The 54201-nt window shown below is 34.7% G+C and overlaps 2 protein-coding genes and 1 long non-coding RNA gene across 4 annotated transcripts; all 3 read right to left on the bottom strand.

The window, feature by feature from the left end:
- Positions 1 to 1474: 1474 nt before the first annotated feature.
- LOC145325918 (uncharacterized) lies at positions 1475 to 4766 on the bottom strand. The gene is made up of 4 exons (XR_013881666.1): positions 4707 to 4766; positions 4211 to 4249; positions 3283 to 3358; positions 1475 to 1566 (listed from the first exon to the last, which is right to left on the bottom strand). It is a non-coding gene; the product is annotated as an uncharacterized LOC145325918 (long non-coding RNA).
- Positions 4767 to 5108: 342 nt separating this feature from the next.
- LOC145325917 (uncharacterized protein C1orf50 homolog) lies at positions 5109 to 16356 on the bottom strand. The gene is made up of 8 exons (XM_080168919.1): positions 16240 to 16356; positions 15724 to 15812; positions 14969 to 15051; positions 12927 to 13016; positions 11170 to 11247; positions 10486 to 10554; positions 7950 to 8051; positions 5109 to 5583 (listed from the first exon to the last, which is right to left on the bottom strand). The coding sequence occupies exons 1-8, from the start codon at positions 16317 to 16319 to the stop codon at positions 5533 to 5535; spliced, it is 642 nt and encodes a 213-aa protein (XP_080025045.1). The 5' UTR covers positions 16320 to 16356; the 3' UTR covers positions 5109 to 5532.
- On the bottom strand, positions 16319 to 32585 carry LOC145325916 (3-hydroxyisobutyrate dehydrogenase, mitochondrial). 2 transcript variants are annotated; one of them, XM_080168918.1, is made up of 12 exons: positions 32289 to 32585; positions 31647 to 31762; positions 30467 to 30518; positions 29710 to 29793; positions 23929 to 24002; positions 22569 to 22615; positions 21807 to 21874; positions 21391 to 21456; positions 20428 to 20488; positions 19498 to 19635; positions 18359 to 18464; positions 16319 to 17272 (listed from the first exon to the last, which is right to left on the bottom strand). In XM_080168918.1, exons 2-12 carry the CDS (start codon positions 31682 to 31684, stop codon positions 17203 to 17205), a joined length of 804 nt encoding a protein of 267 aa, XP_080025044.1. In that variant the 5' UTR covers positions 31685 to 31762; positions 32289 to 32585; the 3' UTR covers positions 16319 to 17202. The 2 variants fall into 2 exon arrangements, with proteins under 2 accessions (XP_080025044.1, XP_080025043.1); XM_080168917.1 differs by having other exon boundaries at positions 29710 to 29790; positions 30468 to 30518.
- Between the last annotated feature and the right edge of the window lie 21616 nt (positions 32586 to 54201).

Here is a 54201-nt window from a genome sequence, read left to right as displayed (position 1 = left end):
ACCTAAATTTATGACAAAAATAAGCTTATAATTTTGTTTCTAGGCCACGTAGTTTAATTTCAAAGTTTTCAACATGAGCATTGCAATTCTTTCAAAATTTTTATGTACATAAAATGTCATTTTAAAATGCCTAGAACTTTTTTGTTATAGAAGCTGAAGGCTTCAAATTTGGGGTATTTGGTCTACTTGTGGCAGTCTTTCAGCAGTTAAAGCGTGGTATTTCTTGCAGGCTTCCTTTAATAACTTATTTAATTTTCAAAGACAAACAAGAATTGTAACATGCATCATAAGTGAAACACAAAAAAACTAATCTATTGTATAAAAAAAGTATTTATTTTTGTCTGTAGCGAAGGATCTCGCTAACCTCTAAACCGATATGGTTCTCCTTTACAGTGATGCTTCTCATAGGTCCAGGGGAGGTTTTTCATTTTTTTGTGGGGAGGGTATATCCACCCTCCCAATAAAAAATTACCCCTCAGAAAAAAGAAACTTTTTTACTTTTTCTTTTTAAAACTGAATTTGAAAATGGGGTGGGATTCGACTTGCTTCCCTCCCACCTCAAACGTCCCTAGAGGCCTAGGCGTAGCCGCTTGTGGACAAATAAAGTTGTAGAGCATATGTTTTGTGATCATACTATAAACATTCCCTCACCATTATAGTGGCCTTATTCAAATTTTCATCCCTAGTATACATGAGAACACTATAGTCAGCAACAGCAATTCAATATGAGACAATATTACAAACTAGCGGCTACGCCCCTAGAAGCCTCTAGTGGCACTTTAAATTTTTTTTTTGTTGCGTTCAAGTTTCTACGATATGTTGCGTAAGAGTCTCTTTATACGATACATCACAATGTTACGTAGGAGTCTCTATACTTAAAATAAAAATTTCGATTTATTATTATTTCTCTTGGGAGGGTGTTGTTACCCTACCCAAAAATAGTTATAAACCTTCCCGGGACCTACGAGAAGCTACTCTGTTAAGGAGAACCCGTTCGGTTCAGCAGTTAGCGAGATCCTTCGGTACAAACAAACACACAGACACACAAACATCCTGTTACTTTTTTATAAGGATATATATTATCCTATTTAGGCCGGAAGCATAAGATTTCAATAACAACTGAACCGATTGAGTTTAACATTTTTTGGTAAGCTTTATATATATATATAGATCCCTGCAGGGGCGTCCAAGCTTTTTCATTTGGGGGGGGGAGGGAGGTAATCCTTATATTATAGAGGTAATTTTTTTATTTGGGAGGCGGGGGTAAAAATTGAAAATCCAGAATTTTTTTTTTTTTGGCGGGGGGGGGGGGTAATCACCCCTTTACCCCCCCCCCCCTTGGACGTCTTTTGATCCCTGGTTGGTTTAAGGCTATTTTTCCTCCCCTTTCTTATGTACCCCTTTGAATACAGAGCCCTTAGATGCCAGGGGCACATTCGCTGGTCAATAAATAAAATTAGTGGCTATATATACATTTTGGTTAATTAATACATTTATTTATTCTGTAGTTTATCAAAAGGTTTGATCTCCAAAAATCTTGCTACTGACAGATATGCAAGACAACCTAACCAAAAAAGAGAAGATATAAAGGTTATTTCTTAATACAAGGAGTAGATGTTCTAAGAGTAGCGGAGAACCTAAATATCAAGAATAATTTAAGAGACAGATTTGAACTGGATAATTTAGGTGAGATTATTATCATTACCTCGCAAGGGCGGGATTCTTATTCAATTTTAAGTGATCATCTAGAGATTCCAGAGCGTGTAATGGGATGCGATACTCTAACACCCATGGATATTAGGTTAAGTAACATCCATCATACAACCAACCCTTTGATTGCACGACCTTTGTCTGAGAAGTCCTAATTCTGTGTATGATAATGAGTTGCACCTGTTTATGGGCCAAGGCATTCCCCCTACTCTCACTATTAATGTCACGCATAGCAACAGTAGGAATTATTTTTAACGTCTTTAGTTATGACGCAGTGTCGGCACGAGATTTGAACCTATCACCTCGGCCCCGGCGACAAGCGGATGCGCTACGTGTTGAGCCACGATTGCGGGTTAAAATAATCGGCACAAAACTTTTCAGACACCTATCTTTGATGGCAGCCAAGAAATCACTAATATAATGGCCCTTCTATATTCAATTACTAGCGGTTACGCCCCTAGAGGCCTCTAGTGGCACTTTAAATGTTTTTTTTAAATAATACGAAACCTATCTATGTTGCTTTTAAGTCTCTACGATACCTTGCAATGATGCCTTCAAGTCTCTATAATTAAAAAAAACTTTCGTTTTGTTTGTGATTTCTCCCAAAATAGTTATAAACCTTCCCGGGATCTATGAGAAGCTACCCTGTAAAGGAGAATCATATCGGTTCAGCGGTTAGCGAGATCCTTCGGTACAAACATACCAACACTCAGACGAAGACACCACAGACAGACACCCTGTTACTTTAGTATAAGGATTAGGCTTAATGTTATCAAACAAGGATGACAACATCCATAAAAGCGAAGCGCTGAAACGGTAGGACAAACAGACATTAACACTTATATAGTGTCAAAACTGAATAATCAGAATATAAATGTATAAGAGTCGAAGCAAAATTGTAAGTAAATTTGTTGAAAAACTGCTCGATACAGGATAATGTTTATGGACATACTTACATTTTTAGGACTTAATTATAAACTTGCTTCGCTAATGATATTGTACTTTATTGTCCCAGGAATCAGTATACTAAAAATCAGATCAATCGGATAATTAGATCACATAAAAATTTGGGGTATAGTCCTTTCCACGACATCCCTCCATAAGGAGCGATTCTTCGTATTTTTCACAGTAGCTTTTCTCCTATTTCTAGCCCCTGCGGGGGGCTCTAACCCTGCGGGGCCAATTACCTAACCCTGTGGGGCAATCACCTAACACAATATAACCTAACCTAACCTAAAATAACCTATAAAAAGCCATTTTAAAATTCCGAAGAATCTCTCCTTATGGAGAGATGTCGTGGAAAGGACTATGCCCAAAATTTGTTGTTAAAAAAGTAAAAAAAATCAACATGTTTAAAATGGACGTACGGACATTTTGGTTTTGATTATAGAGTTGCTACGCTTTTTAAATCGTACCTAACTACTAGAGGAATCACCATGCAAAGTTTGAAATCGATAGGACAATTCTAACATACCTAAATTACGAAAAAAGCTATCCGTTACGGACGTACGGAAGGACCGACCCTAACTATAGAAAAGCTTCGCTTTTAAAAATGAATATATCTTCTTTCCTGCTATGAAAATGTAACCATTTTTAGCTGGAGTAGACTTCTGATATGATCTTTGGTTGTATATGTAATAACTTAAACCTAAATAATAATATAGTTTGCAATAATAATTCAAAATGGTTGTTTAATAGTTTTTTAACCTATCCTGGATAAGAATCTTTACTGTAAAAGAGATTCATATCGGTTTAGCAGTTGACGAGGATTATAAACAAGAGAATTTTTTGAGATGCTTTGACGCCAAATAGAGACATGCAGTTGCATAAAAAAGGCGTATCCGACCCCCTGGCAAAAAAAAATATGGGGGGGGGGGTAGTACCCCCCGATACTCCTCTACACAGGGTCTATACCCATCTTAACAGCCAAAAGGAAAGAGTCATCCACTACATAAGTAAGTCATGGGGGGGAGTCAAAGGAGGCTTCTTTTACTTTTGAGTATGTTGATTTTGTAGAAGAAGCTCATCATCCCCATTAATTTGAGGGGTATCAAAATTTCAGGGGGGAGGGGGTGAATCGCACCCTACACCCCTCTAAAGCTTACCCTTCCCATTAATTTGAAGGTTATCAAAATTTCAAGGGGGGCGGGGGCAGCGCACCCCCCTGGCAAAATGCCAAATTCTATTTATGAAATAAATAAACTATAAAAAGTAAAATGATGTGTCTTTGTCTGTACCAAAGGATCTCGCTAACCGCTGAACCCATAGGGTTCTCCTTAACAGAGTAGCTTTTCATAGGTCCCGGGAAGGTTTATAACTACCTATTTTGGGGGAGGGTAACACCACCCTCCCAAGAGAAATCATAAAAATCGATTTTTTTAAGCAGAGAGCTTTCAACGCTTTATTGAGAGGTATCGTAGAGACTTGAACCAAACAAACATTTAAAGTACCATTAGAAGCCTCTAGGGGCGTAGCCGCTATTTAAAATATATATCTGAACCTGCTAGAAATCCACCGCCTGTCAATCTACATCCCAGACCTAAACAAAATCATATTTCCAAACGACCATAAAATATAAAAATCCGCAATTATGATTCTTTACTTTTATCATACGTAGTCTAGTTGCTTCGTCAAGGGTCTGTTGAAAGGAGAGGCCAGAAAAACAGCATAAAACCACGAGAAGACATTTTCAACGATTTCTTGAAAAATACAACTGATTCGGACCAGCATTTTCATAGATCTTAAGCTTCAGACAAAAATAAACCTTACTGCTTTTAGAATTACTAGCGGCTACGCCCCTAGAGGCCTCTAGGGGCACTTGACGAGGAGAGAGTCGAATTTAATATTTTTTTTTTGAGGGGGGGGAGTGCCCTCCCCCCCTTATTTTTAATTTTAGTCAAAAAATTCAATAATTATAAGGATTGAGTATTAGGGCTTTTACGTCTGAAGCAAAACATTTGATTTTATGTTTGGATATTTTGTGTATGAGCTCTTACATGAAGTTTTTGATGTACTGGATTCGTTTTCATCAGACATATTAACATATCTGAAACACTTTTTTTTTTAAATTCAAGCAGGGATTCAAAGTGATAAGATAATGGCCGATAAATTGTACATCCTTAATGATGATACACAAAATTAGTCCTTCCGTAGATTACAGTTAGTGGTTGAAACGTTTGAACACTCAAATTAATGAATCAATAATCAAAATTCACTTAAGGTCCCAAAGTGTTCAGCCAACGTATAAGAAAGTGTCATTATAAAACTTTGGGGACTAGTGTAATAAACCGCCAATTGTCCCCTGTCTTAAAATTGAAGTAATAGCATTACATTTTTGATTTTTCATTATAAAAATATCTGAAATTGGCATTATTTATATAAAGAGACAAAACAAACAATTTTCCTAGCAAACTTCAAAATTTATTAGATATTTTAATTTCATAGGTAAATAATGTATATTATAAAATATAATAACATGTTCATCATTGATGAGAATTTGATTAGTTTAAGCTTAATAAAAACAAGTTCTGATCCGTGATGAAAACACAAGTTTTGCATGTTTTTTAAAAGCATACAGGAAATATATATTTGATCTGCATTTAAAACAGGCAGTTCTTTATAAGGGAGGCATAACATAAATTTTCAAGGAAAACAATTTAATTTTACGAACATAAAAAACTAGACCAATATAATTTGGCCAAATTTTCATAAATTTTAGTCAACTGATAATAATAAAGTAAAAAAGATCATTATTGTTATTTACAGATCATAAAAAATACAGAAAAAGTTGAGCTAACTAAATCAACAAGAATGTTTATATTCTTATTCGTCCATCTTTGTTTTACTGCTGGCATCTTCTAAACATCTGGAGGCCTGAAAATATATTTGGTCGTTGAAAACTTGTAGATCTATCTATAGCTTTATGTAGCTTTCCTATCCAAGTAGCTTCCTAGTTGTCTGCCTGTCTATCTATCTATCTATCTACCAGCAGTTATAGGGGAGAGTAGGAAGTCAAACTCTTACTTCTAATCTTAATTAATCTAATTAGTGCCAGCATCCAGAATCTTATTGATATCTATCCACCTATCTTTGTATGTATCTATCTATCCATCTATATACCTGATATTGGGAAGGTAGGAAGTTGAACTTGACATTAGTGCCAGCATCCAGAATCTTATTGATATCTATCTACTTATATTTGTATGTATCTATCTATCCATCTATATACCTGATCTTGGGAGGGTAGGAAGTTGAACTTGACATTAGTGCCAGCATCCAGAATCTTATTGATATCTATCTACTTATATTTGTATGTATCTATCTATCCCAGGGACAAGGGAAGGCTATTCTGGCAAACAATGCTATAGAGCTGATTTCTTAGATTTCCAGTTTAAACTTGATGATGAGATAAAGCAACTTTTGGCAGAATTTGATATAAACTCAAGCATTATTTTAATACTTTTTGCTCTGTTTACTAAAAGCCATGCTAAAAGGATTGTCAGAGTTTGTGTGCACATTCAGTTTAAAGATGTATGAGCAGAATTAAAGCCTTTTTTACATCTTTTAGGTATTTTATCTAAATCAAAAACTACTCGTAAATTATATGTTAAATAGTGAATAAATTTATTAAAAATCCTAAAGAGTGGATAGCTGTAATACTTTGAAAAATATTTAAGATTGTTTAAATATTTAACTCATATACAAATTTAAATTCAAAAAAGGTTTTTACGACACCTAGCAATAAAATTCTGAACTACATAGCTATGTATTTTCACAATCATACATTTTATGATATTTGTTGTAGTTTAATTTTGACTTTCTTGGCAACTTCTTGTATCTAATGGCTAAACACGTTGGAGAAAAGTGGCGAATTAGGGAAGTAAAATAAAAAAGCTTCCCTGAAATCATGATTTAATAAGTACTGCAATAAACCTAAAAACTTCTAATCTTCTCCAAATATTACAACTTACAAACTTTTTAATCATTAAAAATATGGGTAATTTCCCCAAAATTGCCTTGTAGAGCACAAAGTCCCACCATTTCCCTACCATTAATGTAAAACAAATTGAAAACGATCAAAGGGGTGGCTTGTTAGAATTGTCCTATTGTTTTAAAACTTTGCATGTGATTCCTGTAGTAGTTAGGTACAATTTAGAAAGCATAGCAACTCTATAATCGTTACCAGAATGTCCGTATGTTCATTTTAAACATTATGTTGATTTTTTTTACTTTTTAATAAAAATTTTTTATGTGATCTAATTGTCCTATTGATTTGGTATGCTGATTCCTGGGACAACAAAGAACAATATTATAAGCAAAGCAACTCTATAATCAAGTCCTAGAAATGTGAGTATGTCCATAAACATTATTCTGTATTAAGCAGTTTTTCAACAAATTTACTAACAATTTGGCTTCGACTCTTATGCAATTAAATTCTGATTATTCAGTGTTAATGTCCATTTGTCCTATCGTTTCAGAGCTTTGCTCTCATAGACGTTGTCATCCTTGTTTGATAAGAAATGAACAATGAATTTAATTTTGAGCTTTAGGCATAAGTTTGATTATTTTTAAATTATTTTCAATATTTCTGTAAAGATCCAAATTGTTAGGGTTGAATTTGTCCTATTTCATTTTTTAAAGATTCATAAAGTGAGATATTATTTAGTTATTGAATCATTTTGAAACTTTTGCGTTAACCTACTTCAGGGGGTTAAACAAAGTGCTTGAAAATGTTTAGGATTAAAAATTTTTTTAAAAATATTTTGTTTTTGATTTTAAACAGTTACAAATATTTTGGATAAGAAAAAAAATTAAAGATTTTAATTTTAAGAAGTTTTTAAAAATATTTTTTTAATCTCCCTAATTCTAAATTCTTTAGTAGGAAATCTTTGTTTTGATTCCACCAGCAGACGGCAATTCTAAAATTCTAAGCTAACAAGGTTTGGTGATAGCTTATGATTTATACTGTCTGAAATGAACAATAGTACATAATAGAAGTAGTTGCACCTTCCTTTTTGCTATATCAGCTGACAATTACCATGATAGGTTTGGTGATTTTCCAAGAATTGTTTAAGAATTATTGAAGAGTTGTTGACGAGACGGACTGCCCCTGATCTATCCATCTATTTACCTGATATTGGGAGGGTAGGAAGTTGAATTTGACATTAGTGCCAGCCTCCAGAATCTTATTGATATCTATCTACTTATATTTGTATGTATCTATCTATCCATCTATATACCTGATATTGGGAGGGTAGGAAGTTAAACTTGACATTAGTGCCAGCATCCAGAATCTTATTGATGAGCTGAATCTCGTTTCCTCGCCTGTCCATATCCTTCTCCTACAAATATATAGCGTGATAAATATCTAAATATTTGCTATCCCTGTAGAAAACCTCAACTAGAAAATATTTAGTGTTCTATTGATTGATTGATTGGCCACAGTTTCTTCTTAGGGTATGACTGATAAGTAGACTGTCATAAAGTAGACTGATATACTGTTGAATAGCAGCCACTAGGGCAAACTCAAGCTCCACGTTCAAGCACTTTATGACTTGACCCGATCTCTCATGAGAGCTCCTCATTATTACCTCACCTTCGCCGAGTATGGCAGATGTCCCAAATTAAGTCACCGTAAATGACGTTCTCTGTAGAGGAACTTGGGATAAGGGTAGTATTGATATCATGTACGTGACTATTGAGATACAAAACTTACTCAACACCCCTTGCACACCTCTAATTTTTCTTTCTATCTATAATATACTAGGGTTGGGCCGGATATCCGGTGTGGCCGGATATCCGGCCATTTTCAATATCCGGCCGGATACCGGATATTGAAACTATCCGGCCGGATATCCGGCAATATAATCTTTTATATTTTACAACAAAAATCTCTGTTTTTTTTAATCTTAAATGGCTGTAATTTTCTTATTATTGAAGATAGAAGAACAATTTTTCTGAATATGTTTATCTTTATGTAAATTTTATATTAGAAATCTTAAAACATAAATTTTGGCGGTGGCAGCAGTACTTGGCAGCTGCCAGCTGCAAACCGACGGTTTGCAGGTAAACGGCAACGGATTTTATGAAATTGTAATATGTCATGAAGATATATAAAAAAGCCTAAGTTTAAAATTTGAAATCTTCAAGTAAAAATTTGCGGTCACAGGAACCGTTTAAAGATTTCTGGAGACCTGGAGGTTCAGGACTTGCAGGATTATACCTGGAACCTGAAATCAACTTGAACACCTATATTACATATGAGGATGTACGACTATAGGATATTTTAGTATTAGATAACATGAAATGCTTTGTTTAAGTAAAAAATGTTTTTACTTTTTACCTGAATGACCTTACCAGATTTGCTGGCATCCTGTGCCCGCCAGGAGGGAGGTATTAAAAAAATTTCAACTCTCAGTTATGTGTCATACCCATATTTCGAAAGTCACTTAGTTATAGCCCTCTACCTTTTATACACAGAAAATGTGATAGAAAAAACAGAGGGGGGGGGGGGCAGACATTCAACGCCACATCCCCGCCCATCCTCTAACCGTTAGGGGTTGATATTACAGATTGAGGGAAGTAATAGTTCATTAGATTTATTTGCTAAGAAGAAAGTTCATTTAATACTTACTTAATATTTATGTTTAATCTTAATTTTATCCTATTATACAAAGTAGTAAGCTTTTTTTGTCTGTAGCGAAGGATCTTGCTAACCGCTGAACTGATATGTTCTCCTTTAGAGGGAAGCTTCTTATAGGTCCCAGGGTGGTTTTAGACTTTTTAATTTTTATAAAAAAAAGGCGTTGTAAGGTTTTAAATTATTTTTCTGCACTTTCATGTCCCTTCTAATATCCCTAGATACTAGGGACGCAGCCGCTAGTATAATATAAAACACTAGTTTAAGAAGAAATTTTTTTTGCGGGTATAGTCCTCTTTGTGGCAACGACCCTTAAGGAGCGTTTATTCGTATTTTCACAGTAGCTTTCCTCCTATTTCTAGCCCCTTGCGGGGGACTCTAACCTTGCAGGGCTAATTGCCTAACCCTGCGGGGCAATCACCTAGCCAAATATAACCTAACCTAACCTAAAATAACCTATTAAAAGCAATTTTAAAAATACAACGAATCGCCCCTAAAGGTGCGTTGCCACAAAAGGGACTATATCCTTTTTTGATACTTTAATATGTATTAATTTGGCCGGTTATCCGGCCGGATATCCGGTAATTTGGCCGGATATCCGGCCGGTTACCGGATATCCGGCATTTGAAATCAGCCGGATATCCGGTATCCGGTATCCGGCCAAAAAAATATCCGGCCCAACCCTATAATATACCTACATCTCATTTATCTTTCTATCTGTTAAACTACATATCATTTATCTTCCTATCTATTTGCCTACATCTCATTTATCTATCTATCTTTTAGCCTACATCTCATTTATTTTTCTATCTATTTGCCTACATCTCATTTATTTTTACTTATCTATTTGCCTACATTTCATTTATCTTTCTATCTATTAGGTAACCTACATCTCATTTATCTTTCTATCTATTTGACAAAGTCTTTTTTTATCGTACTATCTATTTGCCTACATCTCATTTATCTTTCTCTCTATTTGCCTACATCTTATTTATTTTTTATTTTTACCTACATCGCATTTATCTTTCTATCTATTAACCTACATCTTCTTTATCTTTCTATCTATTTGCCTACATCTTATTTATCTTTCTACCTCCTAACCTACATCTTATCTATCTTTCTATCTATTAACCTACCTCAGTCCATGACATATCAAACTCGAGCCTGTAGGCACCAACAAATTCTGGGCCACCTGCTCCCCATTCCTGAAGAAAATTTAATTTTACTATTTTAGAAAGCATAAAATTAAACTTAGGTATTCCATACAACCCCCCAAAAAATTGTCAAAGAAAGAAAGATCTATGTCAGGGGGTAAATGATAGGACACTGGCCGATTTATTTTAAATTATTAGAAAAAAAGTTTGGAGGATGTTATTTGTAAAATCCATCTTGGCCAAACCTCTCCAATCAAGAACTAATTCAAATTTAATATAAAGGGAAGGTAGGATGTGCTAAAATTCCGTAAAGGTGTGAGTTTAAAGGCAGTAGTAGAACGATAATATTCACTAAATATGTGAACTAGCCATACCTTGATCGAGACTCCTAAAGGCTGCTATGAGTGAAGAAATAGTTATTTCTCGTGTCGTATTATAAACGGCTTTCCGCGGATATAGAATGTACAATTATAAGATTAAAACTAGTTTTTTTAGCCCCGTGGTGCCGAAGGCACCGGCTAAAGAAAACTGGTTTTAATCTTATGATTGTACATTTCTATATTCGTAGAAAACTGGATATAATACGATGCTAGACATAGTTTTTTCGTATGGATGAGAACCGGTTCCTATCCACCGGATTCGAATGAATACGAGAAAAGTTGTTACCTCTGGTGAAATCATACTGATCATCTCTTCATCTGGATTCTTCCTTTGCTTGTACACATAGTACGTCTTGCCGGGGACCTAAACATCAACAACAAAATATTAGTTCTCATGATAACTTAAGGCAGTGTTGCGGAACCGGATCCCCAAGGATCCGCATTTTTTTGAGTCCAAGGATCCGGATCCTGGGGTATAAATTTATGGAAAAATCTACCTACCTAAATTTATATAAAATAGTCATTTACAAATTTTGAAATATCTGGTAACCTTGTTTAGATCAGCTGATTCACTCCCACATTCTTCTATCTCACATTGTATTCGAGATTAAAGAATAAATATTTTTTGAAAAATTGGTGATTTATTTTTATTGTCAAGGATCCGGATCCGCACTGACAAAATTTGGAGGATCCGGATCCGCAACACTGACTTAAGGTTAAGAAAAAGTAGCTGTTATCTAGTATATGTAGATCTTAAAACCTAATAAAATAAGTCAAGATTAAATTAAAGTAAGGGAACAAACACACATTTTCACAAGTTTTCTTCGTAGCATAAAATAAAGGGTTCTCAACGGATAAGACAATGGCCGATAAATTGATGTAATCCCCAATGATGATACAACCAATACCCACCCCCCCCCCCCACCCCCGTAGATTACAATTAGCGGTTTAAACGTTTGAGCAAACAACTTGATGAACCAACCAGATAAAAATCAATAAAAGTCCCCAAAGTTGTTAAGCCAACTAATAAGAAAACGTATCTAATCAATAATCTTTGGGGACTAGAGTAATAAACAGCCCAATGTCCACTCCCTCTCTGATAAAATAGCCATGATTAGTAAAAATTATAAGTACTAGGCTAAAATATCTTTTCAGAGTTTTGAGAAATTTCATTAATCCATCTATCGGATCAAGTCAAGCTGAGTATGCCAATAGCCTGTTTTGGCACACGCTACTTGACTTGGGGGAATATTGGCATACTCTACTTAACTAGGGGGAATATTGGCACACTCTGCTTTACTTGCCGTAATATTGGCATACTCTGCTTTACTTGTCAAGATATGTTTTTTTTCTAAAATTTTGAAATAATTTATGTATATATACGAGCGGCTCCACCCCCCCCCCCCCCCCCCTCGATGTCTCTAGGGGCATTTGAGGGAAGGAGAGAGCTGAAAATCTCCTTTACATTTAAGTTTTAAAAAGAAAAACTATTGTAACAAAATCATGGCATTTTAAAGGACCAACAAGAAGCTTCATTGAAAGAAGAACCATAACAGTCCATCGATTAATGATATCTTTTATTTTGAAATTTTAATGGTTTTAGGCTAATTTTCATAACTTTTCTACTACTTGGAATAGAGAGCTCCTAGATGCTAGGGACGCAACTGCTAGTTTATATATTTTACGTACATAAAGTAGTAAATTTGTAGGTTGAATTATTATAATATAAATCGGAAAATACCTATGTTAAATTCATGTTTTTTTGTTATGCTGCTTTGTTTGATAAACTATTGGCATACTATGCTTTACTTGATGAAATATTGGCATACTATGTTTTACTTAGGGGAATATTGGCATACTCTACTTGACTAGGGGGAATATTGGCACGCTCTGTTTTACTTGTTGCCATTGGCACACTCAGCTTTACTTGATCCCATCTATCTATCTATCGTATGCACTTGACCTTTGTATGCCATTGTCTATATTTCATAGGTACTAGGTTTATTTATAAGTATTTTACGCTTATTAAATACATATATCTACCTTCTTAAAGTTGCAGGAGGTCTTATGAAGCAAAGCATTCAGTCTTGCCTCCTCTAGAACTTTACGTGCTTGTTCTTGCAGAAATCTAACCTAAAATAAGAGGGAAAGAATATTTCTATGGACTTCATCTAAAGGTTGGAGGGGATGAGACACTTTTTAAACTTTTGGTAAAACTAAAACACAAAGAAACTTAACCAAAAAAGAGTTACATTACTGGGATTTGGCATGGCAACAGCTTTAGTGAAGTATTAAATTTGATACTTCATTAAAGCAGCTCTAATGTCAAATCCATGTTCTGAAACTCTTTTTTTGGAGAAGTTGCTTTGTTTTAGATCTAAGTTTTAAAAATTGGCACATCCAACCCCCCTCCCCCTTATAATTTGGTGTGATAGTATTTTTCAAAATATTCATATAAAAGAACAAAGATTTTCAGCAGTTTTTAGTAGCAAAGCTACTCTATAATTCGAAATGTCCGTCCGTCCGTCTGTCTGAGACAAAGTGGGGGAAACGTGAATTTCTCGGCTCCTATAAAAGATAGACAGCTGAAATTTTTAGTGAAGATTCCCATGACACATGCGCATTTAATCTATACATTGTTTTGTCCATCTGTTTGTTAATTGGGGTGCTAGATCGATTCCTAGATTTTTTTATTTTCGTAATTTTCTCGACTCCTTTTCAAGACAGACGACTGAAACTTTGAGGAATTAAGTAAATTTGCATCCTACATATTTATACCAAGTTTCATTAAGATTTTTTATATTGATTGAGGTGCTAAATCGATTCCTAGTTTTTCAAGTTTTCATGATTATCTCAACATGTTCAAGATAAACGGCTGGAATTTTTAGGGATTAATCAAGTCAACATTCTACACATTTCTATAGTTTTTTTAATATATGATTATTGGTTGGGGTGCTAGATCGATTCCTTATTTTTCAAGTTTTCATGATTTTTGCGACTTCTGTTCAAAATAAACAGCTAGAATTTTTAAACATTAATTAAGTCAACATATACATATTTTCACCAAGTTTAAGAAAGACTTGCTATTAATTGGGGTGCTAGATCAATTCCTTTTATTTTTACGTTTTGTTTCTTAGCTTAATGCTTCAAAATTTATTATAGATTTTTAAAACGTTTCGTGATTAATTTCATTTATGTCCTTTTAACATACCCAAAAGACTATTTTTTCCTATCAATAAATTTTGAGCTTCGCTACTTATGGATGTTGTCATCCTTGTTTTAATATTAAGCTGAATATCTTTACTAAGCCATTCAGATAATGGATGTAGTAGATTCTACATTGTAGAATCTACGTGGATGAATGGATGTTGAAAATATGTGGATGATACAACAGGAGACAAATTGTCGTCAATTTAGGTTGTTGTTGTTGATGTTGTAGCCATGATTCTCTGAAGTTAGGACTCAGATGCACACGGAGACTGGAAGTGAGAATATTTTGGCCAATCTTAGATTGGTAAGCTTCGCGCACAGCTGATTGTATTCTATGTTACATTACAAGCTGACCCGCAATTCTCGTGGAAGCTACTCAATTATTACATCACCCTGGCCTAGAGTTTTGGCAGATGTTCCATATTAGGCCACCCTAATTAATGGCACTCTCATACGAGGAGCATGGACGAGGGAAAGCATGGTTAGAGCTGCTTGATTGGTAGAATCCTAACTTCCTACAAATCTCCCCCCTTACAACCCTAGGGCATCTTAGGAAAGGTTGCGTGATCATAATCTGATAAATTGCGACAGCATTTGTCAACCAAGTGCAAAGTCTATGTGGGGACTTGAACTCGGTTTCTCCCAACCAGAGCGTAGTGCGCTAACCACTACACTAGGTTGCAATTTACCCCCGCATTTGTTGGTCAGGCCGTTTATCCAGATTCCAGTAGAAGGAAAGAGGATGTGGTAAAGGAGGGGGAAGGGGGAAAGCGTTATTTTAGCCCGCTACAGAGTTCACTTTATTATAGAACAAGAAAATCTGGTGCAAGATCCGAGTAATTATACATCCATTATTAAGATGTATCTATCTGTACCTGTTCAGCTATAACTGTTAATTTACTACTAGCCGTGGCTCTAGTGAACTGATCAGCTTTCTGAACTTGCTCTGCTAATTCAACTGAAATAATAATAAAATTATGTAAACTAATTCACAAATATTAACTTTGATTGTGTACAAACCCGCCTTAAAAATCGAAAAAAACACCATTTTTATTAAAAATTGACACTTTTTGTGAAAGAAACATAATTAAAATTCACAAATACCATAATTTTTCCGCCGAGCATGAAATTATATTAGTATCCAAAGTTTTATAACCACGTTGTCTCATTCGTTGGCTCAAAAATCTTGGGAACTTTTGAATTTTAATTGTTTAGTTCATAGCTAGTAGTGTATTCCAAACGTTACAACAAATAATTTTGTTTGTCACCATTGGGTATATATATTATTTATCTTCCATTGAATTATCCCTTATGATACCCAAAATGAATTCAATAAACAAAGACAATGGATATAGAATATACGTGGATATTATTCAGGTTGCTAACATGGACATCAGTTATTGATCAGTTCGTTCGTTCATTCAGGAGGGTATGGGGTAAAGTTGGCGGATGAGGAGATCGTAATATTAGCCATCTACAAGTTTTCACTTCATTAGATTACATAATAATCTGGTGTATGATCTAGGTAATAATAAATAAATACATTACTAGGACAACTGTAAACCAAAAATTTTTATGAAAATAAAACAGATAGGTAACCATGCAGACAAAATAGGCAGAGCATATTTACCTAAATCCATTTGTGTTTTCTTGCCAGATCTATCTGGATCAACCAGCTGATAGCCTAGAGGTTCAGTGTCTCTTTCAACCAGATTTACTCTAATAACAAATAATTAAGAAACAATCTAAAGAATTTTATGTCATACCATGTATATTGGATCAAGAAAATTTTTCTATTCCAAAGCATAATGAAATACCCTAGAAGAGCATTTATAAAGAACTCATTTGTGTTAATAATTTTAGATTTTATTTGTAACTAACTTTTGGAGTAAATAATCCTTTTAATAAAGTTAGTAACATGATTTGTGACTGTGTGTGTACCGAAAGATCCCGTTAACTGTTACACCGATATGGTTCTCCTTCACAGGATAGCTACTCAAAGGTCCTGGGAAGGTTTAAAAATATTTTGGGGGAGGGTATCACTATCCTCCTAAGAAAAATGGTTGTCTAATTTAACCCACCCTTCTCAAGTGCCCCTAGAGGCCTCTAGGAACAAAAAATCTTGTGAAATAATAAAGCTACTTACGTGCTCTGAAAGTTTGGCTGTTGAGGGTTAAACATGACCAGGTCAGTCTTGGTAAATCCTCTCTCGTCCTTTTCAGTCATTTTGTTATGTTTTTTTTATATTTCTGAAAATAAAACTGAAAGTTAGACAAGTATAGAAGAAAAAGAGGCATAAATTGATAATCTAACCTTATTAATTATGTCATTGATATAGAAGTCATAATTAAGGTTGCCTGCAGCAAACACCTATTTTTATTAATGAAAGAATGCCACTAAAGGTCTTTGTTTCCAAAATTTGAGAGTTTGCAATTCAATAACAAATTGGCCTATTGTTGAAAACTTCTAAAATTTTCCAACATAAATTTTTGTTGTTGATAAAAGGTCAACTGGTGGTTTTCTGTCAATAGTAAAAAAAACCAGTTATCTACTGCAGGCAAACATTTAATTATATTTAAAATTACTATACTGAAGTTTAAAATACATTTTTATTTCATGATGTATGTATGTAGAAGATGTTATAAATTAATAAATAAATGCTCAATTCCTTCTATTTTGTCTAATTTAAAAAAATGATTAGTTTTTTTGGCAATGCTTTTTACAAAAATAAATATTCTAACAATAACATAACACATTTTTAGGGTATTTTTGGCACCATCAAGTTACATTTATATAAGGCACATTTTGTGACGTAAAGCTCTTTTGTGATTTAACGAGGAAGACAACATTTATAGGTAGCAAAGCAGGCTATTTCAATAAATAATGGTATTTTAATTAAAGCCAAATAACTACAAGGACATAATTTTTTCAAAGTAAATGAAACATATTTTAGAATAGCTGTGCCACTTAAAATTAAATTTTCATAAAACTAATAAATAACTATAACAATATAGGACTAAATTTGAGTATTTTTAAAGAAATGGTATTTTTTCATAAATAAATAAAATGAGAATCTTTACATAAAACTTGTTAAAACCTGCAACTTATTTCACTTTTTCTGGATGAATTTAAAAGCAGAGCTGAAGTCTTTTTCTGCAAAACCGTTGTTGCACATCGTTCTAAATATATTATTCTATTAAAGGCAAGTACTTCAATATTTCTATTGTTTAAAGAAAGCTAAGGATATTGTGCTATAAAGGGGGGGGGGGGGGTTTAATGCAACCATCTCGTAATCAGTGAGCAAATGGCACTTAGAATTCGAATTTCCATCTGAAATTTTGCATGAGTAATCCTTGGTAGGTCTATTTTCCCTAAATCGAACAAAAAGTTGGAAAAGTAACGGCTAGCGGCTGGCGGCTCAGCTGTTTTGTCATTTTTTTGATATCTATATTGCAAATTAGTCACGAAACCTCTCTCAACATAATACTCTTTTCTACTCCAAAACGCTATCAAACGGTTCTACACGGTAGCTGTTGGTGCTAGAAGTTTTAAAAATGGTTATTGCTATCATTTAACATGAATTAAACCAAAAATATGTTTTAAAAAGTTGATTCCTACGTAATTGATGATGGAGTTACCCTGAAAATAGGCTAAAAACGGCTGAACGGCTGAGCCGCTAGCCGTTACTTTTCCAACTTTTTGTTCGATTTAGGGAAAATAGACCTACCAAGGATTACTCATGCAAAAGTTCAGATCGAAATTCGAATTCTAAGTGTCATTTGCTTACTGATTACGAGATGGTTGCATTAAACCCCCCCCCCCCTTATACTAGTACCCAAAGTTTTACAAATATGGCTTGAACTTTATAACATCTGTATTTGTTGGATCAAACTAGCCAAGCCATGTTTCAATAATTCTACTGAATGCAGTGAGGGAGAGGGTATTAGGCTGTTAATTAAAGTAGTACCTACTCAAATTTTTACAACCACATTACTTGTCTTATTCGTAGGCTATAAAACTTTGAGTGCCTACTTTAACTGAGTTTTGATTTGTTAGTTTAAAATTAGTAGGTAGTGTCCAAACATTTCAACCATTAATTTTTTATCTACAGAAGGGGAAATCTTGTACACTCTTATTGTAGATGTATATCAATTTATCGTCCATTGTCTTATCCCCTTATATCACTGACTAAATGAGTGTTTTGTTTATCATTAAGAGTGGGTGGGGGGGGGGGGGGGGAGACCTGGCCAACAAATCTTCTAAACCTGTATATCTGATGAGCTAGAGATCCAAGTGGGGTAGCTGCGCCAGCGCGCGTTGCCGCGTCCTGTGCAAGTCCAAGATCCTTGGTCATAAGAGCTGTTCCAAATCCTCCCTACAAAAATATATCAAATACAAACTCATATAATCTTTTACAGTTTAAAGGAAGAATTAATTTCATAAGAATTATATACTTAGGTAGCACTCAACACTCAACATACAGCCCACCCATTGATTGGACAACCTTTGTCTATGAATACTTTCTGTGCAATGGTAATGAGATTCGCCTGTTAAGGGCCAAGCTAATTACCCACTTTTATTATTAATGCAGAGCGTCTAAAGTAGCAGCAGTGGGTACCATTGAAGCTGCCCTTATTATTTCAGTAGACACGGTTAAGATAAAAATTAAAAATCGCCAGTAAGGCATTGTGCAGTCCAATCTAACGGCTGTCCATTTTTAGGTCGAGCCAGAACAGAAGGTTGCTTTTAGTCTACTGCGGCAGATATTATAAATAATCGGTCTGTTCTTTCTTTTTTCCAATCATTCAAAAACAAAACTTTTTTCAGACCGTCTATCTATAATGTCTGCCGGCTCTTAAGAGAAATCTAGGCTGGCACTATCCAATATACAGGTAGAGCTGCCATTTCTCTTTTACTGTACCTTAACCCTTAAAGTATATAAAATACGGGATGGGAAAACTAAGGCTGGTAGCTAGGATAAAGTTAGGTTTCAACTGATTTATTAAACATATTAATATTTAATTATTTCAGCAAACCAACATCAACCTGCCCCCTACTTCCACGACCTTGATACTTGCAGAAACAAATGCCCGGACAACCACAGTGGTAACCCGGGATACTGGAAGACCAGAGGCTGGAAAGAACAGGAAGCAGATTTGAAGAACACACTGTATAAACAGCAGGTACAAAATTTATTCCAGCAAAGTGCCTAGAAGTCTTTGTGTCTGTCTGTTAACAATATCTATCTTAGCCAACAATTTGACTTTGACAGGTATGCTGTTTTTTTCTAAAGACAAAGTATCTATAAGATTGCTTGAGACAGTATGTCAAAAAAATTGAAGACCTGAAAGTAGTTAAATAACATTCCTACATACAGAAACACTTTTATAAAATAGAACAAAACCTGCCTTGTAATCGTTGCTGGAAGGAACATTTGGAAGGACGCCAGGGCAAGGATTGTAGGTATCAACAGACCAACATCTGCCGGTGGCTGAACCCAAGATGTCCGCTAACAACTTGGGGTCAAGACCAAGTTGAATTCCTAAAAATAAATGAGATGCAGTACAATTAAGAATTTTAGTAAAACAGGATATGATAACAAGTGTTAAAATACATTACATAGTTGCATGAAGTACATTTTAGAAAAATTATTCAAGCATAAGTTACAGGTATACCATCAAACATACCTATATAGTTTTGCATTACAAAAAATAATATAACATTAGACATCACTAAATTAGCCGCCATGATGTTTTTTGTGAAAAAAAAACCAGCTATATGAATTGCTAATATTACAAAAATATGATCTTAAAACTACGTGGTAGAAAATTGAAATTATCTTAAATATATGCCCAATAGTTGTAGTTTCAACAATTGAGCGGGGAAAAAATTTGCGAATCACTAAATTCAAGTTTAAATGCATTTCGTAAAACAACCCCTTTACTCTCTTTCTCTCTATTCTCTGTAGAGCAGATCTATAGTAAAGATGTATATACAGACATCTACCTCCTTTCCTTTTCAATGACCTTTTTCGTCTGCTTCTAAATTATTTCTGTGTTAATATAAGCGACACCATTAGTTGATTTTCAATGACCCAATAGAAAGTTTGCACAGGGTAGATGCGATGGGGAGATACAGACGTTATTTAACCCTTTCTCCCTCTAGTGTTTTACTCTTATGTAGAGCAAATAAACGAATTTCAAAAAAGAAAATATATTTAATCTTAAATGTGACATATTATGAACTGTGAAAGTCAATAGATTTCTGTCTAATTTCAAGAAATCTACGACATCATTTTCTAAAATCATTGAAAATGCCTTTTACGATTTGTTACCTAAATTCATAGCTTCACTGGTACCAATCATAGAAACAGCCAATAACATGTTGTTACAAATCTAAAACATGTTTTTTTTATAGAATCTTTCAAATGCCCTTATTTTAAAATTCATCATCATACGAATGAATACCTATTTCCTTTTCATCAAAGTATATCGAAAGTAGGGTTGGGCTGGATACTTTTTGGCTGGATATCAGGAATTAAAAATCTGCCTGGTAACCGGTATCCGGCCAAGAAAGTATCCGACATCCGGCAAATTAACGGATATCCGGAATAAAAAAACAGCCGGATATCTGGTATCCAGAAAGTTTCAATATCCGGTATCCGGCCGAATATTGAAAATGGCCGGATATCCGGCCCAACCCTAATAGAAAGATAAGAAGAGGAAGTAACGTAGGTAACTATAAATATTTAATCAGGGATCTTAAGGGATAAGACAATGGGCGATACATTGATGTAAATCCATAATGAGAAAAATATTAGGTAATCCTTTGGTGGATTAAAATTATAGGTTGGAAAGTTTGGAAGCAATTAATCATGTATCAAAAAAGTGCCCAAAATTTTTGAGTCTACAAATGAGAGAGCTTGTTTATAAAACTTTGGGTACTGATTAATTTACAGCTTTATGTCATCAACCTTTATCAATTTTGATCGATTTGGCGATTTTTATCGCTAATTTTTCTTCTTTAAATCCTATTATATAAAGTAGTAAGCTTTTTTTGTCTGTAGCAAAGGATCTCGCTGACTGCTGAACCGATATGGTTCTCCTTTACTGTGAAGCTTTTTATAAGTCCTGAGATGGTTTTAGGCTATTTTATTTTGATAAATAAGTCCATGTATGGTTTTAGGCTATGTTACTGTCCTTTCATATCCCTAGAATAGAATAGAAGACCCTATATGCTAGGGGCGCAGCCGCTAGTCTTTAAATAAAGTGACAAGTAAAGCTACTCTATAACTTACCTTAACTGCGCCTCCTGTTCCGACACCGCCACAATGGATAATCTTGGCTCCCATATGTTGCAGGGTCTAGTGCACCATAAAATGTCAAGGTTTTTACAAGAGATGGGAAGGAAATATGTTTTGAAAATTTAATCGTGGACAAATAACTCCCCCTCCCCCCCTTCAATTCTAATAAAAAAGAAAAATGGTGATTTTTTTCTAGATTTCAATTGATTCTCATAAGGGTTTGGTCTTAACCTACCCAAAAATGGTCATTAACCTTCCCAGGACCTATGAGAAAATTCATTTAAATGGAGAATTCTATCGGTTCAGCAATAGGCGAGATCTTCTAGTACCGACAGACATCATATTACTCTTATTTAAGAATAATGTAAGGAGAAATATTTTATAATTACTTGACATATCATTCCTTAAACCTGATGAGCGATGGTGAAATTTTGTTCAGTTTCAGCTCCGACCATGAAGGTTAAAGTTCCAGCGGATGCTGCAAAAAAAATTATACAATACAGCCTGTATTCTCACATTTGACCTTAATAGTAGCGACAAAGTTTCTCTAAATTGATTTTACAGTAACAAAATAAAATTGTGTAATACTGGACTATGGTTTAATTAAAATTTTCACTTTGGCCAAGCTAAGGTGCAGAAAAGATAACTACACAGGATCAATTTCAATTTTAAAATTTTAGAGGTAATGGCCTAGTATAAATTGACCTACATTCCCTATGACGATACACAAAATTAACCTTTAGTAGATTACAATTTATGGTTGAAACATTTGTACACTAAGGTTTTGGTCTATTTTGATAAAAGCTAGTTATACCAATCCTTGCATTCAAAAGGTTTATTACCCCCCCCCCCCCGCCTAAACTCAATGTTAAAGAAAATAAAGGAAGGTTTAACCCCCACCAACCCCCTTATATAAAAAATAAAAAGTGATAAGGATGCCGTTTTTAAAAAATGAGGATCATGGAAAGAAAACGAAGTTTCGGGTTTTATCGCATTTTCACAGTTGCATTTATCCTATTTCTAACCCTGCGGGGCAATCATTACCACTTACCTAACCTAACAATAAAATAACCTTTCAAAAGCTACTGTGAAAATACGACGAAGCCCGCAACTTCGTTTTCTTTCAGTGACCCAAAAATGATAATTATTGCATGTATTGTATGCTAGATAACCTGCATTTACTCCTCCGGACACTGGCGAATCCACAAACTCAACACCTGTCGCATACTTCATTGGACATTTGTTGTTCTTATTCAATAGGTAGTTTTAGTAATCCATGCCTAATTTAAGTAGGTACACTTTTTTTCTTATCCTAATATTTTTCAATATAAACATTTACAGGGTTGGCAAGAAAAGTCGAGGGCAGTTAAAACCACATGGTTTTTTTTCCGGTTTTAACCACCAACAATAATTCATAGCAAAAGTCCACCTTGAAAAAAATGCTGCTTTCGCCTCCAGAAAGGTCCTAAATTACTGTTCTTATTTTTTCTTAAAAGGCCTGTACACACAGTATAAAAACATTAAAATTCACAATTAAAAAGACTTATTTTTAGAAAGCAAAAATATAGAAAAAAATAAAAATTTTTGCCAACCCTGAATCTTCTCAAACCTTTTCAGTGTAAATATTTCCCAATATTTCCTAACCTTTTAATAAGGGATTCATTTCCTATTTCTTATATTTGTTAAACATATGTGATGAGTCATAGAACAGCATTAGTAAAGGAATTGAGAAAGTTTGTGTGTGTGTGTGAATTGAGAGTCCACAATAAATAAGATCCAAATTGAGCTTCCATTAAAAGGAGGATGTGCTTAAGGACCATTTGGGCAGGGGGGGGGGGGGTTTACTCGAGAACCCTTAGAGCTAGAGGGAGCTAATTTTGGATTTAAGCTTCTATGGGGCCAAAGTTACTTTTAAAATTATCGTCGACCCCCCACCCCCCCAAAAAATTTTTTTTTTTGGGGGGGGGTAAAAATTTTTTTATTGCATTTCTCGCCGAATTAGGCAAATTCTCGTTTATGAAGGTATAAAATATTTTTGGTGGCGGCGGAAAAGGCGGCGGGAGCGGCGGTCCCGCCGCCGTTTTATTTAAAGATACCAATAGTTGGGGTAATTAGTGACCCAGCCCAAAAGATTTCATCCAATTATCTCTAAAACTAAGAGAGTAGCATACTGTATTTAAGATATACCTTCATAAACGAGAATTTGAAAAAAATGACTAAGTCCCCCGCAGGGTTGCTTGTAAGGCGAAAAAATTTTTGAAAAAAATAACATGGTCTCAAATGATTCCAAATTGCCTAATTCGGCGAGAAATGCAATAAAAAAAATTTTACCCCCCCCCAAAAAAAAAATTTTTTTGGGGGGGGTGGGGGGTCGACGATAATTTTAAAAGTAACTTTGGCCCCATAGAAGTTTAAATCCAAAATTAGCTCCCTCTAGCTCTAAGGGTTCTCGAGTAAACCCCCCCCCCCTGCCCAAATGGTCCTTAAGCACATCCTCCTTTATATTGAAAATGGAGAAATGTCCAATTCCCTTGAGATTTAGCTGTTATGGCTAGTTGTTTGCTCAGGGCAGGGTCAACTGTGGAACAGTCTATCAGAAAGCCTCCCTGAAAACAAGGATGAAAACATCCATAAAAGCGAAGCACTTAAACGGTAGGACAAACGGACATTAACACTTATATAGTGTCAGAACTGAATAATCAGAATATTAATGTAAAAGAGTCGAAGCAAAATTATTAGTAAATTTGTTGAAAAATTGCTTGATACAGGATAATGTTTATGGACATACTAACATTTTTAGGGCTTAATTATAGAGATGCTACGCTTATAATATTGTACTTTGTTGTCTCAGGAATCAGTATACCAAAATCAAATCGATCGGATATTTTGATCATATAAAAATTTGTTGTTAAAAAGTGAAAAAATCTGCGTGTTTAAAATGGACGTACGGACATTCTGGTAATGATTATAGAGTTGCTACGCTTTCTAAATCGTACCTAACGACTACAGAAATCACCATGTTATCCGTCACGGACGGACGTACGGACCCTAATTATAGAAAAGCTTCGCTTTAAGGACAAGAAAATTAACAACATAGGTAAAGTCTAAAACTATATCTTCCCAAACTTTTCCACCAATTAAAAATGGCAGTTTAATGCATAATTTGTATTCTCCTTCCCCTAACTTGCGGGTCTGAGTTGGATAAAAATGATCCAACTTATATGATATACGACGTTGAAAACTCTTAATTGTCATTCTAAAAGATAGTATCTTAACCCTATACATGCACAATGCAGCAAATGTACGTTTTTTTGGACATTTTAACTAAGTTTACTAAAACCTTTATAAATCGACCAATTCTTAATGTATATTGCAACTTAATATCAATTTAGAATCGACATTGAAGTGAGAACAGAATTCAGTCTTTCTTTTTTGGTTATTAATATCCCTTAAGTACTTTTTTTAACGTCAAAACTTAACCTCAAAATATTAGAAATTGTTCTCCAATATTTTATTCTTTAAACAGATAGGTATTGATTATGACTTCATTCAAAACTATAGGTTACTAGTTCGCAGTGCAACTTCTCTTAAAGTTTGTTTTGCATGTACAAAAGTTGGTAATTTACTACGAGATTGTCTTTGTTTGTTGACGGATTTTGAAATTTTAACATGAAAATGACGTATTAGCAATTAGGCTGTTAGGTTATTGTTAATGCTGTGCTACCTAACGACATAATTGTTAGGTAGATAATATCCAATATATATTCTAATATAACAATGTGTCAAGGTTCTTTTAAGATCATACCAAGTTTCAATATGCGTACGCATCTTAATATTAGATTAGATATCTTATATAAATATTAAAGGGGGGGGGTTTTTTAATGCAACCATCTCGTAATCAATGTATAAATGGCACTTAGAATTCGAATTTTGATCTGAAATTTTGCATGAGTAATCCTTGGTAGGTCTATTTTCCCTAAATCGAACAAAAAGTTAGAAAAGTAACGGCTGGCAGCTGGCGGCTCAGCCGTTTAGCCGTTTTTTGCCTATTTTCAGGGCAAATTCATCATTAATTACGTAGGAATCAACTTTTAAAAACATATTTTTGGTTTAATGCATGTTAAATGATAACAATAACCATTTTTTAAATTTCTAGTACCAGCTGCTAAACGGCTAGAACCGGCTGAAAACGGCTGGGAGCCGCCAAGAGTATGAAGAGTAGATAGGGCATGTGACATGTCTAGGGGTAGGTTTTAATGGTTGCTGAGCTCAAAAATGCTACCAAAAATATTGGCGGCCCATCCATATGGCAGCTGGGTTACAGCTGCAGCTCAGCTGGGAGCGGCCAAGAGTAGAATCAGTAGATAGGGCTTGTGACGTGTCTAGGGGTAGGTTTTTATGGGTGCTGAGCTCAATTCTACTACAAAAAATAGAAGCAGCCTATCCATATGTCAGCTGAGTAACGTCCGCAGCTCAGCTGGGAGTGGCCAATAGTAGAATGAGTAGGTTTAGCTTGTGACATGTCTAGGGGTAGGTTTTTATGGTTACTGAGCTCAAAAATACTGCCAAAAATAGTGGCCGCCCATCCATATGGCAGCTGGGTAACGGCCGCAGCTCACCTTTAAGCGGCCAAGAGTAGAATGAGTAGATAGGGCTTGTGACGTGTCTAGGGGTAGGTTTTTATGGATGCTGAGCTCAATACTACTACCAAAAATAGAAGCAGCCCATCCATATGGCAGCTGGGTAACGGCATCAGCTCACCTTAGAGCGGCCAAGAGTATGAAGAGTAGATAGGGCTTGTGACATGTTTAGGGGTAGGCTTGTGACATGTCTATTGCCTAGGGGTAGGTTTTTATGGGCGCTGAGCTCAAAAATGCTACCAAAATTAGTGGTGGCCCATCCATATGGCAGCTGGGTAAGAGCTGCAGCTCACCTTAGAGCGGCCAAGAGTATGAAGAGTAGATAGGGCTTGTGACATGTTTAGGGGTAGGCTTGTGACATGTCTATTGCCTAGGGGTAGGTTTTTATGGGTGCTGAGCTCAAAAATGCTACCAAAATTAGTGGTGGCCCATCCATATAGCAGCTGGGTAACGGCCGCAGCTCACCTAAGAGCGGCCAGAAAGTATGAAGAGTAGATAGGGCTTGTGACATGTTTAGGGGTAGGTTTTTATGGTTGCTGAGCTCAAAAATGCTACCAAAAATAGTGGCAGCCCATCCCTATGGCAGCTGGGTAACAGCTGCAGCTCAGCTGGGAGCGGCCAAGAGTAGAATCAGTAGATAGGGCTTGTGCCGTGTCTAGGGGTAGGTTTTTATGTGTGCTAAGCTCAATACTGCTACAAAAATTAGTGGCAGCCTATCCATATGGCAGCTGGGTAACGGCTGCAGCTCAGCTGAGAGCGGCCAAGAGTATAATGAATAGATAGGGCTTGTGACGTGTCTAGGGGTAGGTTTTCAGGGGTGCTGAGCTCAATAATACTACCAAAAATAGGGGCGGCCCATCCCTATGGCAGCTGGGTAACAGCTGCAGCTCAGCTGGGAGCGGCCAAGAGAAGAATCAGTAGATAGGGCTTGTGCCGTCTCCAGGGGTAGGTTTTTATGTTTGCTGAGCTTAATACTACTACAAAAATAGTGGCGACCAATCTACATGGCAGCTGGGTAACGGCTGCAGCTCAGCTGAGAGCGGCCAAGAGTAGAATGAGTAGATAGGGCTTGTGACGTGTCTTGGAGTAGGTTTATAGGGGTGCTGAGCTCAAAAACACTAACAAAAATAGGGGCGGCCCATCCACATGGCAGCTGGGTAACAGCTACAGCTCAGCTAGACACGTCTCAAGCCCTATGTACTCATTATACTCTTGGCCGCTCCCAGCTAAGATGCAGCTGTTACCCAGCTGCCATATGGATAGGCTGCCACTAATTTTTGTAGTAGTATTGAGCTCAGCACACATAAAAACCTACCCCTAGACACGGCACAAGCCCTATCTACTCATTCTACTCTTGGCCGCTCCCAGCTGAGCTGCAGCTGTTACCCAGCTGCCATACGGATTGGTCGCCACTATTTGTGGTAGCAGTTTTGAGCTCAGCACCCCTAAAAACCTACCCCTAAACATGTCACAAGCCTCATCTACTCATTCTACTCTTAGCCACTCCCAGCTGAGCAGCGGCCGTTACCCAGCTGCCATATGGATGAGCTGCCACTATTTTTTGTAGTATTATTGAGCTCAGCACCCATAAAAACCTACCCCTAGACACGTCACAAGCCCTATCTACTGATTCTACTCTTGGCCGCTCTCAGCTGAGCTGCAGCCGTTACCCAGCTGCCATATGGATGGGCCGCCACTATTTTTGGTAGCATTTTTGAGCTCAGCAACCATAAAAACCTACCCCTAGACATGTCACATGCCCTATCTACTCTTCATACTCTTGGCCGCTCCCAGCCGTTTTCAGCCGGTTCTAGCCGTTTAGCAGCTGGTACTAGAAATTTAAAAAATGGTTATTGTTATCATTTAACATGAATTAAACCAAAAATATGTTTTTAAAAGTTGATTCCTACGTAATTAATGATGAATTTGCCCTGAAAATAGGCAAAAAACAGCTAAACGGCTGAGCCGCCAGCTGCCAGCCGTTACTTTTCCAACTTTTTGTTCGATTTAGGGAAAATAGACCTACCAAGGATTACTCATGCAAAATTTCAGATCAAAATTCGAATTCTAAGTGCCATTTATACATTGATTACGAGATGGTTGCATTAAAAACCCCCCCCCTTAGCAAAAAATCTTGGACATTTTTTTTATTCTTTAAAAGTATTTTGCAAAAATATACGATTAATATTGAACTAGAATAGGTAATGAACGTAAATTTATATGAAAAATGATTCAACTAGTTCATCCTCAGCAGACATCTCTTTATTAGACTTGAATTGGCAGGATTTTTTAGAATGACCAACTCCAAAACATTCCATACATGATGGCATTCCCAAATTTCTTTGTGCAGCAACTTTGGGATCTATATAACAATTTTCTTTAAGGATTGCAAACTTTAAAATATTCTTGCTATTCATTTTATAAATTAGATACATTTTATAAATTAGATAATGATTAAAAACACAAAAAACTAAATTTATTAAGATGCTAAATAATATAGGTATTTACCTGATCCTATCCAACCTTTGCCAATCGAGTATGGTAGACAAAAGAACCTTGACACATTTTATTTTGAATTCAAATAATATTTAATACATATCTAATTGGGCCCTAGATTTTCTTTTTTTTCTTGTATAAATCATTATCTCCCTCGCCCTCCACAAAACTTGTTTAAAATCATGTTATGTTCATTCCCTTAAAAGTAGAAAATATTTAATTTAGCAGTTACCGAGATCTTAATTTCAAGTAGAAAGACAGACAATGTTTAAAATATTGTATAGGTTTATTTTTAAAAATGATTTAATATAAGTAACTTTCCGTTAATTGTATTGTTTTTCTAAATATAATAAATTTAACAAGTTGTCAACTGCTATGCAAAAGTCAAATAGTTAATACTTTTACAAGTAGTAGGACCTCTAAAAGATCGAATATTTCTCGTAAGAAGCCTTCAGGGCATCATTGGGATACTTTTTTTTGTCATTACTATAATCAAATTAAGTCAGAAATGTACGTGTGAAGTGTGCCCTCGCGGCTTTTTTTGAAATATTACGCAATCAATATGAAAATATCTAAGTAAAGACGAAGGAAAAATAGTAATTATTTTTTTTTAAATGTCTGTAATACAACTTATATAAAAGAAATAAATATTTTTTAATTTTTTTTATTTAATATATGTATTGCCATAAAAGATTTTCAACATAAAAAGCAATAGAAGATAAACTTGCATGGAAAAAAATTGCTTGTATGATGTGACATCAAAAACTTTAATTTCGTTAATTTTATGATATTTTTGGTTTAGGTGGCCTACTTTGAAGGGCTGGTACTCAGTCAATTTTAATAATTTAAATGAAATTTCAACTCCTAGCTTCATCAATATACTCATATTATACAAATATTATGTTTAAAGCTAAAGATTTAAAAGTTCGAAAATTTGAAATGTCCAACTTTGCTGCATTGTGACATGAGGACATAAAAGTCAACACGACCACCGTACCTACCCAGAAATAAGGTATAGCCATCAAGCGAAAAAAATCTAAAATAATATTTAAGGGGGCAGATAAAAAGATCGTCAAGCTACTAAGCGTTGTCTGCAAAAAGACAACTGAAAATCACGTAAAGATTTCGTAACTTTTTTCCAGAATTAATTACGTTGTTGGAATAAGCTGGTACCTACCTCTTTAATAGTAGAGAGAATGCCATCAGGGCCGGAGTAAACTTGTTCTACAATGGCGTTATTTGGCAACATTGTTACAATCTGTTTTATTAATTTGTTAGCTTAGTAGAAAACAAGATAAAGATATTTTAGAGAAAATTTTTCAGAAAAAATATTAGAAACTTTTACTAAATGAAAGAAAAATACAAATGATGAAATCTTATTATATACCTACAGAAGTAAGATTTTTTTAGTCTGTAGCTTAAAATTTCCAAAACTTCTGAGAATCGATTGAGTTCTCCATTTTAGGGAAGGTTCACATAGATCCCGAGATGGTTTTAGGCTATCTTATTTTCTTGTAATCAAGATTTGAGAAAGATTCAAGCTAAATTTTTCGCCCTAGATGCTAGGAGCGCAGCTGTTAGTATATACATAATATATCTATGACATTCAATAGAACGACGATATTCGTGCTCTTTAAAATCCCCGTTTTAAGTCGAAGGCCCTAGATGCTAGGGACAAAGACATACGACATACGAACAATATAGATGAATATCTTTATTGTTAAAATCTTAAGATATTGGTACCTATTATTTCAAAGGCGTTCTTAAAGTCAGTTTTTTTATTTCTTAATATAAAACTTCAACTAAAAGGATACCTAGATAGGTAAAAGATAGGAGATAAGTTGTCTTATTGCAATTAACTAGCAATATCCCAGATTAAGAATTTTTAAACAAGTTCCTATTTAAAGTAAACATTAGTAAAGCTAACTCCCCTGCCTTGCTGCATTCGGCTGCCACGGCGGATGGAGAACTCGCAGCAACGCCACCCTAAAAGAACAATTATTTATCAACATTGGTAATTTTTCTATACTTTTTTAAAAATAAGAATTTTTTAGTCTTAACTGGATAAAGTCACAAAATACCCAGTTTTGCAAAAATAACATGTTAAAAACTATTATCAAAGAATGAATTATTTTGAAGCCACTCTATAATGATACCTGTGAAACAACCGCCTGTAGGTTGGAGTCAACAACATCAATAATACCTGTGAAACAACCGCCTGTAGGTTTGAGTCAAGAACATCAATAATACCTGTGAAACAACCGCCTGTAGTTTGGAGTCAACAACATCAATAATACCTGTGAAACAACCGCCTGTAGGTTTGAGTCAACAACATCAATAATTAAATACCTGTGAAACAACCGCCTGTAGGTTAGAGTCAACAACATCAATACCTAATACCTGTGAAACAACCGTCTGTAGGTTGGAGTCAACAACATCAATAATACCTGTGAAACAACCGCCTGTAGGTTGGAGTCACCAACATCAATACCTAATACCTGTGAAACAACCGCCTGTAGGTTGGAGTCAACAACATCAATAATACCTGTGAAACAACCGCCTGTAGGTTTGAGTCAACAACATCAATAATTAAATACCTGTGAAACAACCGCCTGTAGGTTGGAGTCAACAACATCAATAATACCTGTGAAACAACCGCCTGTAGGTTGGAGTCAACAACATCAATAATACCTGTGAAACAACCGCCTGTAGGTTGGAGTCAACAACATCAATAATACCTGTGAAACAACCGCCTGTAGGTTGGAGTCAACAACATCAATAATACCTGTGAAACAACCGCCTGTAGGTTGGAGTCAACAACATCAATAATACCTGTGAAACAACCGCCTGTAGGTTGGAGTCAACAACATCAATAATACCTGTGTAACAACCGCCTGTAGGTTTGAGTCAACAACATCAATAATACCTGTGAAACAACCGCCTGTAGGTTGGAGTCAACAACATCAATAATACCTGTGAAACAACCGCCTGTAGGTTGGAGTCAACAACATCAATAATACCTGTGAAACAACCGCCTGTAGGTTGGAGTCAACAACATCAATAATACCTGTGTAACAACCGCCTGTAGGTTGGAGTCAACAACATCAATAATACCTGTGAAACAACCGCCTGTAGGTTGGAGTCAACCACATCAAAGGCCAGAACAGAATTTCCTTTCTTGATCAGATTACACGCCATACCACCACCCATATTACCCAGGCCGATAAAACCTTGAATAAGCAAAAATTACAATATTATCAGATTCAAACAATAATATTTAATTGCTTGCACGCGCGATTATGCAGATGGAAGGGGGAGGTGGGCGTTAAAATGCACCAAGAACTGTTTGTCTCTGGTAATTGTTCATGGTTAGTTTTGTACGTGACATTAGCTACGTTTTGTCCAAGCCACGCTCTAGCTTTCAATGTTCAAATTTCAAAATTTAAAATGATTATACAAATATCAATTAGTAAGGTATTTGTTTGAATCTAAAGATCTCGGAAATTACTGGACCGTATGTATAGGTTGTAATTTGTAGGATAGCTTTATACTTAAGTGTCTAGGGGTTGATTTAGGCTATTTTTCTAATATTTTTTGTATCCCACATGTGCGAAGCAAGTAGTGTAAATTTCAAAAATTAGAGAAAAGTCCTAATTCGTTCTGATTAGATTGTTCATTCATATAACAATACCAATATAATTAACAGTTGAATATTAGTAATTTTATGTTGATATAAAAAAAATTAAATATACTTACCAATTTTTTCTAGCGTAGCTGCACTGAGAGAAAGGTTCCGCACCCCTGTGGGGGCTAAAATTGTTACTCTGCGAATTGTTTTGAACATTTTGAGATTTTTAAACAGTCTTTTAGTCTTGAATAATAAATTAAATCCATAAATTCTAAAGGAATATTTTCAGTATCTTTACATTAAATTTAACAAACAATACCTAGACTTTTCAAACTTAAAAAATCCTAATATTAAACGCATATGCAAGTTACATAAGAAAATATTTTAAGTATCCATAAAAACACATTTTCACTTTAATTATAACACACAAGACGTGAAATAAACAACCTTTCATTTACCCGTCTGCTATGAAAATGGAAGAATAGAATTACAAACATACTTTTGACTCTAAGTCGCCAAAAATAATAATAATATTTTTTTTTGAATATTTTTTAACAGTAACCAAATTTTTTACGAGGCGGTAGGAATTTTACGGCAATTTCCCAGTTGAGGAGTGAGATTCTACCCCATCTGAAAAAATAAACCCCCCCCCCCCGCCATCTATCAAAATAAACCCCCCCCCCCCCGGCATCATGAAATTTATACCCCATCGTGTGATTTTGTCCCCATCTTGTAATTTGATCCCCATCTTCATATTTTGTTCCTCTCCAAGAGAAACAAAATAATGTTAGAGAAGGGATAAATTATTGAACAGGGGACAAAAATGAAGGATGGGGTCTAAATTTGAAGATGAGGCCAGAATTGGAAGGTGGGGTCTGATTTGATAGATGGGGGCATGTTTGGCAGAAGGGGAAATAAAATCTGGGTGGGGGGGGGGAGAGTCTAGAGGGGTTTGCGAGGTGAGCCTCGCGCGAAAGAATTTATATTAGGGTAGCATAAGCTACCATGCTCCACTGTAGTGAAGCTATGCCTTTCACTCTTCTATATTTTCCTATATTTTGAATAAAATTTAAAAATGCCTCTATTTATTTTTTTTATTTCTCTTTTAAGACTTTTTTATACTAAATCACCAACATATTCTAATACTTTACTTTACCTAATATTTTAAGATAAAAATTTGGCTCCATTGAAGAAAAAAAAACAATAGTTTGTTTGAAATAGGAACATCTAGTGGCAGATTATTGAACTACATAATATACATTTTTCTGGATGTCATCAAACATAATTAGTGGTTGAGAAACACAGATGGGGTAGCAAACAATGCTATGATATTAACATTGAAGCAAGGGGTTAAAACTCACACATGGAGGTCAAAAAATTAATATGGGGTCATTTTTTCATGATGGGGTAGCTTCAAGTGCTTATATCTGGAGAACCGTAAGAGATAGAGGCCTAGTTGCTTGACTGTGGTAACTCAGATTTACACAAGGAAGCCATTTATGCACATGGGGGACCAAAATTTGATATGGGGTATTTTTTTCATGATGGGGTGTCAAAATTTCATATGGGGTATTTTTTTTCATGATGGGGTAGTTTCAAGTGCTTATATCTGGAGAACCGTAAGAGATAGAGGCCTAGTTGCTTGACTGTGGTAACTCAGATTTACATAAGGAAGCCATTTATGCACATGGGGGACCAAAATTTGATATGGGGTATTTTTTTCATGATGGGGGTAGTTTTAAGTGCTTATATCTGGAGAACCGTAAGAGATAGAGGCCTAGTTGCTTGACTGTGGTAACTCAGATTTACATAAGGAAGCCATTTATGCACATGGGGGACCAAAATTTGCTATGGGGTATTTTTTTCATGATGGGGGTAGTTTCAAGTGCTTATATCTTGAGAACTGTAAGAGATAGAGGCCTAGTTGCTTGACTGTGGTAACACAGATTTACAAAAGGAAGCCATTTATGCACATGGGGACCAAAATTTGATATGGGGTATTTTTTTCATGATGGGGGTAGTTTCAAGTGCTTATATCTTGAGAACCGTAAGAGATAGAGGCCTAGTTGCTTGAATGTGGTAACTCAGATTTACACAAGGAAGCCATTTATGCACATGGGGGACCAAAATTTGATATGGGGTATTTTTTTCATGATGGGGGTAGTTTCAAGTGCTTATATCTGGAGAACCGTAAGAGATAGAGGCCTAGTTGCTTGACTGTGGTAACTCAGATTTACATAAGGAGGCCATTTATGCACATGGGGGACCAAAATTTGATATGGGGTATTTTTTTCATGATGGGGGTAGTTTCAAGTGCTTATATCTGGAGAACCGTAAGAGATAAAGGCCTAGTTGCTTGACTGTGGTAACTCAGATTTACATAAGGAAGCCATTTATGCACATGGGGGACCAAAATTTGATATGGGGTATTTTTTTCATGATGGGGGTAGTTTCAAGTGCTTATATCTTGAGAACCATAAGAGATAGAGGCCTAGTTGCTTGACTGTGGTAACTCAGATTTACACAAGGAAGCCATTTATGCACATGGGGGACCAAAATTCGATATGGGGTATTTTTTTCATGATGGGGGTAGTTTCAAGTGCTTATATCTGGAGAACCGTAAAAGATAGAGGCCTAGTTGCTTGACTGTGGTAACTCAGATTTACATATGGAAGCCATTTATGCACATGGGGGACCAAAATTTGATATGGGGTATTTTTTTCATGATGGGGGTAATTTCAAGTGCTTATATCTTGAGAACCGTAAGAGATAGAGGCCTAGTTGCTTGACTGTGGTAACACAGATTTACACAAGGAGGCCATTTATGCACATGGGGGACCAAAATTTGATATGGGGTATTTTTTTCCTGGTGGGGGTAGTTTCAAGTGCTTATATCTGGAGAACCGTGAGAGATAGAGGCCTAGTTGCTTGACTGTGGTAACTCAGATTTACATAAGGAAGCCATTTATGCACATGGGGTATTGAAATTTAATAGGGCTACTCAATCTTAAACTAACCTAACTTGATCTAACCTAACCTAACCGAACCAAACCCAACCTAGGTAATTAGGTTAGGTTAGGTAATATTGAGTAGCCCTGCAGGGCTACTCAATCTTAAACTAACCTAACTTAACCTAACCTAACCCAACCAAACCTAACCTAAAAACCTAACCTAACCCATTTTAACCTAACCTAACCTAACTTAACCTAACCTAACCCATCTTAACCTAACCTAACCCATCTTAACCTAACCTAACCCATCTTAACCTAACCTAACCCATTTTAACCTAACCTAACCTAACTTAACCTAACCTGACCCATTTCAACCTAACCCAACCCCTGCAAGGGGGCCTTTCCCTTTCCCTTAATATTACTTTACCTAACATGACCTGATCTGACCTAACCTAACCTGATTTCACCCCCCAACTGCATCATAAAAAATTGGCCCCTATATTCAATTTTTACCCACCATCAGAGAAAAATGACCCCATATTAATTTATGTATCCCCATGTGCATAAATGGCTTCCTTAATTTAATCTGAGTTACCACAGCCAAGCAACTAGGCCTCTATCTCTTACGGTTCTCCAGATAAAAGCACTTGAAACTACCCCCATCATGAAAAAAATACCCCATATCAAATTTTGGTCCCCCATGTGCATAAATGGCTTCCTTATGTAAATCTGAGTTACCACAGTCAAGCAACTAGGCCTCTATCTCTTATAGTTCTCAAGATATAAGCACTTGAAACTACCCCCATTATGAAAAAAATATCCCATATCAAATTTTGGTCCCTCATGTGCATAAATGGCTTCCTTATGTAAATCTGAGTTACCACAGTCAAGCAACTAGGCCTCTATCTCTTACGGTCCTCCAGATATAAGCACTTGAAACTACCCCCATCATGAAAAAAATACCCCATATCAAATTTTGGTCCCCCATGTGCATAAATGGCTTTCTTGTGTAAATCTGAGTTACCACAGTCAAGCAACTAGGCCTCTATCTCTTACAGTTCTCAAGATATAAGCACTTGAAACTACCCCCATCATGAAAAAAATACCCCATATCCAATTTTGGTCCCCCATGTGCATAAATGGCCTCCTTGTGTAAATCTGTGTTACCACAGTCAAGCAACTAGGCCTCTATCTCTTACGGTTCTCAAGATATAAGCACTTGAAACTACCCCCATCATGAAAAAAATACCCCATATCAAATTTTGGTCCCCCATGTGCATAAATGGCTTCCATATGTAAATCTGAGTTACCACAGTCAAGCAACTAGGCCTCTATCTCTTACGGTTCTCCAGATATAAGCACTTGAAACTACCCCCATCATGAAAAAAATACCCCATATCGAATTTTGGTCCCCCATGTGCATAAATGGCTTCCTTGTGTAAATCTGAGTTACCACAGTCAAGCAACTTGGCCTCTATCTCTTACGGTTCTCAAGATATAAGCATTTGAAACTACCCCCATCATGAAAAAAATACCCCATATCAAATTTTGGTCCCCCATGTGCATAAATGGCTTCCATATGTAAATCTGAGTTACCACAGTCAAGCAACTAGGCCTCTATCTCTTACGGTTCTCCAGATATAAGCACTTGAAACTACCCCCATCATGAAAAAAATACCCCATATCGAATTTTGGTCCCCCATGTGCATAAATGGCTTCCTTGTGTAAATCTGAGTTACCACAGTCAAGCAACTAGGCCTCTATCTCTTACGGTTCTCAAGATATAAGCACTTGAAACTACCCCCATCATGAAAAAAATACCCCATATCAAATTTTGGTCCCCCATGTGCATAAATGGCTTTCTTGTGTAAATCTGAGTTACCACAGTCAAGCAACTAGGCCTCTATCTCTTACGGTTCTCAAGATATAAGCACTTGAAACTACCCCCATCATGAAAAAAATACCCCATAGCAAATTTTGGTCCCCCATGTGCATAAATGGCTTCCTTATGTAAATCTGAGTTACCACAGTCAAGCAACTAGGCCTCTATCTCTTACGGTTCTCCAGATATAAGCACTTAAAACTACCCCCATCATGAAAAAAATACCCCATATCAAATTTTGGTCCCCCATGTGCATAAATGGCTTCCTTATGTAAATCTGAGTTACCACAGTCAAGCAACTAGGCCTCTATCTCTTACAGTTCTCCAGATATAAGCACTTGAAACTACCCCATCATGAAAAAAAATACCCCATATGAAATTTTGACACCCCATCATGAAAAAAATACCCCATATCAAATTTTGACACCCCATGTGCATAAATGGCTTCCTTGTGTAAATCTGAGTTACCACAGTCAAGCAACTAGGCCTCTATCTCTTACGGTTCTCCAGATATAAGCACTTGAAGCTACCCCATCATGAAAAAATGACCCCATATTAATTTTTGGACCTCCATGTGTGATTTTTGTTCCCCATATTTTATATACTTACCCCATATGTAATATTTTATCCCTATAACTCATAGTTTATTACCACCAAGCTTTGTTTTATACATTGAAAATTACAGGGACCAAAATTTAAGATGGGGTACAAATCACATGATGCCGGGGGGGGGGGTTTATTTTGACAGATGGTGGGGGGGGGGGGTTTATTTTTTCACATGGGGTAGAATCTCACTCCTCAACTGGGATGGTGCCGAATTTTACTCCTAGATTGGAAAGTTAGTTTATTAATCTAAATATAAAAAAAAAAATCCGCAATTATATATTTTTGAAAAATGCGGGAACCTTGTTTTGAAATCAGCTGATTTGAGTTGTGTAATTTTTATTTTGTAAACAACTTTCTGCTATTATTATAAGACTCACAAGTATATGTAATTATATAACCCCAATTCCGTGTTGATTTTTTTGTCTAAATTACAAAATCAAGGCAATTTTAATTTATTATTTTAATAAATTTATCATTTTTGAAAGATAATCCAATTTTCTTTTTATATAATTAAGCTTGACACAGATATAATATATGTAATAATTAACCCATTACTAAACTTTTATAAAACAGTTGTTGAATAGAAAATCATGAACGGGTTTGAAAACAAGGACAACTTCAATTAAAAAAATTACCAGGGATAGCTTTAGATTATTTTTTTTGGTCGTAAATAATTTTCTTTTAATATTTTTATTGGTACTGATAACGTTGTCTAGGGGGGGGGGGGGGGTATAACCCCCTTAAAAACACCATTTAAAGCAAATATAAGTAATCATAAGAAAGGACAGGGGTTAGGTTAATCCTAAAATACCCCCGGTTCGACGCCCATGATTTTGATACTGTTTCCCTGTAATATATAGCTAAAGCCATGCCCGTAATCAGTTCATTTTTATTTTTAGTTTGTTAAGACGCCAATCATTCAATTGAAATTGAAAATTAACCAAACTCTATCAATGCATGTTTCCATTCTTGTTTTATTTAAGCTGTGCCTATTAGCCCATACTGATATATCATATGATAATATTCAACAATGTTGAAACAAGATTTTAAAATATTATATAATTTCTATACAGGTCGAATTTTATAATAAAAAAGAATCAGTTAAGTCTAGATTTATGTAACTCTAAAACTTGTTCCCCATTAAGATTTGACGGTTTTATTCCAGTATGGAAAAGAAAACACATTGCATTGTAGATGTTTGAGTGTCTAGTTAAGTTCAAATCTGTAAAGGGGGAGGTAGGTGCTAAAATTCCGTAAAAGTGTGAGTTTTAAGAATCTAAAATTTTGCATGGCAGTTGCTTTAATGGGGTATAACGTGGATACGTACGTACAATATTGTACTATATTAAAGCAATTGACATACAAAATTTAGAGATCTACTCAAGGACGTCCAAGGGGGGGGGGTAAAGGGGTGATTACTCCCCCCCCCCCCAAACGAATTTGGGGGTGCCGTAGGCTTTGTATTGTAACACACAATACAAAGCAATAAAAATAACTCAAATAAAAATCTAAAATTTGAAAGGTTTTGTGATTTTTACCTCGGTGTTATTTGCTGTTTGATTTTAAAATAGATATAATATATTTTAAGGATGAGAGATGAACAAAAAAGAAGAAGAAATGTTAAAAGTACATATGATAAAAACAAATAAACAACTTAAACATTATTGAGTAGTCTCGATGAAAAACAATATTTTCACCTGAAACGTAATTTCATCAAACCTATCAGATCCAGAAACGCTATGATGTTATGTAAATTATTTTCTTAGTTAGATTTATAAAAATACTTTTTCCACTTGTGGCTGCGTATTAACCTCTAGGACATCTAGAATTTTAGTGGAAAATAGCTGAAAGCCTGCCCAGGACCTAATAAAAGCTTCTTCTAAATAGTATACTCAACCAGCACAGTATTTAGTAGGATCTTAACAAATAGTCACAAAACCTTACTACTTAATGTCGTAGGAGTATCCTATTATTTAAGCTACCAATAAAATATGAAAGGGAGGGATATTCAGCTTTTTACTACTCTAGTCCCCAAACGTTTCAACTAATAATTTTAGTCTACAGAAGGGTTGATTTTTATCATCATTGGGGATGTAAATAATTCCATATGTCATTGTCTTTTTCTTTTAAATCCTTTAATAAAAAATTGTATAAATAAATTTTCAAAAAAATAAGCAGCCTATATTAATAGCCGAGTAAAGTAAATTGCAAAGTACACCTAGCCTGCAATTTAGTTTATCTGATTTAGACAATCTACAGAGTAGCCGCGCTAATATAAGAACAAGATATTTTTATGACACAATCTTGTTATGTTACCAATAAAAAAATAACAAATATATTATTCAATAATTTTATAAGTTTATTACAAGAGATTTTTTACAAAATGTATTTTTTTGACAAATACATTATGAATATCGGAGCCGGCTCTTTTGGGAGCTGGGAGCCGATTTTTCTTCAATTCATAGTGTAAGTGTAATATGACACCAGGGCCATAAAAAATGGAATGTTGAAATCATAATGTACTAGCTCCAACTTTGGCTCCCGCCATTTACTATATGAATTTTGCTTCTTATTTTAAAAATATTGTATAAAAAAACACTAAACTTCGCCTTTTTTCCATATATCTATCTATCTATCTATCTATCTATCTATCTATCTATCTATCTATCTATCTATCTATTAAATTTTAAATATGACGCAAAAAAGGAGAAAAGAAGGGGAAGTGGGGTAAAGATGGGGTTTTGCTTTCTTTCGGAAATAGCCTAAAACTTTTACAAGATTCTAAGTAACAGCCACTAAGGAAGGGATAATCTGTGTCTGTCATATACAAGACAAACAATACTATTATTATTGAAAAGAAAAATAGTTTTATGTATTATGCTATATTAGAAAATATTACGTCTAGATGATAATCCTATTTCAAAAAGTTTTTGTTGTCTGTTACTTAAGATTGCAACAACTTCTAAACTGATTGAGTCCTCCAATCCAGACAAGCTTCACTTAGGTCCCTGTGTGGTTTAAGGATATTTTTTGACGATTTTAATGAGGCCTGATTACAATTAGTAGCTATAAAACTTCTATTCTTTCTGTCATTCTTGTCTAATAAATAGAAATAAAACACTCTAATACGTGTTCAAGGATGGGGGTAATGCAGAACTTACCCCCCTCATTTTACTTCTCTCAAACTTGAAAATACATAAAAATACCCCCTTAAAACTTTGGAACTACTAAATTTTTCCCCACACAAAAAAAAAGCATAGATATCGCTGAAAACACACCTAGAAATCTGAATTAAATATTTTTTGCCATAAAAAATAAATCATAAAAACAATAAAAATGGAAATATGTTGGCATCATCTTAGCATCATTAGGAGCGAGGCTACTTTACAAATTTGTTGCAGTCTGTCCGTCAATTTATGCGTTACTATTAATTAGCCTAATGATTTTTTTATTTATTTGAAAGTATAACTAGCGGCTTCGCCCCTAGCCTCTAGGGGCTTTGCCCAAAAAGGAAATTAAAAAAAAATTCAGTGCCACTGGTGCAACAACCATCACATTTTTAAAAAATGGGGGGGGATTTTTTTGGGGGGTGGTGTGGGGGTTGTGGGTGTCCCACCCCCTAAGAAAATAGCCTAAAACCTCCACAGGACCAGTAGGTTTATTAAATGAAAGTAGAACCCAATCAGTTCAGTGGTTACCGAGATCATAAGGGACGGACAGACAGACGGACGGAAAGACAGACAGACATCAAGCTACTTTGTATTATAGATAACCCCAGGGATATTAAGCGTTAGGACAATAAACAATAAATTAATGTACAGCCCCAATGAAGATAAACAATACTCTTTTTGTGGATTAAAGTATCGGTTGAAAAGTTTAGACACTTCTATCTCGTACCAGCCATTTAAGATTTAATAAAAGTACCCAAAGTTTTTGAGCCAACAAATGAGAGAGTGTGTTTATTAACTAGATTTAAATCGATATTGTCCGAGATTCGAACCTAACACTACATATTAAGCAATCTTAAATTGGCTAACTATGGAAATGTAGTTGCTTGTTATCAATATATTTCTCTTCTAAATATGGTTGTGTGTTTAATTATGAACTTTAAACGTATTCGTCATGCTGGCACTAACATTTAGCTTTTGGCCCAAATAGAAATGGTGTACCTTTCATAAAAATTAGATTTTTAAAAGGGAAGCTTTTCTATAATTAGGGTCGGTGTGTAAGTCTGTCACAGACAGTTAGCTCTTTAGGTTAATTTAAACAGGTTAGAATTGTCCTATAGATTTCAAATTTTGCATGGTGATTCCTGTAGTAGCTAGGTCCGATTTAGAAAGCATAATAACTCTATAATTACTACCAGAATGTCCGTACGTCCATTTTATACATGTTGCTTATTTTACTTTTTTATACAACAAATTTTTATGTGATCTAATTATCCGATTCATCTGATTTTTGGTATACTGATTCTTGGGACAAAAAAGTACAATATTATGAGCGGAGCAACTCTATAACCAAGTCCTAAAAATGTAAGTATTTCCATAACATTAACCTGTATCAAGCAGTTTTTCAACAAATATACTCACAATTTTGCTTTGACTCTTATACATTTATATTCTGATTATTCAGTTCTGACACAATACAAGTGTTAATGTACGTTTGTCCTACAGTTTCATAGCTTCGCTCTTATGGATGTTGTCATCCTTGTTTAAAAGTGAAGCTATTCTACAATTTTGCTAGCCAGGAACTTTGAATGGATTGGACAGTTAAAATTTTAGATAAAAGATTGTTCAATCAAATAGTTGGTAATTGAGTTGTGTCTTAGTTTTTCTCGTATTCATTCGAATCCGGTGGACAGGAACTGGTTCTCATCAATACGAAAAAACTATGTCTAGCATCGTATTATATACCGCTTTCTATGAATATAGAAATGTATAATCATAAGATTAAAACCATTTTTTTAGCCCGTGCCTTCGGCACCCTGGGGGCTAAAAAAACGGGTTTTAATCTAATAATTGTACATTCTATATCTGCGGAAAGCCATTAATAATACGATGCGAGAAATAACTATTCTCGTATTATTCAAATCCGGTGGACAGGAACCGGTTCTCATCAATACGAAAAAACTATGTCTAGCATCGTGTTATAAACCGCTTTCTACGAATGTAGAAATGTATAATCATAAGATTAAAACCATTTTTTAGCCCGTGCCTTCGGCACCCTGAGGGCTAAAAAAAATGGTTTTAATCTAATAATTGTACATTCTATATCCGCGGAAAGCGGTTTATAATACTATGCGAGAAATAACTATTCTCGTATTCATTCGAATCCGGTGGACAAGAACCGGTTCTCATCAATACGAAAAAACTATGTCTAGCATCGTGTTATAAACCGCTTTCTACGAATATAGAAATGTATAATCATAAGATTAAAACCATTTTTTTAGCCCGTGCCTTCAGCACCCTGGGGGCTAAAAAAACTGGTTTTAATCTAATAATTGTACATTCTATATCCGCGGAAAGCGGTTTATAATACGATGAAAGAAATAACTATTCCTATTTTCTTATGAATTAAAAGATAAAAGCGAACTAACTTTTATATTTTCCACCAGAATCAAACCGGATCTAAGAACGATCACATTTTACAGGATCAAAGCTTTTTGAAATTTAAAACAAAGATTGAACAGCAAAGTAACAAAACAGGCATGATCACCTGTAAAGTAGCTTGGCTACTGAAAAAGAGTTGCTTTTACTCATTCTTGTTAAAACACCTTTTTCCCTGTTTCATGCCAAAATCTTATTTTTATTGAAAAGCCATTAGATGAAATCCTATATGTATATATTTTACCATTTGGACATTAGTTTTAGTAAAACCATATACAAGGTAAATATATGTTTTTTTTAACAAAAGCAGGGACATTCAATGAGTGGGGGGGATAATGATTTGTTACCCCCCCCCCCCCCCCCCAATAAAAATAGGGGATAATTATTCCCTTCATGTTAGTTTTAAAAATTGAGGATCACCCCCGCCTCCAAACTTAATCTAATAATTGTACATTCTATATCTGCGGAAAGCCGTTTATAATACGATGCGAGAAATAACTATTCTCGTATTATTCAAATCCGGTGGACAGGAACCGGTTCTCATCAATACGAAAAAACTATGTCTAGCATCGTGTTATAAACCGCTTTCTACGAATGTAGAAATGTATAATCATAAGATTAAAACCATTTTTTAGCCCGTGCCTTCGGCACCCTGAGGGCTAAAAAAAATGGTTTTAATCTAATAATTGTACATTCTATATCCGCGGAAAGCGGTTTATAATACTATGCGAGAAATAACTATTCTCGTATTCATTCGAATCCGGTGGACAAGAACCGGTTCTCATCAATACGAAAAAACTATGTCTAGCATCGTGTTATAAACCGCTTTCTACGAATATAGAAATGTATAATCATAAGATTAAAACCATTTTATTAGCCCATGCCTTCAGCACCCTGGGGGCTAAAAAAACTGGTTTTAATCTAATAATTGTACATTCTATATCCGCGGAAAGCGGTTTATAATACGATGAAAGAAATAACTATTCCTATTTTCTTATGAATTAAAAGATAAAAGCGAACTAACTTTTATATTTTCCACCAGAATCAAACCGGATCTAAGAACGATCACATTTTACAGGATCAAAGCTTTTTGAAATTTTAAACAAAGATTGAACAGCAAAGTAACGAAACAGGCATGATCACCTGTAAAGTAGCTTGGCTACTGAAAAAGAGTTGCTTTTACTCATTCTTGTTAAAACACCTTTTTCCCTGTTTCATGCCAAAATCTTATTTTTATTGAAAAGCCATTAGATGAAATCGTATATGTATATATTTTACCATTTGGACATTAGTTTTAGTAAAACCATATACAAGGTAAATATATGTTTTTTTTAACAAAAGCAGGGACATTCAATGAGTGGGGGGGATAATGATTTGTTACCCCCCCCCCCCCCAATAAAAATAGGGGATAATTATTCCCTTCATGTTAGTTTTAAAAATTGAGGATCACCCCCGCCTCCAAATTTGAATTAACTCTCCTATTGATATTTTGTTCCCCAAACCCCACAAATAAAAGCTTAAACTAGAGTCACAAAAAGTCATGGAATGAAGATTACAAAAGTAAATTCTTTAAAATCAATATTAAAAATGTTGATATCTGAAGCTTAAGATCTCAATAACTACTGAACTGATTATTGTTCTCTATTTAAGTAACCTTCGCAAATGTCCTGTGATGGGTATAAGTCTTGGTTTAATCTATTTTACTAGGCCCTTTCTCTCTCTTCTAATATAGAACCTCTATATGCTAATACGCATTCGCTAGTTTATTATAAACTAGCGGCTTCGCCCCTAGCCTCTAGGGGCTTGAGACCCAAGAGGTTTGATAAAACCAAATTTTCGTATTTTAGATTTAAAATAAGAATGTAAAAAAAAATTTCTTTGGGGGGGGGGGCCGGGGGGTTGTCCGAATGTCCATCCAACTATTTTCATTTTAGTTTTAAAAAATTTTTTTTTGGGGGGGGGTATTTTTCATTTTTAGGGGGGTTGGGGGCGATCGGTTCAGCGGTTAGCGAGATCCTTTGCTACAAACAAACAGACAGACATCGTTCTACTTTGTATTATAGATGTATAAATAAAAGTTATTATCTCAAACCCAAATCCCAAGAAACGCGCACTGTCATTTATCCATAGTTAAAAGTCAATCATAATTTATGGACGACCAGAATAAGCTTTCAGATTTATACAGAACTTTTGCACAAAATTAACAAGGATGACAACATCCATAAAAACTAAGCTCAATAAATAAGACGGGCATACAATTTAAAATCAACTATAATCACAAGTCTGAACGAATGCATACAAATCTACCTTAAATTACTTAAATACCTAAAATACTTACATTTAGGACTTTACAATATACCTAATCATTCTTGTAATCACCATTCCAAAAATCAAGAGCATAAGATAATCATACATCATAAAAATTTGTAATAAAAAATCATTGGACATGCACTGACTCTCTGGTAATAATTATGGAGTTGCTATGCTATCTAGATTGTTTAACTGTTACACTAATCATCAAGTTTGAAATTTATAGGACAATTCTAAAATGCCTAAATGAACAATAAGAGGTATCTCTTATGGCGTATCTATCCATCCATCTGTATGTCTGGAATTGATAGCTTTTTTGTCAATTTTGGAATGTTAGAATTGTCCTTTTGATTTCAAACATTGCATTGTGATTCCTATAGTAATTAGGTACGATTTAGAAAGCATAGCAACTCTGTAATCGTTACCAGAATGTCCCTACATCCTTCTTAAACATGTTGATTTTCATCTTTTTAACAACACATTTTTATGTGATATGATTATACTGTTTTTTGTATTACTGATTCCTAAGACAACAAAGTACAATGTTATAAGCAAAGCATTTCTATAATCAAGTTCTAAAAATATAAGTATGTCCTTAAACATTATCCTGTATTTAATAATTTTTTCTACAAATTTCCTTACAAATTTATCTCGACTTTTATACATTTATATTCTGATTATTCAGTTCGTTTAATAATCGTTAATGTTAATGTTCATTTGTCCTACCGTTTCAAGCTTTGCTTTTTGGATGTTGTCATCCTTGTTTATACACAACTGAATCGAACATAATGTACACATATACCAAATAATTCAAGTCGATTTAATTTATATTCGAAGACATTAACTGTTGTTTAGAGCATCGTTTATTTCAATCTTTGACTACTTTGTACAGTCAAGGTATTTAATCACGTCCGCAGATGAATCTTTTAATGCTAATAAAACCACCAAAGATCGACATAAATTATTACGTCTTTTTTATAGGCAAACATATTACTATAAAAATGGCGGTTTCCCTCATATGGCATATGGACCAAGAACGAACTTTTTAAAGAGTATTTTTGCAGCTCATTACAGGTTAGGCTCAGTTATGTAAATGTTAACAGAGCCACGCAGGGTTAGGGACCGCATGGTTAGATCCAAAAATAAGAATACCCCTCTATAAAGTACATTTTCCGGCTATCTCTTACTTATTCAAAACTAGCGGCTGAGTGGGCCTCTAAATAGCCTAAAAATATCCCAACACATAACTAAAGCTTCCCTAGTATGTAGTCTTTATATTATTTATTTCATTATTAATTTTTGTACAGTATTTATTATATTTTGTTGGAAGTTTAACAAATCAAAATAAAATAATAGATGTAAAATGATTAAGCTAATTTAGAAAAAAAGATAAAACTCATTTTTGTAGATTTTACCTTATTCATTAGTTAAGTAAAAGTACGAAAGTTGTACAGAAATAAATAATGGTTTTTAATATTTGATGATTTTCTATACGTCTGTCCACATCTCAAGAATATAACTAAAACCTTTGGTATTATTTAAATCAACCTTTTACAATTTAAAAAATCTTTTCTTTCGGCTGCCGAGCCCTGCTTATTTTCATTTCAGTTTACAAATATATCTATAATATAAAGTAGAAAGATGTCTGTCTGTTTGTTTGTCACTTTGTTTTTCAGTTTGTTTGTCAGTTTGTTTGCAACGAAGGATCTCACTAACCGCTGAACCGTTCGGGTTCTCTTTAACAGGGTAGCTTCTCATAGATCCCGGGAAGGTTCATAACTATTTTTCAAGAGAAATCGCCAATAAAAAAAAATTATCCCTCCCCCCCAAAAAAAAACGTTTATTTGATTTTTTTTACTAAAATTTAACTAAAAAAATAATTTCCCCCGCCCAAAAATTTTTTTTTACTATTTAAAAAAAAATCTGAATTAAGAAATTGGGTTATCCAATTTGATTCTTAACTCCTCAAGTACCCCTAGATGCCTCTAGGGGGCGTAGCCGCTAGTATATATACATAGTATTTATCATAACGTTAATTTTATAATACAAAATCATAATTCAACTTCTACAGTTGAGCATTAAAAACTAATTAGGATTAGATCCATTGAATTCAACTGTGGAGCTTTTCTTCTTCTTTGGATAATTTGGGTTGGCATAATTTGCGTAGTTTTTTCATAGATAAAGGAATATGATTTTTTGTTTTAAAGAATGTGTCCTAACTTTTGTTATTTTTTATAACCTATTCGTGACGAGCTTCCAAAGTTCAAAGTTTTGATTAAACGGGGTTCAACAAAAATGGATTTTTTCAATAATTACTCAACAGAATTTTTAAAAGTTAGGTGTCAAATTAAAGCTCTTACTATTTTTGTTCATAATGGGAATTTTCTTCTTTGTTTGTTGCGTTTTAGTACCTTAAAACCAACTTAATTTTTAAAAAAACTTAAATTACTTCAAAAATAAGAGGTCTCCAAAAAAAAACGATTGCTTATCTAAATTCTATGGATCATTTTACATCTACTACTAACTAAAACACCGACTAGCTATTTTTTAAAAATCACAAAAGTTAGGACACGTTCTTTCATGTTTTTTTTTTAGTTGAGACAGAGTAATAAAACAAGAACTATTTATGAATTGTCTGTCATAAAATCTGTATTTTTTTTTCGTTCTGATCTCGCTTACCACGTGCACTGTAGCGATCAGGTTTCCATATAAGTCCCGTATTGTTACAATCTATTATTTTAAAAACAATCATTTAAACGGATTTGGGCTATTTTTTACAAGGGAGTAAGGGAGGGGACAATGGATCGAATATTCAATCTTTTGGAGTCTCAGACTTTGGGGACTGGCTTAAAGGGAATGTGCAAGAATTTAGCAGTTTCTGACTGAGTTTGGGGACTTGCGCAAGAAATGCCGTTACTCGTTTTGTTAGTTTTGAATATATATAGTTTTGCAGACAGAGAGTAGTTCAAATATAAATACACGGCCCCCCTCCCATACTATATTTCACTCCCTACATCCCCACCTCCTTTTTAAAAGTAGACAAGAAAGGGAAATGGAGAAGTGAGGTGGGGGAAATAAACAGGATAAAAAGGGGCAGGAAGGCGTGCGGGTCATATACTTGCCCATCTCCAGCTACACGCTTGCCTGCCCCTTTTTTCCGTGTTCACATCACTTGCCCCCAAATCTCTTTTCTCTTTCCCTGTCATTTGGAGAGTTCCAGGGAGATATTTCTAGTAATTAATTACAGAATGGTTATGTCAGTCTGTAATACTGGTAATCTAATTTTCAAATAATTGCTTTATTTTCTTGGAACTTTTTTCTTAGTTTATGGTTTTCTAGATTTAATCAACAATCACTTTACAATTTCAACCATATTTTCGGGATTATTCTGGTTTTCATGGCCTTTCTTCAAAAACTCTTAAATTGAATTAATTGCCCATTGTCTCCTCCCTTACTCCCTGATTTTTTACCCATCCTTTCATTATTGAATATAAAGTTCCTATATGCCAATTGTTTTAGGTTGATGTAAAAACTTGTAGAAATCAATATTCTAAAGAATTTTTCTGTGACATTTAGAAAGATTATAAGGACTGTTTGACGTACATACCCAAGTCATATGATAGCTGTGCTAATAAAAATGATACTTTGTGTATCAATTTGCTCCTGCATAATATCATATAATCCGCCGTGGCTAAGTATTTCCATATGTAAATTGTGCACAGTGGCCCGTTAGAAGCTGAAATAGATACTAGCGGCTACGCCCCTAGAGGCCTTGGGGAGGGGAGGGGAGGAGGTGGAAGTCGACCCCCATAAGAAAAAAAAATTATAAAAAAATTGGGAGTAATTTTTTTTGTAGGGGCGATTTTTCTGGGAAGGGTGGTGCTACCCTCCCCTAAAATATTTATAAACTTTCCTGGGACCTATGTTAAGCTTTACTGTCAAGGAAAACCATATTTGTTCAACGGTTGAAGGGGTGTACAAAATAGTAATGTGTGTGTAAGGGGGGGGGGGGGTCGAAACCAGCTTATACCAATAACGAAATTAATTCGGGGAAAAATCACGAAACCTATATGTGTTTTTCAGCTGTCGTTGGGGGGGGGGGGCAACACATCGTAAAATTGACGACCTCTCCATTTGCCCCCCAAATATTATTTTCGATTTATTTTGCTTGTTGTTTATACCTTATTCCTGGGTCGAAACAACTTCTAGCGGCTTTTTCATGAAAACAGGCGCATATTAGCCGCTATACTCTTTGTTTTAGTCGAAGCAGTTTCTAAGAAAAACCAACAGTGGCCCGTCCTGAAACAGGACTGCTGTTATGCTCCTAAAAAATGACATTGAATAGGCCTAACTTATTATTTTCTTTGAGTAATCAAAAGCTTAATAGTTATTCATCGTATCGTCTTATAGACAGCTTTCCGTGGATATTAAATTTAAAAATGCCAGATTTGTAAACCTCGTGGGACCGCAGACCCGGTCTTAAAAAACTGGTACTTATTAAAATATTCGTTAAAAATTGTCTTCAATGCGAGGCTATATATGTTTTTTTTTAGTTTAGCTGAGAACCGATTCTAATCCAGGTATCGGTTTCGAAATTATACTGGAATAGTTATTTCTCGCATCGTATTATAAACGGCTTTCCGCGGATATAGAAAGTACAAATATGAGAAAACTGGTTTTAATCTTATGATTGTACATTTCTATATTCGTAGAAAACTGGATATAATACGATGCTAGACATAGTTTTTTCGTATGGATGAGAACCGGTTCCTATCCACCGGATTCGAATGAATACGAGAAAATATCATTGACAGCACCCTCAGATTTTATTTACCTATTTATTTAATCCTCTTTTATGGATATTTGTGTGTAATTTATACATATTATGTATTACATCCAGACAAAAGCATAAAATATAAGAAATAAACAAGAATGACAACAACTAAAAATAGCTAAGCATTAAATTTAGAACAAAAATAGCATCGAATTAGAGACAATTTTCCACAAATATTAAAATAAAACTCATAAAATAAATACTGTTTCTGTTAACACAAGCCTTCAGCTACTCGGTGCTATCAAATCTGGTTTTATATTACTATTTCTAATATTAATATCCACGGAAAGCTGTCTGTAATACGATGCAATAAATAATCATTTTGTTATTTAATGTTATGGACAATCAACAAAAAGAATAAAAAATAGAGAGACTGATACTATAATTAGTACTAGCGGCTTCGCCCCTGGCGTCTAGGGGGCGTCTAGAAAATAGTTATAAACCTTACCGGGACCTACCCTGTAAAGGAGAACCGGATCGATTCAATGGTTAGCGATATCCTTTGCTACAAACAGACAGACAAACAGACATCGTTCTACTTTGTATTATAGATTACTAGCGGCTACGCCTCTAGAGGCCTCTAGGGGCACTTGAGGAGGAGAGAGTCGAATTTAATAACCCAATTTCTTATTTTAGATTTTAAAAGAAAAAGTAAAAAAAAAATTTGGGGGGGGAATTTTCTATTTTTGGGGGGGTTGGGGGTGTCCCACCCCCAAGAAAATAGTTATAAACCTTCCCGGGACCTATGAGAAGCTACCCTGTTAAGGAGAACCTGATCGGTTCAGTGGTTAGCGAGATTCTTCGCTACAAACAAACAGACAGACAAACAAACATACATCTTTCTACTTTGTATTATAGATTATAAAGACATACATATTAAAATTATTATTTTTATGTAAATTATATGAAAGCTTCGCTACATATAAGTAGTAGCAGCATAATCTTTTAAAATCTGAGACTAAAGCTAGTTTCCAAAGTCAGCCCATCACAGAGGTGTAACAGTACAGTAGCAGGGTATTTAAGACTGATATTATACTGTGACACTGATTAAATTGATAACTGTAGAAATAATACAAAAGTTCTCCTAGTGGTCCAAAAAATAATAGGTGTGGTTTTACAGTAACACGCTTGGTTTTTTACAGACATTGTAACTCAGGCTGTCTAAATTCGAAATTATGCCAATATCTCAAAAATGAATTTTACATATATGATTATCCTATATGATTTTGTTTATTTATTTCTATTTTCAAAAAATATAATCATCTATGTAATAATATGGATATACAGGCCTAATTACTTTTTATATTTTCTGTATTTTTAAGAAAAGATAATTAAGTGTGTAATATTGGTCAAGAAAAGATAATTAGTGTTGTAATATTCTGCAATTTAGCATACTTAATGATCTTAAAAAAGGAGTAAATTTTCTAATTTTTTGAAAAGGGAATTTTGAAAAAAAATCACTCAACCTAGCATTTTTAAATTTTGAAACTTGAAATTCATAAAGCAGAGTGAAAAACCCTGCCTGCGAAGCTTTTAAAGAAGTCATCAAAGAATGTCCACTAGCTTTGGATGCGGTTGTCTCATTGCTATGGCTTGAAGTCAGTGCAAAGAAATTCAGGTGTGTTCATTCTATGTCTTTTTAAAAGCAAAGCTTTTCTATAATTACGGTCGGTCCGTCCCTACGTCTGTAACGGATTTCATTCCTATCGAGTTCCTATCCATTTTAAACATGTTGATTTTTAACTTTTTGAACAACAACATTTGTATCAGATAAAGTTATCCGATTGATCTGATTTATTGAATGCTGATTCCTAGGACAACAAAGTACAATATTATAAGCGAAGCATCTCTATCATCAAGTCCTAAAAATGTAAGTATGTCCATAAACATTATCCTGTATCTTGCAGTTTTTTTTTAACAAATTTAATTATAATTTTGCTTCGACTCTTATATATTTATATTCTGAATATATAGATCCTTAGCTACATACAGATTACAGACAGATATATAAATAAAGGTTTTTCACTTTTACTTTTATTTACTAATAGCTTATTTTTAAGGTCAACTTCCAATGATCTATAGAGATTAGAGATAAGACAATGGCCAATAAATTGTTATAAATCTCAATGATGTTACACAAAATTACCACTTCTGTAGATTAAAATTAGTAGTAGAAACGATTAAACACTCAACTTAAATAATCAACCAATCAAAAGTCCCCAAAGTTGCTAGGCCAACGAATAAGAAAACGTCATTAAAAAACCTTTGGGGACTAGTGTAATTATAGCTCATTGTCCCCTTTTTCTCATGTCAACAATGCTTTCTAAAAATAAACATCGCCCCTCCCCCCCTCCCAAAGAAAGAATAGAATATCATATGACGTCGCCTCGCCACCGAGATCGCCTCACTTTAACCTATGATTTAATTTCCTAACAAGGATGACAACATCCATAAAAGCGAAGCTCTGAAATGGAAGGACAAACGAACATTAACACTTGTAGATTGTCAGAACTAAATTAGCAGAATATTAATGCATCAGTACAAACAGTATTGTAAGTAAATTTGTTGCAAAACTGCATAGATAGATGATAATGTTTAAGGATATACTTACATTTTTGGGACTTGTTTATAGAGATGCTTTGCTTATAACATTGTACCTTGTTGTAATAGGTATTAGTTTTTAAAAAATCAGAAGAATCAGATAATTTTAACATACAAAAAATCATTGTCAAAAAAGTTAAAAATCGACATGTTTCAAATGGACGTACGGACATTCTGGTATTGATTATAGAGTTGCTACGCTTTCTAAATTGTACCTAACTACCACAGGAATAATCATGCAAAGTTTGGAATCAATAGGACACTTCTAACCTGTTTAAATTAACGAAAAGAGCTAACTCTCTGTGACGGACGGACGGACCGACCCTAATTATAGAAAAGCTTCGCTTTTAATAATCATGACTAAAACAAGGAAAATAATTTCCAAATTTAAATCAGTTTCAGCTTGAAGCATGTCTAAAACTTTTATTGATCTTTAAAAAATGTTTATTACATTTGTTTTAACTTTAGGTTACATACAACACATTATTACATGTTTATTTTGATGAAGATACGTTGTGACGTACAGACAAACAAATTAAATAGAAGCTGCGCTTCTTAAAAATATCGCTGAATGTGTGTGATGGGGGAGGAACCAAATCAGTTCAGAAGTTAGCTAGATCTTTTGCTACATACAGACAGATAAATAAATATAAAGATTTTTCACTTTATCTTTTATTTACTAATACTTGTCTGTAAGGTAAAATTACAATGATCTAAAGAGATAAGACAATGGCCAATAAATCCCAATGATGTTACACAAAATTACCACTTCTGTAGATTAAAATTAGAAGTAGAAACGTTTAAACACTCAACTTAAATAATCAACCAATCAAAAGTCCCAAAAGTTGCTAGGCTAACGAATAAGAAAACGTTATTAAAAACTTTGGGGACTAGTGTAATAAATGCTCATTGTCCCCTTTCTCTCATTTCAACAATCCTTTCTAAACATAAACACCCCCCCTCTCGCCCAAAGAAAGAATATCGGAGTTTGCCGTTTCTACAATTGGCAGAAATACATTGGATGTATTTTGTCAAAATTGTTTGTATAAATGTAAATTCGACAGTAATTTGCTTAAAATCGTTAGTATGCTGACAAATATACATCTAACACTATCATTTATACATCCAAAATTTATATTGGCGTTTATTACTCTAGTCCAAAACGTTTAACAATAATTGTTATCTACAGAATCGGTAATTCTTAATATTAATGTTTTAGATTTTAATTTAGCAAGAACTAGATGTATATTT

This window comes from Acartia tonsa, chromosome 8 (genome assembly GCF_053477335.1).
Source record: "Acartia tonsa isolate MP-2025a chromosome 8, ASM5347733v1, whole genome shotgun sequence".
Taxonomy (NCBI): Eukaryota; Metazoa; Arthropoda; class Copepoda; order Calanoida; family Acartiidae; genus Acartia; species Acartia tonsa.
The sequence above is the reverse complement of the archived record's forward strand: the minus strand, read 5'-3'. Positions and strand labels throughout refer to the sequence as shown.

Coding starts and splice junctions, on each gene's coding strand:
- LOC145325917 (XM_080168919.1), bottom strand. CDS start 16,319: ATGACTGAAAAGGACGAGAGAGGATTTACCAAGACTGACCTGGTCATG. Junction 13,017..14,968: donor TAACAGTTATAGCTGAACAG/GTACAGATAGAT, acceptor CTCTTATTTTAG/GTTAGATTTCTGCAAGAACA. Junction 5,584..7,949: donor TCCTACCCTCCCAATATCAG/GTATATAGATGG, acceptor ATATATTTTCAG/GCCTCCAGATGTTTAGAAGA.
- LOC145325916 (XM_080168917.1), bottom strand. CDS start 32,376: ATGTTCAAAACAATTCGCAGAGTAACAATTTTAGCCCCCACAGGGGTG. Junction 31,763..32,288: donor AGCTACGCTAGAAAAAATTG/GTAAGTATATTT, acceptor TGCTTATTCAAG/GTTTTATCGGCCTGGGTAAT. Junction 18,465..19,497: donor CAGCAACGATTACAAGGCAG/GTTTTGTTCTAT, acceptor TTTTGTAGGGAG/GATTTGGAACAGCTCTTATG.